Source organism: Typha angustifolia, chromosome 12 (genome assembly GCF_048772165.1).
Source record: "Typha angustifolia cultivar Huaian chromosome 12, ASM4877216v1, whole genome shotgun sequence".
Lineage (NCBI taxonomy): Eukaryota > Viridiplantae > Streptophyta > Magnoliopsida > Poales > Typhaceae > Typha > Typha angustifolia.
Genome location: NC_133250.1, coordinates 4,684,626 through 4,756,714, shown reverse-complemented (window position 1 = coordinate 4,756,714; position 72,089 = coordinate 4,684,626). Strand labels below are relative to the sequence as shown.

Genomic DNA, 72,089 nt, shown 5'->3' with positions numbered 1-72,089 from the left:
AATCCCATCGATTTGGCGCAGCAATGTCCAGATATAAACTTCTCATCACAGCGAAAGAATAGGCCGTTGGCTCTTTGCTCCTCCACTTGAGCTAGTATGAGTGCTCGACTCGGACCTCTAGGTGCATACTTCATATCTTAGGAGGGCTTTAGAGGTGCTCGAGGAGGCACCATTACAGCAATGGCTTTTCGTACGCCGGTAACATTTCCGACTGCTATGGTAGGACGAACCAGATTGCAGCTTTCTTGGCTCGTCCAGTTCTGTTTAAGGTGTAACTTCATGGCTCAATGTTTGTCTTCCATGAGTACTGCATCTTCGAAGGCCTCCTTTAAGGTTCTAGGCCTTAAAACCCTCATGTCGGCTTGTATGTCTCCCCGCAGCCTGGAGATGAAGGTGCTGCGAAGTTGTTGATCCGTCCATGGAAGTTGGCATCAGCTACTTATCCTCTCAAATTCTTCTTGGTATGCCCCGATCGTGGTCCTTTGCACCGTCTTTGAGTGGAGAGCATCAAAGTCTTCATACCCCGACGCTCCAAATCGCTTTCAATCGTCTCATGGGCATTAGCTGCTCGAAACCAATGAAGTGCCACATCTTCAAAGAGGAAGCTTGCAAGCGTCACCTTATATTCTTCCACTGTACCTTGGTATGCGAAGAATTTTTCCGCTCTATACAACCAATCGATTGGGTCACCACCTTTGAACTTGGAAAATTTGAGACGCACGATTTGCCCACGGATACCGTTGTCTCGATTCGGATCATATCCAAGTCCTTGTCTAACTAGAGAAGGATGCACCATAAATGGTTGATGATCCCTCATTCGGTTTTGGTTAACTCAACGCTGTTCCGGTTCATATTGCCCCGCCCAAGGGTCTAGATCCCCAAGATGATCTCCATTTTGGTTCGCTCGTCGGATGGGCTCTACCGCAACTTGGCCTGGTGGAACCATCCTTGCTTGTCTCTACCCATAGGGTGGTGGCAATAGAGGTTCTTGCTGGTGCAAATTTTGAACCGGTGGCAGCGGGTTCATGGGGTGGACTCGCGTCGTGGGGTCGTTGGTGCATTTCCATTTGCCATGGCTTCTCTTATTTCCCGTATTTCCCACATCATCTCCATCATCATCTGGTTATTGATGGCCATTTACTCAGAAAGAGACTCAATCATGGCTTGAACGCTAAGCTCTTCAGTATATAGATTTGGTTGGGCAGTTCCGCGGGTGGAAGTTCTCGCAGCCATCTCCCCCTCCTCTATTGGGGAGATCTCTTCCTCCTCGTTTCGCCGTGCAGCCATAGCTCTAGTGGTTGTCATCAGAAGTGTGTGTCTGAGAAATGGTGGCTCTGATACCACTCTTAATACGATCTTCCCTTAAGCCAAGGCTCGATCTATCCCGATTTTCAAATTTGGACAAGATCTGATATGAAACTTTGAAAATAGATCCTAAAAGATGCAACTGTCAGATCGATGTGAAATTTTGTTATGTTGTAGCCTCGGAAAAGAACTTTCCAACAAATTTAGTTTTAGGCGAATCGGATGGTGAAATCTCGAGATATTGTCCGATTAGTAAACGAACATCAGGGAGTCTATCTTTAGATCCATGGATGGAGGCACGAGATCCTTGATGATGGTAGAGGGTGGTGGACCGACGATAATGGGGTGACACCGGTGAGTAAGTGGAGGTGGAAGGGTTACGGATGATGGAAGGGGTCAGGGTAAGGTGATAGATAGATTGGAAGAAGAGGGAGGAGTGGGCCGCCCTAAGGGACTAGGGTGAGTGGCCGGTCGAGGGGGATTAGAAGCGGTGTCGCTGGAGAACGAGAGAACGAGAGAGAAGAAGACGAAGGAGACAAGGGTAAAACTCAATTCATTCAATAATGACTCCTTGGTTGCCATCCACACCTTTAGAGGCTAACCAAATAATTCAAAAATGACAATTATTAACCCTAGAAATAGTAGATTTTCGCCGATTGCGTTCGAACGCATATTTTGCGTTATTTGTATTTGCGAACCTGATACAAGCGTTCACAAACGCGTTCGAACGCATTCCACCCACGTTCGAACGTGACATACATAATTTATTTTTTTGGAAATAAACACTAAAATAAGAATAAAAGACACCCGTAAAATGTATTCATGCTCAAAACGACATTGGCAAAGCCCGAATCGTATTAATTCTTTAACATGATTATTCTTAATAAACTAGTACAATTATTGATTATTTATATTGTAAATTGTTGCATATAAATATTGGTGTTACTTAATATATATATATATATATATGTTTTGTTAGATTAATAAATAGTTTCCTTAATTATAATCATGCAACTTATAGATATATACTAATATTCATAATATATACATTTTAAGTAATTTTAATAATTTATTATATACTATTATGTATAGAATAAGATACAAGTCTTGTTTAGTAATTAATTAATTAATTTATTATTTTGTATAATTGAGTAATGACTATATAGTTCCTGATTAATCAAGATAGAGTAAGAATTATAAAATTAATTATAAATAGATCCTGTCTATACTTATATCTTATTTATAGTTACTTAGCCTTTTTTTATTTTATTTTATGTTATATATTTAGAATATTTTTATATAAAAAGAAACAAACCTCTTCTTCTTATATTATTATAACTAGCATTTTATGATAATAGTATAATTATATTTGAATTGTATCTATATTGTAAATCTAGTTATGTAATCAAAAATAAAAGAAGTGATTCTAAACCTAATAAACCTTTATATTTTACTTGAATTAATTCTAATTAAATAATTTCAGACACCAAACCCCTTATTTGAGACCCTGTGGAATTTACTAGCAATGAGTGGCAGTTGATTGATGGATAGTCTTATCCCATAGATGCCTTTCTCAAATTAGGATATATTATATAATTATGTATATGCATATTTTTAGCCTCCAGCATGTTTATATGATATTATTTAAAAATGATTTTAATTGAGCATATTTTATCATACATTCAATTAGACTAATCTTGGATATGAATATAATGGTGATATATAGAGATAATTGAAATTGACTATACCATTATGACTATATGTCGAGATGATATCTAGCATGAGTGTGCATATGATAGATTACCATGAGTATGTATGTGATACACGTACCATTGGTGATTTCATTACATCATATACTTCTTTTGACTTTCTTACCACCTAAATTCCTGATATGCATGACTTGTTATAATACTAGATAAAATCCATATGATTTATCATTTAGAAGGAAAACATGAAATCTGATTAATAGGATATTTGATAGAAAGCATGAGGATATCCGAGTGGGCGCAAGGGTTAGGGCGTGCCTGGAGATGATTGATTGCTTGAAATAGTCGCGATCCTACGGCCTTATGTCCAAGGTCGATCGTCTGTGTGCAAAGCAGACATTTGGACACGTCGTTCGCTAGGACATATGTAGCGAATTCCTCATGTGGTTTCTATCAACTAGTTGGGTACCCAAGTCTGGATGATGATGATACCCTTAACGATTGACAGAGTATGATTATATGATTGAGGTACCCTTAACGGTTGGCAGAGTATGCTGTAAGTCTCGAGTTAGATTAGGAGACCGAGTGCCAGATGTTGATTGTACACAGTGGTCTAGTATGATGATGGTATTAAGAGATGACATTGATGATTGAGATGTTGAGAAATGCATATGATTTTATTATCATCTGATATACCTGATTATTGAGTGGTCAATATGCATCATATGTGGTTGCATTCAATATCATAGCATGGTTATAGTTGACATGCATCATATGTGTCATATTTGGGAGAGAGTTACAAAGATGGTATGATATGAAGGTTTGTTTATACATTGTCAAGTTTGATCAGTTATGACATGATATCTATATTTTATTTATATATTATTGAGGATACATTCATATACTCATTCATGACATGATGCTCCTATGTGATTCATATTATCTAGTACATGATTTACTCTCTGTTTGGCATTACTGATTTGGGGTAAGGTCTATTCACTAAGCCTTTTGCTCATGACTCTCTTTATTTCTTTTCTAACCCTCTAGATACTATGGTACGTGATAGCGGCTTGAGGTATCCTAAGAAGATATTTTAGAGCAAAGATGAGGTGAGCTATAGACATGAGATGGTATAGAAGATAGTTTATCAAGATATTAAGTTGTACCATTATTTGATATTTGTACTCAATCATATAGACGATGATTTGTATAATACGGGCTAGATTATAGTGTACTCAAGTATTGGTTGTTTTAGTTGTATCTTGATGGTTTGTGATGGCCTGGGTGGGTCCTACCAGATTATGTAGTCAAGTGTATATTATTGTGGACTTGGATATTCATATGTTAACAGGTTTATTTGCTTATTAGTATGATTTATTTGCTGTTGGATTATGTGAGCATAAGGTGTAGGCGAGCACGTGCACCGCGTGTGTCGTTTGGGTGTGTAGGCAAGCACGTGCTCGTGCCGGGCGGGGGCATTACAATATGGGCACATGATACACCTTGTTAGATTCTTTTCTTATTGCATTAGTTATTTATTTTTATTAAAATAAAATTCCTGTAGGTCGCATTCGAAAGCGGAAAGGGTCGCGTTCGAACGCCCTTGCGAACGCCTGCATTAGGTTCGCAAAAATAGAGAGCGCAAAATGTGCGTTCAAACTCAGTCAGGCATGTTTGAACACCTGCATCGCGTTCGCACATACAGATAATGCTTTTTGTGCGTTCGAACATGATCGGGTGTGCTTGGACGCGATCGACGGGATTCTACTAGGATTAGGGTTAGTTATTATTATTAGGGCTTGTTGGCTAGCCTCTATAAAGGTGTGGATGACAGCCAAATTCATTATGCTATTGGATTATTGATTTCTTGCCTCTCTATCTTCTTTCTACCCTAATCTCCCTCCTCCCTCTTCACCAACCTACCACCTCTACCATTGGCAAGGTTTCTCCTAACTTCTAATCTCCCTCGTCTGTCTAGTTCTCCATCTTCTTTGGGATTTTGACCACTTCTTCCCCTTCGTCTTTATCCCTTGAACAACATCACCCATCCACCCTCATCTCTATTATCATTCATAACCCTAACTTCCACTCCACTCGTCACCACCACCATCATCCGCAATATATCATTTTTTTGTCCTACTTGTAGTTCTAATTTATGAAGGGCATGAATACAAAAAACATAGATAAGGGAGCAACGGATCGATTCCACTTAGTTTTGTAATTTTATGAGTATAGAATAATATTTGGTGAATATTTTCTCTCGGTTGCGCGGACTGCTTCCTGTAATAAATCTAGATCTTAAAGGAATTGTTCCATGACCTATCAGTGGTATCAGAGCCAGGCAAACCTCAGACCTCCATTAATAGTGGAAACAAGGAAGATGACATCAATAAGGAGACCAATGGAGAGTACACGGATAAAGGAAGACTTAATCCACGATAACTCTAACCGTAAAGCCGATTCCCTTAGAGCGACCACGGTAGGACCGAGTCAACCCACATCCATGGGTGTGAACATGGGCTTGGCGGATGAACTTAGGGGCATGTTCCAAACATTGCTGCATAGAGTTGACTCAATGACCCCCCCCCCCCTTGAGGTGGTTTATGGTCGCACTTCCCTTGTCTTGTGTGCCTATAATAGAATCGCGGCGACGGATAGGACCGAGCTTGACTTGGAACTTGCTGATCGAGATGAAACCTTGAGATGGCTCAAGATGCACCTAGCAACAGCCAAAAATCGCATGAAGCAGACTCATGGCAAAGGCCGGCGTGAGCGAGAGTTTGAGGTGGATCAATTGGTGTTTTTTCGAGCTCAACCGTACTAGCAATCCACATTGAACCAGAAGTTAGGTCACAAGTACTATGGTCTGTACCGAGTGCTACAACGAATTGGTCTAGTAGCTTACCGGTTGGACCTACCTGAGGTGACCAGGATCGATCCGATTTTCCATCTATCGGCATTGAAGGCCAAGATCGGGCCTAACCATGTGGTGGGTTCGGCCATACCCGAACTAATGGAGGAAGATGGCCCCACTGAACCGGTCCGAGTCTTAGGCTGTAGGAGAAGACGCCATGGATCCAGATTAGAGACTGAAGTGCTGATTGAGTGGCTGGGCAAACCTACTGATGATTCTACGTGGGAGCTAGAGTCAGATATCATGGATCGCTTCCCAAATTTTAAACCTTGAGGACACGGTTGCGGAAGCGTGGTGGATTGATACGATTTGGACTTCACCGATGTCGTCTCGAGCATAGATTCACTTTAAGAGTGTCTTTGTTTCTTGTTTTAATGTTTAATTTTCAAGAAAATAAGTTTTCTATAAGTCACGATCGAACGCGGGTGGAGTGCGTTCGAACGTGGGTGTGAACGCGGTTGAGAATGTGGTTATAAGAGTGTGCATTGTGCGTTCGAACGCCCCGTTCGAACGCACTGTGAATGCTTGCATTACGTTCGCAAATCCAAAGAAGTGGGAAACAGACGTGTTTGGTCACGCGTTCGAATGCATGCAGCACGTTCGAACGCCTGCATCGCGTTCACAAATCCAAAGAAGAGCAAACTCGGTGTATTCGAACGCGGTCGACGAAATTGTATTGTTTAGGGTTAATTTTCAGTTGTTCGATTAGCCACTAAAAGGGATGTGGATGGCAACCAGAGAAATATTATTGATTATTGAAGAATTGAGTTTTGCCTTGCCTCCTTCGCCTCTCAATCCCCGGCGACGCCGCTTCTAACCTCCCTCGACTGGCCAATCACCCTAGACCCTTAGGGGCGGCCCTCTCCTCCCCCTTCTTCCAATCTATCCAATACTTGCCCTAACCCTTCCATGAACCCCAACCCTTCCACAACCACTTTTCACCAGTACCACCCCATTAACGCCGGTCCTCCACCAACCACTATCATCTAGAATCTCGTGCCTCCATCCACGGTTCCTGATCAAACCCCTTGACATTCGTCCACTAAACGGATGATATCTCTAGATCCCCATATCCGATTCGCCTGAAACTTGATTTGTGGGAATACTATTTTTTGGGGCTACAACATATCCAAATTTCACATCGATCCGACGGCAGTATCTTTCGGGATCTATTTACAAAGTTCTGTGTCAAAATCAGTCCAGATCTGAGAATTGGAAGAGATTGAACCTTAGCCTAAGGAGAGATCATATCAAAAAGGAAAGCACATATCGATGTAGGAGTGGTCAAAACACATCATTCATCAAGCCTTGGAACGTCGCTAGAGAGTTCATCAGGTCGAAGGGCATAACCCAAAACTCATAGTGGCCATCATGAGTTCGAAAGGCGGTCTTGCGCACGTTTGCTAGGTACACTCGAATCTGATGGTAGCCTATGGGTAAGTCAAGCTTGCTGAAATATGTAGCCCCTATTAACTCATCGAGTAGCTCCTCAATAACCGGAATAGGATACCGGTCCTTGACGATAACGAAGTTTAGTGCCCTATAATTGACACAAAATCTCCAACGTGGGAAGAATATGATACCATCCTTCTTCTGCACCAATAAACGAGGGAAGAATATGTGTTGTAGCTAGGTTGTATAATCCCTTATGTAAGCATCTCCTTCACCATCCATGTAATCTTCTTCTTTTGTACATGAGGGTACCTATAAGGTCCCACGTTTGCTGGCCTTGCTCCCAGTACAATCTCAATGCAGTAATTTGCATCTCCTACCGACAATCCCTTTGGCTCTTCGAAAAGAGCCGCAAACTCCTGTAAAAAACTCCACAAATCAGCTAGAGCGCTCGATATTTGCATCTTAGATGGTTCGGTAGGGGCCAACTACATCATAAAAGCATCATCATTGCGGCTAGGCAACCCCAAAAGAGGACGCGCTCCATCCAGTCAGACCTATCTACCATTGTGCTTGCAGGTGAAGCACATCTCATGGAAATCAAAGGTCACAGGCCCGAGGCTCTACAACTACTGTGTCCCCAATACGACGTCCGCGTCGCAGAGTGCAATCAATATAAGTCCATGACAAAGGTATGGTCTTGAACTCAAACCTAAATTGCACTGCATATGTCGTTGGCTCTAAGCATCATACCATCACCAATGGTGACGTCGAACCCAACCGTCAGCTTAGAAGTGAATCCAATCTTCCTAACTAGCCACTCATCAAGGAAGTTGTGCATGCTTTCAATGAGGATATGCACTATATGCTTCCTTATCAAACCGTCTATGCCAAGGGTCTTTGGAGGTGTCATAGATTCGAAGTAGGCGTGGAGAGAAATGTTTGCTCTAATCTCCTCCACCTTAGTCTCCTCCACCTCGATATGCCCCTGCTCATCTATCATGTCCTCTGCAACACCCTCATCATCAATGGGATCATCCTCCTCAGCCTCCCCATCTATAAGCACCACTAAACCGATTTGTCATGCACAGCGATGACCAAGCATGAACTTTTCCTCGCATCAAAAACATAACCCCTTGACCCTACGCTCCACCTGGGCAGGGTGAGAGTTCATATAAGGGCCCTAGGAGCTGTCTTCACATTTGAAGAAGTGCGAAAAGAAGGTCATGGTCAGATATACCCGGGAGGTTCTTTGGTTGGTAAACCAATCCACTAGGGCCGCCCGGTTTCATCTGCTGCTTGTTAACCTATGGGCGCTTCATATGACCTCTAAGTGCTCGATGTTTGTCTTCCATGAGCAAGGCGTCCTCCACTTCTTGCCCTAGGTTCAGTGATCGTAAAGCACATACATCAGCCTAAATTTCTTCCCTCAATCTAGCAAAAAAGTGGCTTTGAGTTGCCGATCTATCCAAGGTGGTACACAACGACTAGACACTCATTCGAACTCCTCTCGGTAAGCCCTCACCGTTGTCTTCTGGACCGTCTTCATCAACAAAGCATGAAAATCCTTGTACCCTGACGATCCAAATAGTTTGTAGATCAAACAGTAAAGCTCTTCCCAAGTTGCTATTCCTCTATGCAATATCACCAAGCGATACCACCGCAATGCCGCATCCTCCAAATAAAAAGATACAAAGAGCACCTTTTGATCTTCTTCGGTGCCATGGAAGTCAAAAATTGCTCAATGCGATAAAGACAATCCAGAGGGTCACCTCCTTTGAATTTAGGGAATTCAAGCCGCACCGTTCGCTGACGGATACCAGTATCATGATTAGGGAATTCCAACTCCTCGGGCCATGCCATCTCTCTACAGCATCCTCTCGCTACAGCCATGATGTTATCTTCTTCTTCTCTCTCAATCCAGGGATCATCATCTTCTTCGTCGACAAACTATGCTCATCAACGCGACCCCTCTTTCCTCAGTTTGAGCATGGTTTCCCTCCGTGGTCCCTGGTCGACCAGTGGAACCATTATGGGGTTTTCGGGGGTGGAAGACTTGAGTACTTCTGGTCTTCGATTTGACCCTTCTTAGATTGCCCACAACAACTGACGTTTTGTTGTGCTATTGTTTGACTCAAGGTTCCGATAGTTTGGGCAAGGATGGTGGAGAAGGTTTGCCCTAATGCTTCAATGGACCTTGATAGCATCTCTATGTTCGGGTCGACAATGGTAGATGGAGGCGGAAACGTTGTGTGTGTGTGTGCACGTGGTCCTCTTGCTCTTCGTTACCCGATGATGGATTTGTAGAATTCCGCTCTCCCGTGCGCGTGGATGTCTCCCCTTCTTCCTCTCTTCTTCGGGACACCATGGATCTAGTGGTTCGCATCATTACATATGCATGCCAAGGAAAGCTAGCTCTGATACCAACTTGTTACGGTCGCTTTTGGTGAAGATGATTTTCTATCCGATTTGGTAATCTGGACAGAATCCAACCATTGGATCGATTTCAGATTGTAGTTGTTCCTTTGGGAGTTAGAAATCCAACGCAACCAAAATCTCATCGATCGGATGAGTAGATCGAACGTTATGTAGGAAACAATGACCAAAGGTTAGGAGGTAGCGGGATGGACGTGGAATATGTGATTAGGGTTATGGGATATGATTAAGGTATGGTGGATGGATTAGTACTTTGAACTAGATGAGGTGGGAGAACAGAGCTTCCAGATATGGCTAGTTGCTAGAGGGAGGAAGGAGAAGCGACGGAGAATTAACCTCGACCTAGACGAGAACTCCGATTTGATTCTGAGGGGGAGGAAGGAGGAGGGAGAAGATGGCTCAAGCCTAGTTGACAAACAAGTTCCAATTATCAATAATCCAAAAAGGCTGCTTTTCCACATATTTCGAGGCTAGCCAAACATTAAAAAACCCTAAACAAACCTTATTACAACTCAGCTTATCCGTCGTGCGTTTGAATGCACCCCAGTCACGTTCGAACGGCTAAAACACGTTCTCTATATGCGAAGGGCGTAAATACGAAAAACGTATATTAGAGAGTTATAGATCCATTCCACTTGTTTTTGTAATTTTTTGACTACAGGAGAATATTTTCCCTCGATTGTGCTGACTGCTTCCTGTAATAAATTCATATCTTGAAGGGATCGTTTTGTAGCCTATCATAACGATGAAGGGAGGCCGAGTAGGGGTGGTGGTAGCTCGGCAAAGATGGAGGTGGTGGGGACTTGCATATGCACAAGATGGTCAGTGGCATCAATGGTAAAGATGAGAGCCATACGGTGAAAAGGACCCTAGATCAAGGAGGGATGATGGTAGAGAGAAATCAGAGAAAAAGGGAGGAGAAAGAAGGAAAATCCAAATCAATAGTCAAGCACAACTCAACTAAGGCTGCCTTCCACATAATTGTAAATGCTTACCCACTAATCTGACTAAACCAAATCGACTTGACTAGATGACTTGGCTAGGACTCAACCAAAGCAAACCATAAATTGGTTTGGACTAATCCATACTAATACGATTCAGTCAGATTGGATCCATTCGCAACACATTAGGTTCATAAGGATGAGCCTATTTATATAGTTTAATAACTTGCATTTCTTTTTAGTAGTTGCCTCGTTAGTTGAGCCATGAACTCAAGTATCTACTAAATATGGACTCAACTTATTAATTGGTTAAATGAGTCTCATTAAATCAATTAATTATTTTAGTCGAGTCATGAGATGTATGGTAAACCAAAGTTTGACTCAAGCTAGTCAAGTTGTAATAGCTAATCGAATTTGGATCATAGTCAGTCTAAAGTTAACCTCTATATATATATGGAGGAAACTCTAATTTCATCACTATTTAATTATTGCATTGGCTTTGCCGCCCCTATCTCCCTCATTTCAACTCTAGCCATTGGCACCCATATCCTAATTAATTCATACTCAACATAACTTGACTCAGTTACACTCCATAATAGATATAGAGACTAATCTGACTAAATCGAATCGACTAGCTGACTCAACTAACATAAACCATAAAGTAGTTTAGACTAAACCATACATGAACTCGAACTAATACAAATAGCAAATGATTACTCTAAAATATAATTAATAAAGAACTCAAATTTAATTGACCACCGGACTCAGCTAACTAACACCCAAACTTAACCTAGACCGTAATAGATGGAAAGCAAGCGCATATAGCGCTCTAGTAAAAAAACTACCAAATATCAATTCCAATGGTTATGAGAGGATTCAAACCTACGATCTCTATCTATTGGTAGGACTTTAACCGACTGGGGTGACCTTCCCTTGTGGTTCAAGCTCACAAAGAGTAAATTTTCTCACTTAGCAGAACATGATTATTTTTCTTTCCTCAAGAATGAGATTAGCTAATAAGTTTTCCCCGACTCTCCTTCCCTCCCTACGTTGGATAGAATAGCCCACGTTACAAGACGACTGCAAGGTACCATCCGTCCTATTTCCTAGTAGCTTCCGTTTGCTAAAAAATCTACCAAATATCAATTCCAATGTTTATGAGAGGATTCAAACCTATGATCCCTATCTACAGGTAGGACTTGACCGGCTCAGGGGTGACCTTCCCTTGTGGTTCAAGCTCACAAAGTAACATTAATTTTCACATTTAACAGAACATGATTATTTTCTTCCCTTAAGAATGAGATTAGGTAAATATAATCATCAGGGATTCCCTTTCTGAGAACTAAGCGCATTTAATAAGGTTATGTGCTGTCGTTTGTTTATTTGTGATGCAGCCCGTCCTTTACTCTAACGAAAGTATACTGTATATCTAATTGTTCATATTTTATTTCATCCAATATACAATTAAATTTGATCTCAATGGATGAAATGGATCAACTTGAGAGGGAAATTTGATCTCATTATTACAGTTATAATAGACAGACGTAGTTCATAAGTTTTCCCCCACTCTTCTTTCCCCAATACTTTGGATAGAATAGCCCACGTTACAAGACGACTACAAGGTACCGTCCTATTTCCTAGTAGCTTCCGTTTGCACTTGTTTGCTTCCAAAACCCGGGACACAATATAAAGAAAGCAGTAAAAAGTTTTATCCGTTGGAGCCTTGTGTGAAGCACATGGATTTGCACATTTATTACATCTTCTCAAGGAATATATGCTGTAAATTAAATCACATAGCTGCGTCATTTTCTTGACTCTTCATTCCATCAAGTTCAGGATTTTCGGCATAAAATAACAAAAGGATCTAGGACTTTGTGTCTATAATTCATGCACTGGAAAAAAAAAAAAACCAAGAGATCGCTAAAGAGCAAATTTAAGATGGTTAAGCATAATGTGGGGATAGATGTATAAAATTTAAATAACTGCGGCATCCAAATTCTCCGAACCTTGCAGAGCCACCTTTCCTGATTTACAATTAAGATACTTGTGCTAGTTCCCATATCTTAATTGTGCCATCATCGCTTGCCGATGCTAAAACCCATGGCTCCTGTGGTTTAGAATTGATGATAACATTAGATTAGTATTTGATGATTATGCACGAGCAAAAAAGGAAACGAAAGATTGCTAGAATAAATTCCGACTTAAATTGCAGCCAAAAGAGATCACCTTGGGATTCCACTGCACTGCATTTACATCCATGTCATGGGCTTTTTCTTTCTTTACCAATAATCTATGAGATGGTTCGTCAACCTACATACCACCACGATAAGCCTTAGATTTCCAATTGTTCTCCAGCTCATCTTTATAGCAAAATGATAGCTTTGTAGTTCAAATTATACAGATGACTATAAAACCAGGGATTTAGGAAAGATGTCAAGCAGTGACTGTCCAGACTTCAGGCAGAATAAGTTAGATAAGAGAAAATTCAAGGAGCAAAGACAATAATCATTATAAATGGTACCTCAGCACAACGGCAGGTTAAAATATGGTAGAAAATGAAACATAAAAGAAAAGTGAAGAAATATCCAAACCACTAATAAGAACAGCAATGTTGATATAATGTTTAATAAGCGCATCATGCTATAAATCATGCATAAATCTTGAAGAAATCAGGAAATTTAAGAATCATTCAAGAGTTCTCATAGCCAAACTAAAAGTACAAGATAACAATATGTTCAAAAAATGACCAGAGACATAAAATCAGATATTAGTACTTGCTAGAAGAGATACAAAATTAGCATGAAAATAAATTCCATACGGTTATATTAGAATTGTCATCTCATTAAAGTTATATCAGAATATGTACAATATAAATTTCAGAGAGACCACAACATTGTTATATGACTAAGGCCCTTAGCAGTAAGTTACAGGTTATCATGTCCAATCATGAGCACAAGAGGCCAGTGACCTCAATAGTACTGTCGACACCAACAGACAAATGCTTTGACAAGTGCAGCATAGGAATGCTAGCCTGGTTCCCATCATCTTTCTGGTACCAAATCTAGGCTTTGAGTGATTCAAATGAGATGGTACAAGAAAATTGATTAAGATCAAAGCAGCACATACAAAATGATACAGATAAGGAATTAGGGCTGTCAAAAAAGTCCTTGGGCTCGGTCGTGTGCTCAGCTCATCTTTTATGTTTTTTAGGCTCGAAAATATAATCGAGCCAAGCAAAGCCAACCTTGGCTTGCTCAAGCTCGGCTTGATTTGGCTCAGTACTATATATATATATATATATAACACGTTTAGAACCATTGGATCTTAGATCCAATAGATAGTATGATTTATATTTACGTAAAACCCTAGTCTAACAAAACCATTACCCAAAGTCCCATATTTTCTCCCAACCTCATCTCCAAGCTCAATCTCATCACAATGGCCACCGTCACCAACACTATGATACGATTCAGACTTCACTAACATCGTCTCGAGCATGGGTACACTTTAGGGTTTATCTTTGTTTCCTTTTTTAATATTTAGTTTCTAAGAAAATAAGTTTTCTGTAAGTCACGTTTGAACGTGGATGGACTGCGTTCGAACGCGGTTGAGAACGCGGTTGTGAACACAGTGGTGAATGTGGTTGTGAGAGTGTACATGGGCGTTCGAACGCACTGTGAATGCCTGCATCGCGTTCAGTCGCGCGTTCGAACGCCTGCATTGCGTTCACAAATCCAGAGAAGAGCGAACTCCGTGCGTTTGAACGCGATCGAGCGCGTTCGAACGCAGTCGGCAAGATTGTATTGTTTAGGGTTAATTTTGAGTTGTTGATTAGTCTCTAAAAGGATGTGGATGGCAACCAGAGGTCATTATTGATTATTGAAGAATTGAGTTTTGCCTTGCCTCCTTCGTCTTCTTCGCTCTCGTTCTCTCAATCACCGGCAACGCCGCTTCTAACCTCCCTCAACCGGCCAATCACCCTAGACCCTTAAGGGCGACCATCTCCTTTCCCTTCTTCCAATCTATCCAACACTTGCCATAACCCTTACATCAACCATAACCCTTCCACCACCACTTTTCACCGATGCCACCCCATTAACGCCGGTCCACCTCCAACCACCATTACCTAAGATCTCGTGCCTCCATCCACAGATCCTAAACAAACTATCCTGATGTTCGACCACTAATCGGATGATATCTCGAGATCCCCACATCCGATTCACCTGAAACTTGATTTGTTGGAAAGCTCCTTTCTGGGGCTACAACATATCCAAATTTCACGTCGATCCGACGGCGATATCTTTCGGGATCTTGTTACAAAGTTCCATATCAGATCTAGTCTAGATCAGAGAATTGGAAGAGATCGAACTTTAGCCTAAAGAGAAGATCGTATCACACTACGTCAAAGTCGCCTCCAAAGTCCAAGCTCATTGAGGTTGCCTTCAAGATCCAAAGTTCCATACCCTCTTAATCTTGCTGTCATTGCCCCTATACCCCTCGGTCTTGCAGACGTCGCACAACCGTCAACCTCAACTGCAAACCCCCTCAACATCGCACAATCGCTTAGCATGGAGCCATGGGCATCACAATCTGCTCTCAAGGTTCTTCAATGATTTTGGTTTTTATTTATTTATTTATTTTTTTTTTTTTACTTCATCTACTCATTCACCTAGAGCTAATAATGCACATATTCCATCTATGATAGTTATCTTATCTATTTTCCATTTAACTGAATTTTACAATATTTTATTGAATTCAGTTATGTTGTACTGAATTTTATTGAGTTTAGTTATGTCCCATCACCTTATTAATCCTTAATAGTTCTCGTTTACAATTTACACCCGTGGTCTGATTGATCAGTAATAGCTATGATGTTTGGTGTGAGCTATCTTCAGTTGATGTTTAATATCATTCAAATTTTTATTTGAATTCAGTGTGCAATGTTTATTTGTGCTATCTGCAGCTGTAGTCGTAGACATCTGATAAGTTGATGCTTAATATAACTAAATTTTGGCAATGCTATGGGATTGTGAAGATTGATCAGCTGTGAGTCTATGTAGCAGTCTTCATAGAAGTTTAAAGTTAGAATTTTGTGATCAGTAAAACTTCTGCACAAGAACTGAAGCATATAAAAAGCTTTAGCTAATACTCATGCCTTCCTGCATAATTGATCACATTAGATTCTTTTCTTAGGTCAAAGCCTACACAAATCCAAGTCATAGCTGACTTGAATAGACTAATTTTATATGCTTCATGTTTATTTTATTTGTAAGATTAGTCTATTTTATTTCTACACTAATAAGGCAATTTTATTTGCTTTTTAGTGACTTCCAAGACATATCATCTACATACATTTAAAATTTCATTGTTTTTGTAGATGTTTGGTATACTTGATTCATCTCAACAATTTGTGGCCTCTCCAATTGAACATGATAAAGATCTAAGTACTGATAATGAGATAGAAAAAGTGCAAATAGAAAATGAAGTAGGAAAAGAGGAGAAAAGTTTCTGTGGTCTGGGAAATTTTTGACGAAGTTGAGATATTGGAAAAGAAACAAAAAGTGACTAAAAATAGGTGTAAGTACTATCAAAACCTATATTCTAAAGGGAGGCTGGACGCAATTCCACCTTAAAAAGACACTAGACTGAATGCAATTATATCAAAAACAAAGGAAAAAGCAAGGATGCTCAATTTCCCTTCACGTGAAGCTATGAATTTAAAGATTTCTATGATTTTTAGCTCAGCTTCATCGCCCTTTGATCATGCCAAAATAAAGGAAACCATAGCTAAGATAATTGTTCATGAAATCCTTTCAGCATGGTTGAACATTTTTGGTTTAATGTGCTGATAAAGACATTAAATCCTTGTTATGAAAGGATTTCTAGAAATACTATAAGAAATGAATGTCTAAGGGTTTATGAATCCGAAAAGGAGAAATTAAAAAAGAGTCTTCAAAATGTTGATTAAATCTTATTGACATATGATAATTGGACTTCTAATCAAAGTGCTTATATGCTTGACAACATATTATATTGATCCTGATTAATAGTTGCAAGAATACATTATTAGTTTTATTGATTTGGAGTCATCTCACACTGGAATGGTTATTTCTAATGGTATTTCTGAATGCCTCTTAGATTGAAAAAGTCAAGATAAAATTGCTTCTATTACACTAGATAGTGCTTCAAGTAATGATGTAGCAATTAGATGCTTGAGGGCAAATTTTGATTCAAGAGAAAAATTATATTTTAAAGGAACATTCTTTGATGTGCGGCGTTGTGCCCATGTTTTTAATTTGATGGTACAAGATGAATTGAAAGAGATTGAGGGAGTGATCAATAACATTAGATAGAGTAAAATACCCGAAGAAGTCTCCTAATCATTTATTTAAATATGGTGTTATTGGTAGGCAACTTGACTTAATTACAGCAAGAGGATTATATGCTGATGTTTCTATTATGTGGAACTCCACATATGATATACTTGATTCTGCCTTCACATACAAAATAATGTTTAGCTTTTATGCAGATAGAGATACTCATTTAAAGTAGCTTTCTATTGCGCAAGACTGGTGTAAGTTTAAAAAAATTTAGAAGATATTGATGGTCATAAATGATGAAATTAATGTTTTTTTCTAGATTTACACATCCTACATTCAATCAATCCTTCCAGAAATTTATAATATTAAAAGAATATTGATAGAGGAGTCAAATTCTTCTCATGAATAATACATAAGGGCAATGGTGTGATACAAGTTAGAGCGGATCACATCATAGGGACATTGGGTTTAATGGATCAAGTCTAGTTATCTTATCTTCTTATTTAGTTTAGTTAAGAATCTAAATAGGTTAGAGTTTACAGCTAAGTTCAATTTAGTTAACTTCTACACAGTTTTGGAAAAATATTTAGAAGACATTCGTTAAACATCCGAATATTATGAAATCAGTTAGAGAAGATCAACGATGTCTTGATATAGAACTTCCATATTTCAAGCTCCTTTAGATTTGGACTTTATCTGTGGCAAAACAAAGAACTAATCCGAACTAGATAAGAAAGACTGATTTATCTAAGTCATGTTTATCTCTACTTTATGTTTATCTCCAATGTACGCCCTTAAGGAAAATCCTAGTATGAGTCAATTTAGGACTAGCATCTATATATGTGGAGTGCAACCCTAATTAAAAAAAGAAATGCATGAATTATTCTGGTTGGAAACTTATCTCTCTAGTCTATATTTCTCCAACCCTCTAGAGCTCTATTCTCTCTCAATTCTTTCGTCTAACTTCTAGATCTCCTTTGTCTAGTTGTTCCCCTTGACCCTCACAACAACCCTTTGTATCTATATGCACATTTTTCACAATCTGCCATCTTAACCACGTAACCTTTCTCTCCAGTTTTTATATACCAAATCACCTCTTTTCACCAAACCACCACTATTATCATCTTCCCCTCGTTCTTCTCTTCTCATAGATTTTGACTATTTACACGTCCAATTCCGCGTTGGAAATCAAAAGTTACGATTTGCACTAGTTTCATGAGTTGTAATTTCAGATTTGACGTTTATTGATTCGGACCATAAAACGGTTCGTATCAACTTTGTATCAAAGCAGATTGGTTCTTGGATATGATCGATGACCAACAAGAAACAAATTTTGGAGCAGATCGAAGCAAATCAGCAGCAGATTATGCTTAGCATGGAGGAACCCCAGCGAAAAATTGAGGCTCTCATACAACTCCTCAATCGTTCGGCTACACCACAATCGAATTCTCTACCGATGGTTCCTCCACCCATCGCTGTTCCACCCATCCTGGTACAACCCCTACACAATGAAGACCAACTACTTCCCCCTCTTCGTCCAATCACCCTCACAACAACCCATTGTATCAATATGCACATCTTTCACAATTTGCCATCTTAACCACGTAACTTTTATCCCCAATTTTCATCTACCAAATCACCTATTTTCACCAAACCACCACTACCATCATCTTTCTCTCCTCATAGATTTTGAATATTATACGTCCAATTCCACCCTGGGAATCAAAACTAGTTTCATAAGTCATAATTCCATATTTGACGTTTCTTGATTCGAACCCTTAAAACGGTTCGTATCAACTTGCCTGGAGAAGAAACCACCATGGGGCCCCTTTCCACATGGTAAATTGGGTTTTAGAAAGTTCGAGAGCGAACGAAGATTTGAAAACAACTAAGGACACCTTAAGGCCAAAGTGGACGAAAGCATGGTGGATTGATGCAATCTAAGATAGGTCGGATCACATCATAGAGAAATTGGGTTTGACGGATCGAGTCTAGTTATCTTATCTACTTATTTGGTTTAGTTAGAGTTTAAGTATTAAAGTTTATTTAATTAGTTAAGTTCAGTTTAGTTAACTTCTGTGCAGTTTTAGAATCCGAATATCATGGAATTAGTTAGAGAAGATTGATAATGTCCTAATCTAGAACTTCCATATTCGAAGCTCCCTCAAATTCAGATTCTATTTGTGACAGAACGAAGAACAAATCTGAGCTAGATAAGGAAGACTAATTTAGCTAAGTTACGTTTATCTCTACTTTATGTTTATCTCTAATGTAAGCCATTAAGTCAAATCCTAGTATGAGTCAATTTAGGACTTGCCTCTATATATATGTGGAGTGTAGCCCTAATTAAAAAAAATGCATGAATTATTTTGGTTGAAAAAACCTATCTCTCAAGTGTCTATATTCCTCCAACCCTCTATTCTTCCTTAATTCTCTCGTCTAACTTTTATACCTCATCTTGTTGTTCCCCTCGACCCTGAGGTCAGCCCATTTCTCCCTCTTCGTCCATTCACCCTCACAACAACCCATTGTATCCATATGCACATCTTTCACAATCTGCCTTCTTAACCTTTATCCCCAGTTTTCATCTACCAAATCACCACTTTTCACCAAACCACCACCACCATCTTCCCTTCATTCTTCCCATAGATTTTGACTATTTACACGTCCAATTCTCCCTTGGAAATCAAAAGTTACGATCTACCCTAGTTTTGTAAGTCGTAATTCTATATTTGATGTTTCTTAATTCGGACCCTCTAAAAGGGTTCACATCATGCTGACAAGTATTGAGAAGTTTGATAAATATTAGGGTGAGTGCAATAATAATAAGGGCAATTACATCTATCTGAATCCAAGATATAAAATAAAGCTTGTTGAGTTCTCGTTCCCCAAAATTTTGATATGGTTCAGCTTGACTGAGCTGCTGCAAAAGACTAAACCATTGGACTCATCGCCTAAGGAGGAGTCAGAGGATTTACTCTTAGCCCCATGATAGTTATCTATTTGTTTATTGCTTTATATTTGCTTATTAGTCATTATATTTCGTATTAGACCCAGTGATGGCTATGCTAGTGGCACGCCCCCCTCGTGCCAGTAGAACACATTTATAATGTTTTTAATAAATTTTTTAGGATATTTAGAGATATCTTTTGGTCTTTGGTATGTCAATCTTTGATTTTTTATCTAAATATATATATTAAAATTTAAAATCTACATTACAATATTTTATCTTTAGATTATTTTTGTAAATAAGCTATTTTATTAAAGATAAAACAACAGTTGAATATAAATATTATTCAACACATAATATGATTGAATACATTCATTAAAATTAATATTAATAATTAAACACTCCATAATATGATTGAATGCTCTATAATATAATTGAACACATAATAACATTCAATACATAATTGATCATTCAATATATAATTAATAATAGTTCAATAATTAAAACTAATATCTAGTTGAACATAGAATGGTGAGAATCAAAGACTTTATTTGCTGGTACAAGAATAACACAGGAATGTTGCATTAAATACTGTCGATATTCTTCAAAACTCATTCACTAATAATATTGCTCGTTATAACATCTCACATAGTCTTCATACAAATAAGAATTTTGTAATTCTTCGATGATATGATAAGAATATTGAATATGCATAGAAACGACCGGCACCGGCACAGGTACACCATAAGCATATGCAGATTGTGGATATAAAGTATAATAAGGGTATTGTGGCTCTGGAGGGTGTGATTGGTATGATGGTAATGATGATGAACTCATATCATCCTGTGGGCGGACCTCTCCTGATGTCCTGCTACCTATAGACTCAAGTTCTTCCCTTATCTGACTGTAATCACATTGAGCTTGAAATGATCCCTTTTCTTTCTTCTGTTTCTAATAAATTCAGTTTTGTGATTGTCTAGGTCTGGCAAATGAATTGTCATTCCAATTTTAAAAAATGACAAATAAGTTGTCATTTCAAAAATGACAAATGACGAAAAAAGTTAATTGATGGAAATAAGAAAAGTTTAAAAAAATAGGTTTCAGATGTCATATCATGTTTGTTAAGAAAATAAGTAAAGTTGATTTGATAAAAATTGATGAAAATAGAAAAATTTTAAGAAAAATGTCTCTACATTGGCATATGACCAGGCTGCGTCGGATGGCACGTGGTCATGCCGAATCGACACGGCACACGTGCCGGTTGGCACTCCCCCGTGCCGGTCGGCACGACTCGGCACGGGGGTGTGCCATTAGCACACCCCGTGCCAAGTGCCATGCCTCTACTGGTACGGCAAGTGCCGACCGGCACGGCCATCCTTTATTAGACCCTATAATCTCTTTATTTGCTTATGAGTCCTTAATTGTGATGAAGTTTGATAAAATCAAAGTTAGTCAAGCTAGATCGATTAGATCACAGGTAGCCACCTACTTATACTTGTGGTGTGCACATAGCTAATCATCTTTGATCAATTGGAAATCTATCTCCTTCATCTGATTTGACCTCTTCCTCGCTCTATCCAAACTTGGGCATCCACTAAAATTCATGACCTTATTACCCACCTCCTCGACTGGTCGGCAACTCTCGACCATGAGAGCTATGGCAGCAAGGGAGCAAGTGGAAAACCTTGCGGCCCAAGAGGAAGAAGCACCCATGGAAACTCCTATGTGCGGAACCGATTGTGGTAATCCATAGCCATGCCTAATCCAAATCAACCCCTTTAATAGAGTTGATGTTAAAGGAGGCACACGGCTACCTATTCGAACTTTCACACCTGCCCAAGTGGAGGAGCGAAGAGCAAAGGGTTTGTGCTTCCAATGTGATGAGTGTTTCATGCCAGGTCATCGGTGCTCAAAACTGACTAGAAGTGTAATGCTTATTGATGAACTTGAGGACACCAAGGATGATGCTGCTGAGGAGGAGATCATGGCTGAGCCTCAAGAGGAGGCTTTGGATGAGTTTGTGGAAAGAACCATGCAAGCGTACTCGAGGACGGCCGCAACGAAGACCCTTAGGGTGGACGGTCCCATCAAAAGGCATTGTGTAGACATACTAATTGATTCGAGAAGTACACAATTTTTTAGATGAGTGGCTAGTCTAGAAGAATGAGTTGGAAGTAGAACCGATGATAGGGTTTGATGTGGTGATAGGCGACGGCACCAAGCTTAGAGTAGAAAGGTTGTGCCGCCGAGTCAAGATTCGGGTGTAAGGCCATGAAATCATTGTGGAATTGTACCCCATCGCCTTGCGAGGGGCTGACATTATTCTAGGCACACAGTAGCTGCAAAGCCTAGGAATCGTCACATTCGATTTTCAAAATATGTGGATGATGTTCTAACAGAACAACAAGGAGGTGCAGTTCGACGGGGTGAGATCCATGTCGAGCCTAATGCTGCAACCTATGGTGGGGCTACCAAATGTGAAGACTTGGCATACTTAGCTTAGGTATATCAAGTAATTTATTGCATTTACTTGATAAATTTTCTGAATTGTATGAAGAACCCAAAGGGCTACCACCAATAAAAGAAGCTGACCACCACATTGAGATCGTCTCGAGGGCTAAGCTATCTAAGGTTCAACTATATCAATACCCACAGGTGCAAAAGGTGGTGATCTCCAAGATGGTTGCAGAGATGTTAGAACAAGGAATAATTCAGCCAAGTTATAGCTCATACTCCTTACAAGTTTTGCTCGTGCCGAAGAAAGATAGGATTTGGTGATTTTGCATTGATTATCAGACGCTCAACACCATTACCACCAAGGACAGTACCATATTCCAATCATAGAGGAGCTGTTGGATGAGTTAGTATGCTTGACCATCTTCAGCAAGTTGGATTTGCAAGTCGGGAATCAGGAAATCCGAGTTCATGCGGCCGATGTCCATAAAATGGCATTTCGAAATCACGATGGCCACTATGACTTCTACCAAAGAGGGATCTATAGCTTCGATGGTTGGCAGCTCCGTATCAACAAATTCCGAGCGATGCTGTTCGGTTTTACAAATATTCCAGTGACATTCCAAATCCTCAGGACTAATGAGTTTCGGCCTCTACTGTGACTGTACGTCCTAATATTCTTCGATAACATGGTGTACAATAGGACCGAAACCGATCACTTGTGGTATTTGGAGGAGGTGCTAAAATTCTTAGAGCTGAACCACTTGAAGGTGAAGAGGTCGAAATGCCTTTGGGGAGTACCACAAGTGAAGTACCTGGACCATATCATCTTAGCGAAAGGAGTTGCAACTGACTCGAGCAAGATAGCATATATGCTCGGCTGGCCGCAACCGACAACCACAAAGGGGCTGCTCGGTTTCCTTGGGTTGACGGGATACTAGCGATTTATAGCTAGGTATGGAAAGATCGCTACCCCACTCATGGCCCTACTAAAACTAAAAGACTCATTTAAGTGAACAGACAGAACTACGCCAGCCTTTGAAGACTTGAGGACAACCATGACATCAGCACCAGTTTTGGCTATTCTAGACTTCGCTAAAGAGTTCGTGATCGATTGCGATGCATCATAAATTGGTATATGTGTAGTCCTCATGCAGGAGCGCAGACCTATAGCCTTTTTAAGCAAGGCCTTATCGAGGAGATCTCAGCTTCTATAGATATACGAGAGGGAGATGCTCGCCATCATACACACGGTGACGAAATGGCGCCCTTGATCAGGCAACACTTTGTCATCCAGGCCAATCAGCAGAGTCTTCCATACTTTATGGGACAACAAGTACACACTTGGTCCCACCTCTTCTCTGCCTTGCGCAACACCTCTATCTTCCACATGCCATCATTACTCCACCTTCACATATCCTAGCCAAGCTCCACCTTATCCACCACTCGCCACCACCTCCACGATCTCTAGTAGACCATTCCCTCCATCTCTGATCTACCAAAACCCCAAATAGCATCCAATTCCAATGGTCGAATCGCTAGATCTTAAATCCGGTATCCACGGATACTTTCGGAATCTCAAATATTCCTCGGAATCCAATTCTAAGTTCGGGCTCTCCATAATTTTGTGAGTTGAAATCTATATTTAGTTTTAGATTACAGTAACTTGTGGACATGGATCTATCATTAGTATCAAAGCCGGTCGGACCTCGGACCACCATTAATGGAGCAAATAAGGTCCATGGTAGCAAGAGGACAACCCAACAACTTCACCACCCCAGAAAAGAACTCACCCATGGCCACCTAAAAACCATGGACGATCCGGACCCGTTCAGAGATGATATTGAGTGTGTGAGAGGCTACCCAAGAGCTGAACCACGTTTTCATACATTCAGACCTGAACATAGGCCAGATCTGAATGATAACATGATTCATTCCCTCCATCCTTGATCTACCAAAACCCCAAATAGCATCTGATTCCAACGATCGGATTGCTACTTAACTCTTAACCCCAGTATCTGCGGATAATTTCAAAATCTCAAATATTCCTCAGAATCCAATTCTAAGTTCAGATTCGAGCTCTTCATAATTTTGTGAGTCAGAATCTATATTTAGATTTAGATTGCAGTACCTTACGGACCTAAGATTTATTACCGACTAGATTACTTCAGCCTTTACCTATGTTAGACTGTGTTTGGGAGGACATCTCTATGAATTTCATAGAGGGTGTCGCTAGTGCATGGGTACTCCGTCATTTTTGTCATAGTAGACTAGTTGAGCAATATGCCCGCTTCTCAACCCTAGAGCACCCTTTTTAGGCCAAAATGGTGGCTAAAGTATTTATGCGAGATGTTGCAAAGCTTCATGGCATGCCACATACCATTGTCTACAACAAAGATTGTGTTTGCACTAGTGAGTTTTGAACGAAATTTTTCAAATTGAAGGGGGCTCGATAAGACTATAATTTGGCCTGCCACCATCAGACGGACAGCCAAACCGAAGTAGTCAATCGAGATATCAAGTAGTCTCTTAGATGCTTTGTTGGAGAGAGACCGAAGCACTGGTTCGAGTTCCCTACCGTGGGCGAAGTGGTCATACAACACTGCTTATCACAACAGCATCAACATGACACCTTTCGAGACGATGTGACGACTAGCAGTACTAGTGCTACACACTTTCGACCTGATGGCTATATTAGAGCGGACGGAGGTTGATTTGGCCTTAATGGATCGTGACGAGACACTAAGACGACTGCGTGCACATATATATGAAGGTATTGGCTTAGTGGGCAAGAAGGGAGCTAGAGATGTGTTCGAGGTGCGCAACATGGTGTTCGTATGGGTGGAGCCATATTGGCAAGTCACACTGCGCCCAATGCAAAATTAGAAGCTATGACATCACTATTTTTGACCATTCAAAGTCATGGAGAGGATCGAACCAATTGCTTATCGATTGGATTTACCCAAGGGATCACGAGTTCGCCTAATGTTCCATGTCCCCTTACTTAAGGAGAGGATCGGACTAAATCAGATAATGGGGATAGATTTGCTCGAGCCCTTGGAGGAGATAAAGACTACAGAGCCGGTTTGTGTGCTGGCTAGACAACAAACATCAGCATAGGTCTAGACTCAACTCTAAGATTTTGGTCAAGTGGCTTGGTAAAGCACCCAATGAAGCTACAAGGGAGAGCTAGAGATGAACATGATAGAGGATTTCCCATATTTCACACCTTGAGAATAAGGTGAGGGAAACGTGGTGAGCTAATATGGTTCAACTTGACTGAGCCGCTGTGGAGGACCGACTCACATTGGCTTGGTGGCCAAGGAGATGTCAAGGGATTTACACTTAGTTCCCTAACAGTTATCTATTTGCTTCTTCATATTTATTTATTAGTCATTGTATTTCATATTGCACCATGTGGTCTCTTTATTTACTTGTAGTGTGGACCTAGCTAATAATTTTTTATCAATTAGAAATCTATCACCTTCCTCTGGCTTGACCCATTCGTCCTTGTTCCCTTCATCCAATCTTAGCTGACTACTACCAATACCGACCACCTCCTCGACTAGCCAATGCCCTCCTTGACTAGCCAATGCCTCTTGACTTTGAGAGACGGTCCACCTTCTCCGTTCTCCCTATAATTCTGTATTGACATACACCATCTCCACCCTTCATCTCCATACCGCCCTACATAGCCGAACCACCATCATTGGCTACTTTCTTCCAAAATTCATCATCGTAGAACTGATCCTCCACCATAGATCTATATTTTTTACTGTCTCAAATCCCCACAACCTAACTTAAGAGCTACATCCCATAGGTCCATCCCTTCTAACTTGCAACCACTACTCGGTCCATATCTCAAGATCTAACCGATCAAATCTTGTGATCTTGGATTCATTGGAAACCTCTGTTCAAAACGACAACATATCCAAATTTCAAGAGATTCCAACAGGTAGAACTCTCAAAATCGCCTTCGCAAGGTCCACCCTAGAATCTGTCTAGAGACCATTGTAGATTGGATCAAGCTATTTCCCATCTGATAGATCGGAACGTATATCAAATTTATTCCACAAGTGAGGTTACTGATGTGATCGCTTCAATTCAAGTTACATTAGATGATCTTTACTATATCTAAGCAAATGATTACTCAGCTACTTAAGAACACTGATCTAGTGTATCAAATATAACATCAAACATATCAAGGCTGCAATCTTCAAATAATAAGGGACCTATTACAAGTATCACTTTTGAATTTGAGGACTTCCTAAGGTCTACTGGTACCATAACCAAGACCTCATAAATTAGAGTTGGAGATATATTTGCATATGTCAAATGAAACATGTGATCCTAACACTTCTAATATATTAAATTGATAGAAAATAAATGCACTAAAGTTCCCTATTATGTCTCAAATGACTTGTAATATTCTTTCAATACTAATCACTATAGTAGCATCAGAATTTGCTTTTAGTGCTAGATGGAGGGCATTAGATAGGGGTGAAAATAGGTCGAATTAAGTCCAATATATTGATAATTTGTTAATTTGTAAGACCGAACAGCATAACCCTACCTCTAATCCAAGTCCTATCCGATCCAAATCTATATATTGATAATTTGTTACGAAAAATTCGAATCCGAATACAGATTCATGTATAGCTGATGTTATCGGATATGAATTCGGATAACAAATATCTGTTTAACCACTTATATAAATACCCAACCCTCTAAACCACCATAACCCTACCTCTCCATCTCTCCCAATCGATAGCTACCTTCACCCCAACTCTCTAAAATCTCTCCTCGCCATCAGCGATCATCATCTTCATTGCTATCACCTCTCCTAAGATAGTCTAAGACTAAAACATAATTTTTAATTCTTCTTTAAATGCTTGGATTATTAAAGAAAAAAACTCAGCCCGTCTATATATAGAGGTCGGGTACAATGAGTCCTAGTCTACTAAACGCTTATACTACTCAAAGTATGACTTATTGTAAAAGCTTACATGACTTAATTGGACTTGCCTTAGTAGTTTAAATGACTTAATTAACTTGCCTTAAACGCTTATATAATATAATTAGACTTGCTTTAAGGGTTTACATCATAAAATAATTAAAAGATAAATAAACTTAATCTATCGAGCTCAATGCCTTTATCATGCGATCTGATCTGACCCGGTTCGTATCAATCCACCACGCTTCCGACCACTTATCCCAAGGTGCCCATAGTGGTGTGCATACCTTTCGTTGTTCTTGGACTGTATATTCTCGATCTTCCTGTGGGTCTCATCTGCCATATGAAAGAAAGCCCTACGATGGGTTTCACTCTAGGGCCCACTTCTTCAAGTCATAGTCTGCCCTAGCAGCAAGTAGCTTGGGCCATGTCCTAACCATGGGCGATTCGAACTAGGGACTTAGTGCATGCAATTTAGGCTATGGTTCAAGTGCAGGTGGTCCTAAGGTGCCAAATGTGGCGATTTGGGTAGGTCGGGGCCGAACTGCCGTCAATGGAAAGCTAGAATTTTCAACCATAGCTTCCTCCGCAGGTGGGGAAGATGACCCCACAGCCACTACTACGGGCAACTCCTATGTGGCAACGGTATCTAAGAAGCTTTGCGATGGTGAGGGTGACTCCCACACCGTTGGAGTCGTGGTTGCCGCAGTTTGGGGCTTCCCTCCACCTCCCTCACTAGTGGAGTTTTCTAGTCATGGCTGGGTTGATTCTGTCGTGGCCGGCGGCGCTGGCAGTGTTGGATGGTGTTGGGCAGCCAATAGGACCTCTGCTAAAGCCTGGATTGAGTCCTTGATCGCCTCTTTCAAATCAACAGAAAGTTCTTTGAAAAACGTCTTCGCCCACGTCGGTGGCTCGTCATCAGCGATTGCACGTGGTAGCGAGGAAACCTCTACAGGGGATGGCAACGAATTGTTGGTCCTCCATGGCTGCAATCTCCCCCTAAGTTAGCTTTGGATTACATGTTCACCGTCATCCGAGGAACGTTGGCTCTAATACCATAATTACGCACCAAATTTGGACCGATCTAGACATAAGAAAATTGTGATATTTTTATAGGTGGTAGCCTTGAAAGTTAGAGTTCTAATGGATTTAGTTTCACGCAAATCGAAGGTCAGGGTAAAATTATTTGACGTTGCGACGGTCGTCAGAGGGTAACGGACGACCAAAGGTGGTGGTGGACAATCGTACAATATGGTGGCTTATGAAGGTGATGGTGGCTCTGAGTTAGAATTAGGGTTCTAAGTTAGATATATTCCTACGAAAATAAATGTCTATGATTAATTTACTTCTACTTCTACATTATCTTACTCTTACTCCTACAATAGTCTAAGACTAACACATAATTCTTAAATCTTCATGAATACTTGGATTATTAACCAAAAAGCTCAGTCTCTCTATATATAGAGGTCCTAGTCGGACTAGGTTTAAAAGGCTTATACGACTCAAACTAGAACTTGTCTTAGAGGCTTACATGATTTAATTGGACTTGTCTTAATAGTTTACATGACTTAACTAACTTAACTTAAGAGCTTACATGATATAACTAAACTTGTCTTAAAGGCTTATGTCATAAATTAATTAAAATATAAATAAACTCGATCCATCGAACCAATGCCTTCATGATGCAATCTAATATGACTCGATTCGTATCAATATTAGATGATTATCGAAGATCTTCGACTCCGAACGCAGAGGAAGTTTTGGTACTTAAATTTTGTAAGTTTTCTAAATTATTAATTTTCTTTATTTTTAACATTATAACTAAAAGTTAAACCTTTTTTTTATTTCGGGAGGAATATATTGAAAAGAGGATCTCCATATTGACTTGCCAAATTGTTCATCACATATCTAGGAATATATTATTGTGAATATATCTTCTTATATTTTAGCTTTTCAGATGATTTATAGAACATATTCATATTACTAGTGTGAGATAATTTTGTATTTATATGAATTGTTTTCTTTGACTAACTTTTTTTTTCTAATTACTTATAGAGGAAGATGACACTAGTAATACAGGTTTATTGGTGACAAGCATGGAGTATATCAATTGCTTAAACATTTTTAGTGAGCAATTGCTTGTTTTGTAACCTTTGTGGGAAAGTTTCAAGCGATGAGTTGCTTGAACATATATTGTGATCCTTGTGGGGATATTTGTTACTTGTTGATTTTGTAATTGCTGGTTTCGTAACTCTTGCGGGGATATTTCTTACTTGTTAGCACTTAGCATTATAAGTTGGATGATCATATATTTGTTTCTTATTAGCTTTGACAGAATCATCCAAGTTGGATGCATTATCATATATTCACATGAGTAATTAGAATTTTTATGTTAATTATTTGTTGTAATTCTATATCTCTATATGCTAATTTTATCTTTTAGGATTCATATTTTTCAATTGTTTGGCTTTCAAAATTTGTTTTATTATGTATATCAGGCTTCAGCCCGATAAGCCCATTAAGCACATCAAGCTGTTGAGCTGAGCTCGAGCCTCATCAAGCTAGAGACGAGCCGAGCTTTTTCAGCTCGAATCGAGCCAAGCCGAGCTAGGCCTAGCTCGCTCAAGCTAGGCTCATTTACACCCTACAAGGAATAGGTTTGAAATTTCGTAAAATCTCCTAAAGAAAGATACAACATGGACATGGCAAACTATATTAGTGTTTAAACAGAAGTACTATAAATAAAAAAAAGAGGACAAGTACCAAATTGTCATTCTTCCCAAGAAAGAAACATATTGCATCATCTGCTGCTCCACTAGCTATTACACCCTCCCTGGCATGCACATATTTAACAACAGTAATTAGTACATTGTACTGGAAGCTTCATATAATGACAATTGAGTACAAAGAATGAAATTGACATGTCATGAACAAGAAGAAGCTCAAACTGAAAATGATAATTGTCATTGGTTGTGATCATGGTCTTAAGATTATCCAGAAAACTGAAGAATGTAGATACTATAGAGAAGTTTTCACTTGCAAAAGTGACCCTCACCCTGCAGATGACAAATCATCAAAGCTAGAAATGAACCCCTATATTATTGTTAAACAGTTAGAATAGGCTCTTTGAGATGAAAACCATAAATTTATCGCACACACTATCATAACAATGTAAGCAATTTTTTATAGGAATGGAGGTCTAATCGCTCCATTCCAGTTTACTTATCAACGGCAGCGATGCCAGGCAGCTAGTAGAGGAATGGAGGATTCAACAGCAAAACAGGTCTTTTTTGGGTTAGGCATTCAAATGCCTGCCATTCAAATGGCCTTCCAATTTTCCCATTCTGGCATCCAAACAGCTTAACGCAAATTCCCGAGTAAGATCACAGGCATTCAAACGGCCTTCTTGGCATTCGAACATTTGTCTGGTTTGCCTGGGAAATTCCTGATGCGTTCGAACGCCCTTCAGACCGTCAAAAGCGCAACAACTAATTTATTCGTTAAGTTAATTTATTTTTAGAGTTTGCTTAGGTTTTGACTTGTTTTCCTTTATTTAAGTGACTAGTCCAATTGAGAGACTATTTATAGGCTATTTTACTTGAGTTTGGAAGCAATATAGTATTTTCTTCTCTTCTCTTTTCTCTCAAGTCTAGCCAGCGGGCTAGGTTTGTGATTTTTTTTCTTTCTATGCTGCGGTATTATTGTTTGATAGGGTTCCGTCAGGTCAAGACCTATCAATTAGTATCAGAGCATTTATGGCTAGTTGACGAAACTTTGTTCTTCAATTCGCCACAAGGTTGGGGAGGATGGCAAAGACTAAAAAAAAACTAAACCTTTTCGCTGCTCTCTCTCTCTCAATTGCTCCTCTCTGATGTGTCTAGCGGAGGCAGCAAGCATCGGTGCCAAGTGAAGGCATCGAGTGCTGGCAGCAATCGGATGACGGTGGTAACCGGACGATGATTTTGTTGAAACTGTGGATTGCCTCATCTCCTCTTCTTCTTTTCTCTCTCTGACATTGGAAACCACCAATCTTTTTTTTTCGTCTTCTTTCTCCGTGCTTTAACCAGTGGGAAAGAGGCCATGTGCTCTCATGTTAATATTGGAAACCACCAACTATTAATGCATTTCAAACCACGAACTATTAATATTATTTCAAATCATGATAATTTACTCTTAAGATGTTAATGAAATATGTATACATAATTGTGAATTATAAATTTGTAATCAATTATTTTATGGTTGTGAATTGCACTATTAAAATTTATAAATGCTATATTAGTATATATATTTTATATAGAACTATTTTTTATTTTTTATATATTAAAATTACTAGACCTCCTTGGTGGGCCTTTCACCTAAGCACTAGGCGGTGGGGTAACCGCTTGCAACCTACGGCCACTTTTCAATACAATGACTGTTGAGTTATTTCATCAGAGGAATCAGGAGGATATACAATTGAAGGTGAAACCTTTTAAGCCTCAGATTATAGCTCATGCCATGAACTTGGTGTGTATGCACAAGGATCAGCTGGCAAGAGGAAGGCGAACGCAAGGCCAAGCGATGATCTTACCTACGCCGACTACTATGGTAAACCCAGCACCGATCACACCTAGCTGGAACCTAGGGCATAACCAATAGGAGGCCGACTAGTTGACATGGTACATGCCGCAGTTCTACTGGGTAACATCTTTCAACATTTGACTTATGAGCAAATGCGAGAGTGATAAGAAAATGGTTTATGCTTTAACTAAGACGAGAAGTTCGTTCGCGGATACCAATGCCAGGTAAAACAACTGTTCATGCTAGTAGCTAAATCGAACTTTAATGGCACAACAAATAAGGATGGTCAAAGTAACCACCCTAGATGATGCAATGGAATCATTGGAGATCACCTTGCATGCTTTATCCAGATGTGTGACACCACGTACTCAACGAATTGCAAGATCCTAGGAAAAAAAGCTAGCGTCAGTGCTAGTTGATAACAGGAGCATTCATAATTTTGTGAAGTCAATCATTCGAAGGCTTCAGGGTAAGATAGAGTCTGCTACACCATTTTCGTATCAATGGCTAATGAGAATTGACCAGACTGCAAGGAGATTTGTCGTGATGCGAAGATCAAACTACAAGACTATTGCTTCCTCGTCCCTTGGGAGTACAAAGCTCTGATATCGTCTTGGGAGTGGTAGTGGTTGCACGTGATATGCTAAAGACTATGTTCTAGACGCACGAGCATTACGAGTAGATGATGCCATTTGGTTTGACGAATGCACTGACCACTTTCCAAGCTTTCATGAATGATATATTTAGGTTGGTCCTCTGAAAATTTGCTCTTGTATTTTCTGATAACATTCTTATCTACTGTAGGACATACAAGGAGCATGTACAACACTTGCATTTCATCTTTGTCATTCTGCAAGAGCAAACATTGTTTGTAAACAAGAATTATTTGTTTGGTCATATCGAAGTGGAGCATCCAAGTCACATCATTTCAATTGAGACAGTCAAAACCAATCCAAACAAGATTGCATGCATATTGAAGTGGACGACGTCGAAGAATGTCCGCAAGCTTCGGGGATTTCTAGGATTGACGGGTTACTATCGCAAGTTTGTACAATATTATGGAAGGATAGTAGCGCCCTTAACTAAATTACTTGACTAAATTAATACAAAAGAATCGGTTCCAATGATTAACAGAGACGACAAAAGTATTTGAGGCACTTAAGAAAGCAATGATTACAATGCCCATCTTGGCTCTTCCGGATTTTGAGCAACTATTTATAGTAAAGGTAGATGCTTCAGGTGACGGGATCAAAATAGTAAAAATACAGAGGGTTCGATCAATTGCCTACTATAGTCAGGCATTGTCTGAGCAAGGGAAGGCATGTTCCACATATGAAGAGCTAATGGATGTTGTCCAGGGAATGGAAAAATAGCGTTGTTATTTGATGGGGCCGATGGTTTATCGTGCAAATAGACAACCGTAACCATGAGCATGTCTTTGGATAGAGGATGTTGACAAAAGATCAAGAATGATGGATGGCCATGTTGTTGGGATATGATTTTGAGATCAAATATAAGCCGGGAAGTGAAAACAACGTGGCTGATGCTTTTATCGCGCCAACGGCTGAAGATGGTTCCTAAGCCGACGAATGATTTAGTGGAGAACCAGACCTGACTTCAAAAGGTTTGGTAGTGCTGGTGGCTAAACTGACGAACATATCTGGGCCATGTCCTACTTGGTTGGAGAGAATGCAAGCAATAGCAAGTACTAGGGTATGTGCAAGCGGAAGACGATTTGATGGGTTTCCATAGTGGGCTCGGATCTATGGCTCGAAGGAAGTTTAGTATTCTACACGAGTTCCATGATACAGCCATAGTGGGACATTTAGGAGTGTTTGCAGGCATATAAACAACTAGTGGAGAATTTCTTTTGAAGAGGGATGCAAGTGGATGTGCACTGGTATGTTCAGGCCTGCGATATTTGCCAAAGAAACAAGTATGAGGCGCAACGATCTACTGGGTTGTTACAACCATTGCCAATTCTATATCATGTTTGGAAGAATATTTCAATAGATTTTATCGATGGGTTACTTAATTCAATGAGGTATTCCACCATCTTTGTGGTGGTTGATCGACTATTTAAGTATGGATACTTTGTGGCCTTAAAACACTCATACTCTGTTAAGTCGGTCATGGAGGCATTTGCTAAGGAGGTCTTATAACATTGAGTGTCGCAGACAACTGTCTCAAACAAAGACTCGATGTTTGTCAGCAACTTTTGGCAAGAATATTTTTTCTTGCAAGGGACTAAGTTGAAAATGAGTATTGCCTCCCGCAAATCGATGGCCAGACCGAAATCCTAAGTCGCTCTATAGAGACGTATTTGCGATGTTTTGCAGGATGCGTCAGAAGCAATGGGCGAAGTGGCTATCTTGGGCCGAGTTTTGATAAATCCTATCGATCATCAATTGTGCATTGCTATGAATATGGCTCTACAGGGTAGTGTTGGTTGATCAGGAATTGAGAAGCCGTGATAGTAATAGAATGAAAGTTCAACAAGACTTGGTGATTACTAGTAATAGATTGAAAGTTCAACAAGAGAAGCATCATTGGGAATTAGAATTTCAGATGGGGAACTAGGTATACCTCAAGTTGTAATAGTATTGCAAGAAGTGGCAGGCAAACAACAAATTATTTGCTCATTTTTATGAATCATTTGAAATTATTATACGAATTAGACTAGTAGCAAATGATCTGCATATTCCAGAGGGATCACGCATTTATCTATTGTTTAATATGTCTCAGCTGAAAAAGCAGAACTGTGTGGACAAGCCCAATATGCCCTATCTACCCAAATTGCTAACAATGGGGAGATTGTTTTGGAGCCCAAAGTGATCCAGAATTTTCATTAGATCAAACGTCACGATGCCGTGTAGGATAGTCTTGTAAGAAGTATTGTCAGTAGAGGATGCTACCTAGGAGAATTTTGAAGACTTGAAGCAGCAATTTCTATATATCAACCTTGAGGATAATGTTCGTCTTCAAGAGAAGGGGATGATAGTAGGGGTTGTTGGCGGTTCTTGATTTAAATACAGATTGAATACAATCAAACTGCTTCAAATTATATTATTTTCTATCTTTATTTTAAGAAAATAAGATGATTTCTGGCAGGTGCGTTCGAACGCAAGGGGAGGACGTTTGAACGCCTCGCATATACAGAGCACAGGTTTTGGCCGTTCGAATGCGATCGAAGTGCATTCGAATACCTGATTTGTGTTCGCATATCCAGAGCCCTGTTTTTAGCTGTTTGAACGCAATCGAGAGGCATTTGAACGCATGTCAAATAAGTTGTTACGTATTAGGATTTGTTTAGGATTTTTGGATGATTGGCTAGCCTCCAAATATGTGAAAAAGTAGTCAACTTGAAATTATTAATTATTGAAACTTGTCTTGTATCTAAGCTTGAGCCAACTTCTTTCTCCTCCTTCCTCTCCCTCGGTGTCCAACCCAAGCTTTTGTCTACGGCCGAGGTTAATCCTCCGTCGCTTCTCCCTCATTCCAACGACCAGTCATACCAGGAAGCTCCCTTCTCCCACCTCATCTTATTCAAGGTACTAATCCATCCACCATAGTCTTCATCATCTCTCAAACCCTAACATTAACATCCATGTCTATCCTATTACTTCCTGACCTTTGGTTATTACTTCCTGACCTTTGGTCATTATTTCCTTCATAACTTTTGATCTACTAGCCCGATCGATGATATTCTGGTTGCGTTGGGTTTCTAACCTCGAAAGGAACAATATATCCGAATCTCAGATCGTTCCAACTGTTGGATTAAACCCTATTGCCTTCGCAAATTCCGTGTTGAGTTCAGTCTAAATTAACAAATCAGAGAGACAATCATCTTTCTCGAGGGCAACCATAACATGGGTGTATTCGAGTGAGCTTGATCGAGCTTAAGCTCTGACCAAGCACAAATTGAAATTAATTTCGAGCCTATATTTGTGATCAAACTTGAATTGAAATCATTTCAATTCAAGCAAATTTCAAGCTAATTTCAAGCTCGATCCTAAACAAGTAGATCAATTGATACAATCTCCCCTTGGGCTAAGGTTAGATCTATCCCCTTTTTCAAATCTGGACAGGATCTGGGAAGCAATAAAATGTTTTGTTCTCTTTTCTCTAAAGTGTAGTCAAGGGGGTAAGGTTTGTAAGTTCTTTTCTTTTCACTATTATTCTACTATGGTATTGCTAATAGGGTTTCAGATCAAAACCTATCAATTTCACATAAGAGAATTGGGAATATGAGTAGGGATGAAAACGGGTCAGATTAATTCTGACCTAATTTGCTATCCATCCCGATCCGTATCAAATTCGGGTAAAAGATTCCTACCCGAACCGGATACGAATTTAGTTATCCATATCCGTTTAGTTAGGATATGGTTCTAAATTTTGTTATCCATCTAATATCCGTATTTGAATCCTTATCCAAACCAAAATTATGAATCCGGATATGGGTTAAGCACTATCTGATCCGTATCAGATCTGTTTTCACACGTACATATGACCCATAAGATAGCAAGTACCTCATAAATTAGTATGGGTCACCAAATTGCCCCTATTAATTACATTTTATTCAAACAGGAGTCAAATACAAATAATCATTTAAAATTATTCTTTGCATTATGATGATAATCAAACCTTTCAGCTGAATGTACAGTAACAACAAATTATAAGAACAAAGTTTGAGAACACATAATTGTAGATGTTACAAAATGCATTTTTCCACATATCGAGCATAAAGTTCATACCTTGACCAATGAACTGAAAAGATGGTTCGGTCATGATATCCAGAGAGAGTACAGAGGTGTCTCCTGAAATAACCAAGCAGGCATTGTCAGAGAACATATAGCAACAGAGAGCAAAGAACTGTAAGGTAAAAGTATTCAAGAGAACATTACATAGTCAAGTCTATTTGCATATATAGTGCAATTGGTCCCAGTACCACTTCCCTCTTTTTGACTTCTATTTCAACTCATTTCATGCCTTGGTTTACTCAAACTGTTATTTTAGACATGAAATTGTAACCTACTTATAGAAGTCAAAATTATGATACCATCCATCACCAGCATGATTACTTTCTTTCAACTGCATTACCTACCCCAGATAAGGTGGACCTTTATCTTGATTGAAAAATAAATCAACTATTTACTAGAGTCATAGGTAGTTGTTAAAAGTAGGATATATATTATTAGTTTGTTACCTAATAGCTTAAGTTTTGAGAATAGCTGATGAGTTAATATGGTTAAAAGTATGATATGTATTGTTAGTACATTATTTAATAGTTTATGCTTTCAAAATAGTGGTGAATTTAACATGTTAAAAGTACGATAATATTTTTTCTATGTTACGTATAGCTTAAGAATTTAGGTCAACTGATTATTTAACACGGTATCAAAGCAGAGGTTCTAAGTTTGAATCCCACTAGCCATATCTGCTATCTAAAATATAAAACCTCTGCCTATTTAAATCAAGTCTAATTTTTAGACCCATCAAAATATCTCAAGCTTAAAACGAAGAGAAGTGTTAGATATAATTTATGCATAATTACACAGACTCCCTGAGCTATTGTTCATTTTCACAAACTCTAATTTATTTGTTGCGGCACATAGACCACCTTACCTATGTAAAACCTCTGAAACACCCCTTCAATTAGTTGTACATTTGGTTTTTTTCATTAAAACATGTCACTTGACTATCACATGACTATCGTGATCAATTTTAGGCATCTCTAGGCATTATTTGGTCATACTTTAGAGGAAAGAAAGAGAAAATTTGAGGTAAAACGGTCATTTGATATTTTTCATTAACACCCTTTGAAGGGTGAGATATTAGATAGTAAAGCAGATCAAAGTGTCACAAAAATAAATAAGAGGATCTATGAGATAATATAAAATATTTCATGTAATTAACCTTATAAAAAATAAAAAACACAATTCTCTAAGACCTTGTTTGGTTTGAGATTAAGCTTCAAACTTGATAAGCTAGCCCTATTTTTCAGTCTTGATTAAGGTACCTTATACTAGGCTAAGAAAATATGGTGTTTGCTTATAAATTAGGTTGAAGTGTAATTATTGCTTTTGATTTGATATAAAAAATTGAAAAATATATTATTTGTGAAGGGAAATAAATGATATATAAAATAAATAGACCAAAATTACCTTTGACTTAATAAAATTTAAAAATATTATTTTTTTAATTAATTAAAAGCTTTTTAATACTGATTTGCTAGCTTACATGTAGCATATAAACCTATTTGCAGGCTTACATGTAACTCGCAGATGAGCTTACATGTAGCATGTAAGTTTATTTGTAGGCTTACATGCCCGCAAACGGTCTTACATATTATTATTATTTTATTTTTTCTAAAGTGATGTAAGGTTAATATTTTATTTTAAATAATAATACAATATTGCTATTTTTATTTTCTTTTGTTTTTTGTTTTAAGACGTGTAGCTGGTGAAAGGCGACCAGCCACCTTTGCGGGCTGCCTAGGTGCTAAAAAGCGCTCGGCAGGCTTATGCTGTGGCCCACCATATGATGATGTGAATCAAAGTGGGTCAAATTTTCTAAGCAGATCAGGTTTAAATAACTAACTTGCTTAGTTGTTCTCTCTCGCTCGTTGCTCTCTCAATCGATAGCAAAACCCTAAAAAAGAAATCCCCTCCACAGCCGGCGACAACAAAGGCAGCGACTAGCAACCTCTCTCGAACCCTCTCTCTTGAGCTCTTCCCTCTCCTAACAGTGGGTGGCGAGCAATGATCTCAAGCTTGTGTGGCACCGTTGAGGGCGAGCTCGTGAGACCGTCGTGGAGCTTGGGCTGGTGCGCCATTGTGGGGGTTGGGCTTGTGCAGCAGCAATGGCATAAAGGTCAGTTCCTGGAGCAACAATGGCGTGGAGGTTAAGACCGTGCGTGGAGCGGACATCCCTCTCTCATTGCCCGAGTCTAAAAATGTATGCTAGCTGCTATAATAGCAGTGGAGTCTAAACACAAGTTGGACCATCACTTATCTCTAAAAATGTGTCTAGCTAGACACCGCACACCGCTTATCTCCAAATATTTTAGATATTGGACATGTGGAGTCTAATAGAAGGGAATGAGATGCATTTAATTTTCATCACACCAACAAAGACTAATCTCTCTGATACACCTTATTAGAGTCTTCTCTTATTGCATTAGCTATTTATTTTCATTAAAATAAATTTTCTGTATATCACGTTCGAACGCGGAAAGGGGCATATTCGAACGCCTTTGCAAACGCCTGCATCAGGTTCACAAAAACAGAGAACGTGAAATATACGTTCGAACGCTACATTCGAGCATCTACATCAGGTTCGCATCGACAGTGAACGTCTTTTGTACGTTTGAACGTAATCGGGCGCTTTCGAACACGATCGGCGGGAGTCCAATAGAATTAGGGTTAATAATTGTTATTTTGGCTTATTGGCTAGCCTCTATAAATGTGTGAATGGCAGCCAAAATCATTATGCTATTGGTATATTGGTTTCTTGCCTCTCTATCTTCTCTCTAGTTTCTCTATCCTAATCTCCCTTCTCCATCTTCACCAACCTATCACCTCTACCGTTGGCAAGGTCTCTCCTAACTTTTAATCTCCCTTGTCTGTTGAGTCATCCCTCTTTCTTAGGATCTTGACCACTTCTTCCCCTTCGTCTTTATCCCTTAACTACATTAACTATCCACCCTCATCTCTATTATCATCCATAGCCCTAACATCCACTTCATCTGTCACCACCACCATCATCCGCACTATATTGTATTTTCGTCCTAGTTGCATTTTGAATCTGCGAAGGGCGTAAATACGAAAATCGTAGATCAGAAAGTTACGGAACGATTCAACTTGGCTTCATAATTTTTTGACAACGGGAGAATATTTGGTGAATATTTTCCCTCGGTTGCGTGGACTGCTTCCTACAATCAATCCAGATCTTGAAGGGATCGTTCTGTAGCCTAACAATTGGTATTAGAGCATGTCTTCCTCGGACTAGATGCTGACCACAAGAAAAACCACACCAAAACATCATGAAGGCAATTTCGAGGTTACTAAAGAGACGTCTTTTCATAGACGGGGGACTACATCTCACCTTGAGGACAAAGTGAACGGAAACGTGGTGGAATGATGTGATTCGGACTAGATCGGATCACCTCGAAAGACATTTGTTACGGACCAGATCTGGAACGATCCGTCCGTTAGTTTGGGGGTGATAGGGAGTGCCAACCTTATATATGTTAGAATATTGGGATTTTTACAAATCACACCCTACATTTTACCTATTTTATGATTCGCACCCCGTCTTTGGGGATTTTATAACGCGACCCCTCATTTTTCCTATAATATTCATTTAACACCCTAACGTTACTTTAGCTAACTGACATTAACCATGTTATATGGTTTATGTGACTCTAGTTCAAAAATTACTAAAATACCCTTAAGGAATCATCTTTAAACCCTAAAATCCCAAAATGGGGTTGAGTTGTCTTTAAACCCTAAAACCCCAAAATGGCATTCAACCAAAAATGATTACAGAAATTAACCCCAAAATCCCAATTTAGAAGGAGTGATGTAGGCTTGGAGAAGCTCTTATCGTTTGGGCAACTTCGGAAGACAACCTCCTTCAACCTTCGACTGCTTGATGTTTTGGTGATGTAGGCTTTGGGAAGCTCTAATTCCAAGCTGCAACCTTCCGACTACAAGCTCCTTCAACTCCAATGGCTTGGTGTTTGGGGAGCTACTGCTTGGGGTTTGGAAGCTTTGAGGTCAGCTTGACATTTAGGGATGTTCTTCATAGTTTGGGGAGCTATGAGATAATAAATTATAAAGGTTTAAGTTATGAATAAAATTAGAGATGAGTACAAGGGTAATTTAGGAATATTATAAATTATATAATAGATTATAACAGAATATTCTCTTTCTGGTATAGCTCTGTTTGATAATAATTAGGTTAAGTTAACTCAGGGTATTAAATGAACATTACTATAAAAAGGAAGGGTCGCGTTATAAAATCCCCAAAGACGGGGTGCGAATCACAAAATAGGTAAAATGTAGGGTGTGATTTATAAAAATCCCAAGAATATTTAAGCATAAGTCTTTTAAAAACTTGATTACAAAAATGTTTCCCCCCATCGCTTATAATGGCACGCGACGTACCAAAACGAGTAAAACCATTGTCTTTCAAAAACTTGATTACAACTTTGTGACCATTTGTTCTACAAGCTATGGCTTCAATCTATTTTGAAACATAATCTACAATAACAAGAATGTACTCATAACCAAAAGAATTTGGAAATGGTCCCATGAAATCTATATCCGAGACATCAAAAATTTCAACAATTAAAATCGGATTGAGCAGCATCATATTCCTCTTTGAAATACTTTCTAGTCTTTGACATCTCTCACAAACTTTGCAATACTCATGAACATCATGAAAGATGGAAGGCCAATAGAACCCACATTGCAAAAATTTTGCAGTAGTCTTTTTAGAGCTAAAATGACCCCCACAGGCTTGATCATGACAAAAGGAAATGATTTTATAAAAATCATCATCAGACACGCATCTTCTAATGATTTGATATGAGTAATACTTAAATAAGTATGGGTTATCCCAAAAAAAGAACTTGACCTCAGCTAAAAATTTGGACTTATCTTGCTTGGTCCAATGCGGAGGCATTTGACCAGTAGCAAGATAGTTGACAATATCAGCATACCACGGGAGCTGAGAAGCACTCATTAGCTGCTCATCAGGAAAAGATTCAGATATTGGTTTGGATTCATAAAATGATTCTAGGATAAGCCTAGATAAGTGATCTACGACAATATTTTCAGAACCTTTCTTGTCCCTAATTTCAAGATCAAATTCTTGTAGCAACAGAATATAACGAATTAAACGGGCTTTAGCATCCTTTTTAGAGAGAGGCGTGCAGTACCGGTGTACTTCGTCGATGAAGAGATTGGCACTTTGATGATGAAGTTGATCCCTTCGGAGATGATGATGGACGTGCTCGAGGATTCAGAGAAGGAGATCAACAAGCACATAGGTTCAGACCTAAACCAAGGATCTTTCGCGAACCCGACAATGCTATCCGTGGGAGAACCGCACGCTTGGACTTTCCAAAATTCTAAGGCGGTAATCCGACAGATTGGGTGTTTCAAGTAGAGCAATACTTTCATTGCCAAGGGACAGCAAAGAACGCAAAGGTCCAGATGGCAAGCTTTCACCTCCAAGGAACGGCATTGCATTGATATCGATCGGCTATTCATGATGGAGGATTTACCGATTAGACCGACTTTTATAGGAGGATTATACGCAAATTTAGGACAGGAGTGTATAAAAATTTTGCTGCCACATTAAACAAGATGGTTCAGAGGATGATCGTATTAGAGTACCAAGCAGAAGTTGAAAGAGTTAGTAGCCGTTGCGAGCCACCTTGGCCTGAACCGACATTGATGAGTACATTCATTTCAGGGCTGTGGGAGGAGATCCAGGCAGATGTTTGTGCTCTTTGTCCTACCACTCTTGAGGAGGCTTTTGAGAAGGCCGTGAGGATGGAGCAAAAGCATAAGGCTCTTAAGATAGCAGCAAAAGCAAATTAGGGCAACCGAGATGGGCGGTTTGCGCCTAGAACGCAAGCTGGAAATTCTGCTGGGTCAAAGACAGCGGCTGCTAGTACTAGAGCACGACCATCTTTAAGACCTTCTTCTGATGTTAGAGGAAGCACAAGACCCCCAGTTCGAACTTTCACACCTGCCCAGGTGGAGGAGTGAAGAGCGAAGGGCCTTTGTCTTTGATGCGATGAACGTTTCATCCCCGGTCATCGGTGCTCCAAACCGATAGGGAGTGTGATGCCCATCGACGGTCTCAAGGAGGACGATGAGATGGTTGGTGATGGAGAGTGTTCAGAAAAGGCTGTGGAGGAGAGCGCAAAGAAAGATATCCAAGCTGAAATATCGATGCATGCATATTCAGATACTTCCACGCCAAGGACATTGCGGGTGGACGAACTCGTTAGAAAGCATTGTGTGCACGTCCTCATCGATTCAGGAAGTACACACGTCTTTCTAGATGAGAGGTTAGTGAGGAGATTAGACTTGGACGCTGAACCAACCGTGGGGTTTAACGTTGCTATCGGACACGATATCATTGTGGACTTGTATCCGTAAGCGCTGCGAGGAGCAGACATTGTCCTTAGCACTCAGTGGTTACAGAGCTTGGGACCCGTCACATTTGATTTCCGGAGCATATGGATGAAATTTAAGGAAACAAAAATGTACGGCTTGATGGCGTTCGATCTCTGCCGATTCCCGCAATGCAGCCGACGATGGGGCTGCCTTGTGCGAGTGATTTAGCCTACCTCCTTTAGTTAGGACTAGTAGGAGATGAGCCTTTAATTAGTCCAAGTACTACAAATGAATTATCTAATTGATACACCTTGTTAGAGTCTTTCCTTATTGCATTAGTTGTTTATTTTCATTAAAATAAAATTCCTACAGATCGCGTTCGAACGAGGAAGGGGTCATGTTCGAACGCCCTTGTGAATGCCTGCATTAAGTTTGCAAAAACAGAGAACGCGAAATGCATGTTTGAACGCGGTCGGGCGCATTCAAACGCCTGCATCGTGTTCGTATCGACAGAGAACATTTTTTGTGCGTTCGAACGCGCCTGATTGACAGGATTCTAGTAGGATTAGGGTTAATTATTGTTATTAGGGCTTGTTGGCTAGCCTCTATAAATGTGTGGATGGTAACCAAAATCATTATGCTATTGGATTATTGATTTCTTACCTCATATCTTATCTTTATTCTCTCTACCCTAATCTCTCTCCTCCCTCTTCACCAACCTACCACCTCTACCGTTGGCAATGTTTTCCCTCGGATGCACGAACTGCTTCCTACAATAAATTCAAATCTTAAAGGAATTGTTCTGTGACTTATTACTAATTTATTAGATAAATTTGCTAAACTGTTTGAGAAGCCAAAAGAGCTACCACCAAGGCGAACGGTGGACTATTGCATAGAGATTGTGTCCGGGGCTGCCCTGGCGAACGTGAGACCATATCGGTATTCACATGTGCAGAAGAAAGTTATCTCCAAGATAAGAGCCGAGATATTGAAACAAGGCTCCATACAACCAAGTTATAGCTCTTACTCATCGCCCGTGCTATTGGTGCAGAAGGACGGGACATGGCGTTTCTGTGTCGACTATTGGGTACTAAACGCTATCACCGTCAAGGATCGGTATCCCATTCTAGTCATAGAGGAGCTGTTGGACGAGCTTGCAGGGCCAACCATATTCAGCAAGCTTGACTTGAGGGCCGGATATCATCAAATTAGAGTTCACCCAGTGGATGTGCATAAAACTACATTTCGAACTCCGGATGGGCACTATGAGTTCCGAGTGATGCCCTTTGGTCTCACTAATACTCCAGCTACTTTTCAAGGCCTAATGAATGATATTTTTCAGCCTCTACTGCGAAGGTATGTCTTGGTATTCTTTGACGATATTTTGGTATACAGCAAGACTGAATTGGAGCATTGGCGGCATTTGGAGGATGTGCTGAATTTTTTGAAGCAAAACCAACTGAAAATTAAAAAGTCCAAGTGCCTATGGGGAGTACCACAAGTGGAGTATTTAGGCCACATCATCACAGCGGAAGGAGTGGCGGCGGACCCTCAAAAGATAGCATGCATGACCGCTTGGCCGATCCCTACTTCCACCACAAGATTGCGAGGATTCTTAGGGCTAACCGGGTATTATCGCCGCTTCATCGTCGAGTATGACAAAATCGCTGCTCCTCTCACTTCTTTGCTGAGGAAAGACTCTTTTAGATAAACGAATGAAGCCACTACAGCCTTTGAAAAACTGAAAACAGCAATAACAACGGCGCCCGTTCTAGCTCTACTAGACTTCACCAAAGAGTTCGTTATGGAATGTGATGCGTCGGGAGTTGGCATAGGAGCTGTACTAATCCAAGGAGGACGTCCCATAGCCTTTCTTAGTAAGGTTTTATCATAAAAATTCCAGCAATTATCGACCTATGAGAGAGCGATGTTGGCAATTCTACATGCGGTGACAAAGTGGAGGCCTTATTTGATTGGTAGACGATTCATTATCCGAACCGATCAAAGAATCCTTCCATACTTTATAGGACAACGTATTCATACTCCGACACAGCAGAGATGGGTCACAAAATTGCTGGAGTATGATTATAAAATTCAATACAAGAAGGAAACGAAAGATAGAGCGGCGAATGCACTATCGCGCCAACCCGATACCGCCGAGCTCGCAGCATATTCTTCTACTTTTCCCTTCCTTGACGAGCTGAGGTATGCATGTACGCCTGACCCAAATATTTTGAGATTGTTACAGGAGGTACTGAATGATTGGGAGCGCCATCCAGAGTTGAAGAATCGATGCGGTTTGCTGCTGGACCGCGGGTGCATTTGGGTGCCCGTAAATGACCTTGCATCCAATGCGTAACCAAAAATTAGCACATCGCTACTTTGGTCCGTTTTGGGTGTTAGAGCGCATCGGTCCGGTTGCATATCATTTGGAGCTGCCTGAGAGGTCGAGAGTACATCCTATCTTCCATATTTCATTGTTGAGGGAGGGGATTGGAGATTATCAGGTTATTGGATCAGTTCTACCAGAGCCATTGGAGGAGACAAAGATCGTAGAACTAGTTCGTGTACTTGCTAGACGCTGGCGTCGTCATGGTACCAGATTAGAGATGGAGGTTCTAGTTGAGTGGCTTGACAATCCATCCGATGAGGCGACATAGGCGTTGGAGACGGACATTTTGGAGCGTTTCTCCGACTTTACACCTTGAAGGCAAGGTAGGAGAAGCGTAGTGCATACACCTTATTAGTTTTTCCTTATTGCATTAGTTATTTATTTTCATTAAAATAAATTTTCTGTAGATCGTGTTCGAACGCGGAAAGGTGTGCGTTCGAACGCCTATGCGAACGCCTACATCAAGTTCGCAAAAACAGAGAACGTGAAATATGCGTCCGAATGCGGTCAGGCGCATTCGAACGCTACCCCCTCCTATGTTCGAACGTCTGCATTAGGTTCGCATCGATAGTGAACGCCTTTTGTGCATTCGAACGCGATCGACGGGAGTCCAATAGAATTAGGGTTAATAATTATTATTTTGGTTTGTTGACTAGCCTCTATAAATGTGTGGATGGCAGCCAAAATCATTATGCTATTGGAATATTAGTTTCTTGCCTCTCTATTTTCTCTCTAGTCTCTCTACCCTAATCTTTCTCTCCTAACTTCTAATCTCCCTCGTCTGTCAAGTCCTCCCTCTTTCTTGGGATCTCGACCACTTATTCTCCTTCGTCTTTATCCCTTAACTATATCAACTATCCACCCTCATCTCCATTATCATCCATAACCCTAACATCCACTCCACCTGTCACCATCACCATCATCCGCACTATATCATATGTTCATCCCAGTTGCAGTTCGAATCTGCGAATGGCATAAATATGAAAATCGTAGATCAGGAAATTACTGATCGATCCAACTTAGTTTCGTAATTTTCTGACTATAAAAAAATATTTGGTAAATATTTTCCCTCGATTGCGCGGACTGCTTCTTGCAATCAATTCAGATCTTGAAAAGATCGTTCCGTAACCTATCATCTCCTTATGTAATTTTTTTTCTAAAATATATCAGTATTTATGTCTTAATAATTCCAATGTCCTGGACTATAAAAAAATTTATATATAATTCTATACTATAATAGTATATTACTATATATTATATATTATATATCATATATAATTATTTTGAATTTTTAAATATTAAAAAATGCTAGACCGCCTTGGCCCCTGCCTTGGTGCTCGCTTTCTACCTAGGTGCTAAGCGATGGGGCGATAGCTCGCAACCTTTGGCTGCCTTTCAATACACTGCTCAAAATTCCTCATTAATTTCAAATGAGAAAACAATGGGCCTCTATATAGACCTTATAATGATAATAAGCAGAAAACACTCTAAACAACTGTAAGACGCAAACACAAACCCTAAACACACATAATAAAAAAAAAGACATAATAGTATGTAACTCAAAACCACATCCCTACTAGAGGGATCATCAGCTATTGGCACCCTCTACTAGTACACACACCAATGTGTCTATCAGTGATGTCCATATCAAACTAGTAATCTCATTAGAGGTTGTTAACATCTTAAAATATTCTATTTCAACTTGTATGTGGAAAGAAGGTATTTAAAACATGAGAATGAGCTAGTAGCTTTTAGTTGTCTTAACAAATTATTAATGTGCAGTTGTAGATTTTGTTATTACCTAAGCTTAAGTTTTTCTGATCCATCAATTATCTAATATAGCAACGTTGTAGATTTAAGCATACACAACATGAAATGCAATTTAATACATACTAGCAATAAGTAGCAAACCAGGACAAGGCAATATTGTTATCCCTTGAGTACTAAGAAATCTCTCCTATCTTTCAAGGGACACTAATGCAAAGACCACAATAATCATATCGTTTGAATTGTATGACTAGTGCTACCAACTCTTTTTCATAAAGAATAAGAGAAATTGAACAATAACTTCAGATCGAGCATATAATTATTGTGGGCATCTAGTAAAACCAACTACTAGAGAGATAGTAAATAGTAAATCAGCAAGGAACATACTGACAGATATCAGATATCATCCATACATGATTCCCTTTGCAATCCCATGATGGATGGGAATCTTGGTAGGCTAAAATTCCAAAATGGATGAGCTAATATTCCAGAGTTAAAAATACACTTGTACTCTGGAAATATACTAATACTCTGATATTCAGAATTAAAATACACTAGCACTATAGTATTCCGGAGTTAAAATAGGACGGTTTTATCAATAGGCTAAAGCTAATCATGGTTATCTGAATTGTCCTAAGCTTGAGACTTTCACTATATCCTAAGAGGCTAAGAGTATAATATTCTATCCTTTTTTTTATTAAATCTATATTAGGCTTTGAATTTTGTTATTCATTTACTTTGCTTGGGTTTTTAATATGTATTTTGTTATCAAAACAGATTTACTTGTTGAACTAGGATATGAGCTCATTATTTTGTTGAGCTAGGACCTTTAGCAGCATCATTTTGGTAGCACACTAGTAGTTGTCTCATTTTGTATCCTGCCCAACCAAGGGTAGCTAGTAAATTCTTGCATCTTTATCTCCAAAGTACTGGTTAGTATTGTAGCAAAACTTGGTGGTGTCTTGTAATGATATTTTCCAAGTTATGTTTTCTACAGAGGTTTACCTAGATGAAACGCTGCATTAGTTTGATATTTCGGTTGCCGTGCTCAGCCTATTAGATCAAAAAAGCAAAGCTTTTGTTTGTTATAGTCTATAGATAGACTATTGTAACAAGTCCTTTGTAGGCCTTGCACTTCATTGAGCATTGTCTCAGTGGGGCAGCGGCAAGTTATACATATATGCTATAGTGATAGTAGGGGCGGGGGGGGGGGGGGGATGACTTCTCAACTACAGGACTAATAAATAACATAGACAACAAATATTTATACAAAAGTTGCATCTTACCATGATCCATAACCTTCACCACTTGATTGAGATTGGTTAATGCCAGTGTCCCATATCTTTGATGTAAGATCATCACTACAAGGAAACTAGATTATTGTATTGATCTTTTCATAGGATTAAACTATCATAAAAGGACTGCCATTTTTATTTATGATATGTACCTGCAGGTGACCATTCTATCCCCATTAGGGTTGAAAGATAATGCCCAAACAGTTGATGAATGACCACTGAGAAGGAAAAAAGATATTAAATTGAAATCACAAACAAATTGTTCCCGGTTGAACAAGAATGATTTCCACTGAATATTTCAAAGGAAAGATGACAAAGTATGTATTATACAACATATAATTGTAAGGACCAGAAGTCAGACATTAAATGTACAGATCATAGATGTCAAGATGCAGCATGATGAAGTATGAATAGAATATAACAAGAGAGATAGTCTGCAACACTAAGCAAAGGGAGGAAAAGGTGGAAAATATCAAAACCAAAGGCACCAGCCACATAAGAATAGATAACATTTTCCAGAGAAGAAACTGGTGTCAATCAGTAAAAACACAGGAAACTAATTCTGTAAGTTCTGATGCTAAATTTAAATACCATATCCCTTTCTTGCAATTGCCAGAAATATACAAATCTTATGAAACAATGGGTATGAAGGTCAAAATAACATTAAAACAAATTGCATCAGATGTATCATTTTTATAGGGAAATTTTCAAATAGCATCCTACATTTTCATCATTTTCCAATTAAAACCCCGTCTTTGAAGAACTTGTAAATAGACCCCTCCTTTTTCCCTATAATTTTCATATTACACCCTAAAATTACTTTGACTACCTTTCACTTAAGTCTATGGTTTATATAACTCTATTGATTAAATTACTAAAATATCCACAAAACTTTCTGACATTGACTAACCATTTTTAAGCCATATACCAACCTAGTTGTAATAACCCAAGTTATAAAAAAAAAAAAAATTAATTTACTGCACTGCATGGCACGACAGCTCTTGCCATGCAATGGCAGCTGTGACGGGCACCACGCGCCCCAAGCGCTGGCCCGGCCAACCTGGCCGAGCCAGCTAGCGCGGTGGGCCCCCGTCGCCGCCGCCGCAGCCGCAGCCTCCCTCCCCACCGTCTCTCTCTCCGTTTTCTTTCTCTCTCTCTCTCTCTCTCTCTCTCTCTTTCTCTTCCAAGCTCTCTCTGACCTTTCTATTTTTCTCTCTCTCTCAAACACTCTCTCTCTACCCACTGCCGCCGCCACCTCCTCTAGCTCCGGTGAGCCTCCCTCCCTCCCTCTCTCTCTCTCTCCCTTTCTCTCTCTACCTCTTTCTCTCTATTTCTCTTTTTCTCCTTGTCGGTTTCCTCTCGGAACCGCCGGAGGATTGAGCCGTCGGCGAGAGGCCGGCCGCTGAGTGGCCACCAGCGGCCGCACCCCTCCCCCATGGCCCAACCCTCTTCTTCCTTTTTCCTTCTTCTTCTTCTTCTTCTTCTTCTCTTTCTTCTTCCTCTCTTCCTCCTTCTTTCTTTCTCTCCTCTGGCTGCACCCTACAAGTGGTGCTGGGCAAGTGGTGCTGGGCTGAGCCCAGCACTATATATATATATATATATATATATATATATATGCACAATTAATTTTGCTTAGTTAATTTAATGTATTTAGGTTATACAAATTAAATATAATTATATCATAGTTAGTATATAATTCTAATCATAGGGTTATGTATGTATATTCTTACGTAATTATTTGCAGTAACTTAATTCTTAATTCTTATTTTCTTAATTATCAAAGAGAATAATAGACAGATAAAATATATTTTTAATACACTATTAAATAATATAATTATGATTAATAAATAACAAAAAAAAATATAGAAATAAAGAGTACATAATTACAATAAGAAACTATTCTTTTGTCGGGTTAATTTTAATTAATAGAAAGACTGACATATCTATTATAAATAATTTCAGATCCTAACCCCCCTGTTCAAGATCCCATGGACATAGCTATCGAGACGTGATCGTTACCATAGCAGTGTGAACGAGTGATGGTTTGGTAATTGCAGTGGGGTGAGTAGTCTTATCCCCTAGATCCCTTCCTCAAATTAGGTTATATGATATATTATGTACATGCATGTTTTGGCCTCCAGCATGATTATGACTTTATCTAGAGATGATTACAGTCGAGCATATTTTATCGTACATATTTTATCTAGAGATGATTACAGTCCAACCCACTAAATTCCTAACGAAACTTACTCAAACACCCAAACCTACATCATGTGTTCACCTCAGCACCCTCACATGCTCACCTAAACCCATCTCACGTGTTCATCCAAACCCTCATCATCTTCTTCCTCCAGTCCCGATACCAAAACTCTCAAACTTTAGCCGTCACCCCTCTAACTCCTCAACGCCATGGTGAGCTTACCCGACAAGCTCTTCACGCCTTCTTCGACACATCTGTAGCCGCCATTTCTGACCACAACTCTGACCGCATCTCATCCTTCTCATTGTCTACGGCAAATCTTGAAAAATAAGATACGATACACCTACGACAAAATAAGATATAATAACACCTACGACACAAATAAGATACGATACACCTACGACACATAGCTCTCCCTCTCTCTCTCTCTCTCTCTCTCTCTCTCTCTCTCTCTCTCTCTATATATATATATATATATATATGTTAGTAAAGTTCTGTACTTGAATTTTCTTAATCAATGAATTATAATTGTGGCATATGATATTTATAGAAGAAGACCTCCAATTTATCCACTAAAAGAGTTGCCATTTATAACAAGGTCCAATATGTTACGTAGTATTTTACTAACTAAGATGTAAGATAAACAAGCATTAATTAAAAGAAAACCATTGTAACAGGATTTCCTAATATAGATCATAAAATAAACGAGCAAACTCAATCTTTTCACAAAGAGAAACCTTCTAGATCTTATAAGAAATGAAATTGATACACCTTGCGAGAGTTTTTTTTAATTGTACTAGTTATTTATTTCAGAAAAAAATAAGGTTTCTATATGTCGCGTTCAAACACGGGAGAGGACGTATTCAAACGCCCTTGCGAACGCTTGCAGGTGTTCACATCGACAGAGAACGCAAATTGTGCGTTCGAACGCACTCGGCCGCATTCGAATGCCCACGTGCGAACGCCTGCATACGTTCACATCGACAGAGAATGCAATTTGTGCGTTCGAACGCGGTCAACCCCATTCGAACACGATCGGCGAGAATCCACTGTTTCTAGGGTTAACAATTATCATTTTTTACTTGTTTGGTTAGCCTCTTAAGGTGTGGATGGCAACCAAAAACATTATGATGCATGAATATTGATTTCTATCTCCTTTCTATTATCTCTACTCTAATCTCCCTTCCCCTTCCTTCAAGCCCTAGCCGTGCGCTATCTCAACGACGGTGTTTTTCTAACCTCCCTCGTCTGTCAAGTCCTCTCTTTTCCTTGGGATCTCGACCATATTTCCCTCTTCATCCTTATCCCCTAAACTCCACAAACCAACCACCTTCATCTCCATTATCATCCCTAACTTTATCATCACCTCCACCCATCACCACCACCATCACCCTGAGTCTTACGTATTTTCATCCCAGTTGCATTCCGAATCTACGAAGGGCATAAATACCAAAAACGTAGATCAGGAAATTACGGATTGACCACCCCTGATTTCGTAAGCAAGGGTTTGGCCACTATTTTTCCTCACTCTCTCAATCTCTCCCACTCTCCTTCACTCTTTCTTAGTCTCTCCCACAGTCTCAATTTCATCCCACCAACGGCCCCACTTGTTAGTCTCTTCGACTCATGTTTGGCATTATAAATTTTTTTCCCACTGTTTTGCATTATAATCTTGAATTAAGATTATTGAATTAGACTATGAATTGCTTAATGCTAATTAAGTAAATAGTTGCTGATTAGAAATGTGAATTATTGTTTAGTGATTTAATTATTTCTTTTATTTACTAATTACGAGCGAATTGCTATTTTTAATTTTCAATTACTAATAGCTAATTTGATATTGTGGCATAATGCATCATTACAAATTATATATATATATATATATATATTATATTAGTATTAAAATTATATACATACTATATATAATTTTTATATAATTTTTTTATATTAAAAATGTTAGACTGCCTTGTCACCCGCTTTCTGCCTTGGCGCTAAGCGGTGGGGTAACCGCCCGCCATCTGTAGCCACCTTTCAAAACATTGAAATTGATTGACTTAAGATGGAATAAACAACTATACGCGTCACTGATAGGAATGCTTTTAGTTTATTAATTTATTTTTATTTAAATATTTTGAAGTTTGAATACTTATAAATTTTAAATTACAAATTTTTGTATGATTTTTTCTTAATCCAAGATTCCAATACTCTGCAAATGTCACTAATGATGTTGAAATCTTACTAGGTAGGAAAGTATTCGGCAAACTAGAGTATGATATTCATAAATAAATCATTTGCAACAGAGAAGTTATGATTCAAATTAAATAATTTTTTTATTATTTGTTTTAAATTTTAATATAATTAATTTCTTATAAAATGTATTCAGTAATATATTTTAGATGGAGAAATATAGATTAAGAGCTAGCTAATTCACCACTGCTAAAGTTAGTGTAGCTATATCTCACAACAGTCTAATTGAATGGTAGTCTATTATGGATAGGAGACACTAAATTTGACACAAATAGCAAAAAAGATCTTTAAGTCTAACTGTCTTCACCACATAGTGTGAAAAAAATTGAACTATATTCTTCTTGATCTACACCAAAACACATAATCGATTAACAATAGAAAGATTAGAGAAATTAATTTTATGCTCTAATATGAGATTGAGGGAGAGAAATTTAAAAAGGAAGATAGAAAATTACCAGCTAATTAATTTAAATCATGTTTTTAATGAAGAATAACCCCTGACTCTATGGATCAGAGAAGTGGAGAATAAATTATTAGATGATAGAAATAACCAATGGTTTAATAGGACATTAAAGGAAGCCACAACTAGGGTAGAGACTGATACGAGTTGTTCGACAGCGAGAGATATAGTATAGCTACCAGTACTAGTGATAATCCTGATAATCCTAATGATACACCTGATGGTGAGATCGTATTTTCTACATTTGCTGAGAAAAATCAAGAATGCATAAGGATTGAAGACAGAGAAATTAAGAATGTACATACATATCAGCAACATTGTTATAAGAATATTGCTCCCTATGACTATGGTTTATCAAATATTTATTGTTTGGAGCTATCACAAGATTCATATGCTGATTATTATCCTTCTCAGTATTCTTGGACACAAGATTCATATACTAATTATTATTTTCCTCAAAAACAACAAGATCCATTTAATATGACTAATATGATGCAATCATTTTTTGGAGCACTAGATCTTAGGCATTATTATTCACTAAGGTTCCAAAAATAGGTATCGAGATCGGAATCGGCCGTTCGGAAAAAATGATACGTATTAGCCATATCGGCCACCTGTATCGGACTATTTTAATTAAATAAAATTCTAAATATTATTGAAAAATGTTGAGAAATTTCTAAAAATTTAGAAAAAATTATAAGAAAATAAAAAATAATAATTACTCACATATAAAGCATAAAAAGTAAAAATCTCTCTTCCTCCCTCTCTTCTTTCCTATCCCTCTAACTGTTAGTCTGAACTATCCCACTCTCCCTCACTCTCTTTCTTTTTATCTTTCCCTCTCTCTCCCTCACTCACACACACTCTCTCTCTCCCTGACTCTCTCTTCCTCTTTCCCTCGGCTGCTGTTAGCAACAGCTGCAACAGGTAATAATTGACAGCTATCAACTGCTGCAACAGACAGTAGTTGACAGCTATCAGCTGCTGCAGCAGGCCTGTTGCAGTTGCTGCAGCAAGGCCGAAACCAACCAAACCGGCTAGTTTCAGCCTCGATCGGGATCGACCAGATCCCAATTCGTTTCAGCTGATCCCACTCGGGATCGACTGAAACGGGGAACTATGTTATTTACAACTTTATAGTGATTATAATGACAACGACCATAGATATTTATGAGTCAGCTCGGTATTAATAGTTTTGACTTTTGAGTAAATTAGTACTTTTTCTTTAATTTTAGGGTTCATATGTGGGCAGTTATTATTTTCTTATTTTTGTCATTTTAAAAATTTTCCTATTTTTTAAATAATATTTTAGAATTTTACGTAATTAAAAAAAGTCTAATCCAATCCAAACGACCGATACAGCCAATCCGACTGATATATATCATTTTTTTTAAAGACTGATTCTGATTCCGATTCCGATTCCGATCCCGATCCCAATTTTTCATTTTTCAAACCTTGCTTTCTTCCCTTTTCTATTCATTTGCACTAAGTGGTAGATGAAATGCTAATGCTATCTTTAGATGAACATCAAACTCCCCAATGGGTACATAAGTTAGAAGCACAGAACAAGAACATATTTTTTCAATCACTAAACCAAAGCAAGAAGTAAATTCAAATTTGAGGAGATTTAACATATTGTAGATAAATATTTCAGTGTTGATGTATTGCACAATAACATCCTGGCTATGTTTTGCCAAACAGAATAAAATAGAACGGAGACTGCAAATAGAGGCAAGAAAGGCATGCAAAACCAGCCTACCTGCTAGCTTCATTTAAGGTCTGCACACAATGCCAATCATCACTATCACCATCCTCTGCCCAGACCTGGCATAACACTATAAACCCTAAGTTGCTAAATTCATAACGAAACAGCTAGCAGTTCACTAATGCTCCATTATTGACACAATGACATTAACAAAGTAATGTTTTACCTTGATGGAGTTGTCATAGCTAACAGAAACCAAAACATCAAGAAATGGATGCCACTGCACCATCTTGACATCTTGTGAGTGACCTTGCAATACTGCAACACATTCGTATTCATTACCAGGCTGCACTTCCCAGATCCAAACAGTCTTATCTCGACCACACGTGGCAAGTAATGACCCAGAAGCACTCCATGAGACACTCTTGACTTCATTTTCATGACCCTATGCATATGACAGATAAAGAAATTAGAAACTTAAACAACAAAGTCACAATGGAATGCATAAAAAGGGTGAAGAAAAAAGAAAAGCTCATTCTAAGCGTACCTCCAGTGTAGCAACACATTCAAATTCACTGCCAACATATTCCCATATCGCAGACGTGGAATCAAAGCTTGCTGTTGCCAATAACTTTCCGCTAGGAGACCAAGCACAAGACCTAACTGTTCGAGTATGAGTATCTTCCAGAACAGCCTACATTAAAAGTATTTATACTACTAGTCAATGCATTCTTGGACACCATTTTCAAATTGCACATAAATAAAGAAGCCATTGGATGACATCTCAAGTGATGTAAAAGTTAATTGCTAGATATGTGAGCTAAACTTTTGCAATTAAAATCATGGCTTGACCAATCATTTGCCACCTGGGAGAAAAATAGGCACTCTGTACTTATAGCCTGAATAACATTAATGTCCACAAGGAGTACTAAAAGATCATAGCACAAAAGAAATCCAAATAAATCAGATAGTGCCTATTATGTTTAAAAGCACAAGTGCAATAGGTTTAAGATCAACATAGAGAGAGAAACAACTGACTAAACTGTATTAATGTGCAGTGGTTTGACAGAGATTGCATATCTTAGGAACAGCTACAATATAGAATATACAAATGAGCAAAATAAGTTGTGGGATGACACCATGTAGAGGCTTAGCTAGCCAAAAGTTCTAGGGGTAGGTGAGAATTACAAGAGTTTTTGCTTACAGCTTAATAATGGTGCCAATGAAAAGTGCACTTTTCATATAACTCGAACATATCATGTACACTTTTCATATAACTCAAACATATCCTGTGCACTTTTCATGTGGTATTTGAGAGAGTTTACTGACACTTGACTGTCAAACAATCAAAGCTATTCATTTTCATTAACACCATTCAAAGGTAGCCATAGATTTTTCAAAACAATATGAGATTCATAAAGCACAACTCAGAGCTGAGAATCTTCCATAAGAATTAATTGATTTTTCTTGATCGAACTTTCAAGCTGACACTAACCATTAGAGATTGGTGCCAATCTTGGCCAAAGCAAAGTTAGATAATCGAGAAACTTGCATGCTAGTTGGAGATGGTAGTATACTTTCTTGATAGGTTTAGCTCATGCAATCAAGGACAAATCGTTCTTAAAGTCCTTAGTCACAAGAGTAGCTTCAAAGAGGGAGAAAGATGGCACTTCTAATTTGGCACTTGGAAGTGATATCTCATGGGCTTCATAAACCAAAGCTGATTTTAGTATTGCAATCTATATATATATACATATATATATATATATATATGCATTTTTTGCAAACAGATGAAACCAAATGGCCCCTTAATGTTGCATTGCTAAGTTTATATGCCGCTGCATAATGCATGTGTCATGAAAGACTTGACTGCTTGCATACCGGAGAATCTACACAAGAAGAACACCTTAAAACTTTCTTTTCAAAGCATTGATACCTGTTAACAATTAGACATGCTTAGATTAGTACCCACTTTAAACAACTTCCAGGTATGCTCTGACAATGATTGGATGTTTTTGATCTTACAACTGTTAAGATATCTAGGATCCACATAATCTAATAGTATAATGATCTGTCCACTTTTGCAGTATATTTAGAAAAAAAAATGAATGGCATTTAATTATGTTAACCAATTCACCTTGCAAGTTAAATGGTCAAAATTTCAGATGAATTAGAAAGAAAGTCAGTTTTGTCTACTTAAGTTGAAAGACTACAGCTTAGTCACTATTGATCTCTAACTGTCATTTTCTGCACCTATCTAGTATACTCTTCTTTAATATATTTTCCAAATTTAAGTACCTTGATTTTGAGCTACTTACACCAACTACAACCCAAGTTGAGATGGAAGTAATCAAATGTGAGATAGTTAATGTCATTATTCCTGAAATTAAAGCTCTGGCTAGCAAAACCGTGACATTGAACGGACCATTTGAATCACAACTGCTAAGGAAGCGTTGGACGTGACAAATGAGATTTTTTGTACTAATTAAATTTGGAAGAGTTAATATGGAAATTGAATTAACCAAGTTCCAAATGCCTCAGTCTCTATAAAGAAATAGTACTACAATTTCAGCCAAAATCCAATAAAATGACTTTTCTCTCAAAATATACTACTATATCACAAAATTCCAGAAATCGGTTTTTGTCCAGATAATAAGGAAATTAACAAGAAGGAAAGCAGGGTCAAAGAACCAAACCGAGCAATCCCAAGCACCAGAGGTGGTCTGCCGCCAGATCCTAACACTCTTGTCTCCGCTGCAGGAGGCGAGCATCGCCGGAGCCCCGCAAACCTCGGGAGCTGGATTCCACGAGAGATTCCAGACCCGGTCCGTGTGGCCTTCCAGCCTCTGCAACTCCCTCAGCTCCACGCTCCCCTCCACGAGCTCCATCTACGAACTCAATCCCAATTCGATCTACGAAAAGAAGACAGTAGCTTCGGATTCTCCTGGGCTTAGGGTTTTCCTATGGGAGTCGGTGTTCTTCCAGGGGAAGGCAGAGAAGTCTCTGACCCGACTGGCACGGTGAGGTCGGAAGGGGAGGAGAAAGGTAAGTTGACCGGGGTAATTGATTGACTCGATTTTGTTCCCAATTGAGCAGGAGGATTACAGATTACTGCAAGCATTGGTAAAAGGAGCGTGGGTCGCACGTGAATCCTAACTGCCCGGTTTTTCAATCTTGATTTTCGTAAGAGTAAACTTAATTAAATAAAATAAATAAATAAAATATTTTGTTACTAAATCTATTTAGGGCATCTCCAACGCTGAGCCAAAAACTGTAGCAAGAGCCCGATGCACTCCAACACACCGGGCTTCATATATATTAAAATAATAATATAATATATATTATTATATTAGCTATATTAAATTACGTAATAGATTATCTTAGCGTTATTATTTTTAATAAAAAATATATGGTTAGAAAACTCACATCGAGATCTTTAAAATAAGATTAATATTCAATAGTTTCAGAAATAATTTTAAATTACTAATTTTTCATTAAACATATCGAAATTACATTACACGAAATAAACATCGAAATAAGTATTTTAATTTTTAATATTTACATCGGGAATAATTTTGAGTAATTATATTTTAGAATACATAATTTATTAGACTCATTTTTATAAAAAAATAAAAAAATTTAAAATTTAAATTAACTCAAAAATAATTTAATATTAGACTCATTTTTATAAATAATAAAAAAAATTAAATTTAAATTAACTCAAAAATAATTCAATATTAGACTCATTTTAAATGTCTTGATGAGACCTTTCCAATGGTATTATTTTTGTTAAAATAATAATTAGTAAAACTAATTATATACTAAGTTTAACTAACTAAATTATTTAATAAAAGATACAAAAAGAATTAAAATTATTGAATATAATAATTATTGGATAATTTTGGTATTTTTAAAAAATTGAAATGACAAATAGAGCTGCACTATTCGTAGCTCCAAATTTGGAGTTAGATTTAGAGCCCCATTGAAGCTTAATCGGCCCGGTTGGAGTCGCTCTTAGGTGTACCTAACCAGTTCAATAAGGATCCCAAAATTCAAAGCAAACATAGCCAATGTTCCTTGCTTGCATCAAATATATTATATAGTATATATAATATTGGGCAATTTGTATCATAAACTAATATAATTTACTTATTGTATCCTTAGTGTTTTACCCATTCTAATTTTACTTTATAATTTCACCCATATTTTGTAAAATTACTATGAAGAGAGAAAATATATATTATTTATATATTTTTCTTGCACAATAGTATAACTATATTTTATTTTATTCTTTTCAATAGGAATAAAAAGTTATTCATCAAACTCTCTTCTCTTTCGCATCTCTAGTGACAATCTTAGCTAAAAATACTTTACCTCTAACTTTCCTACTATAATCTTTTTCGAGATGGAGAATCTTATATAAGCCGATAAGTATAAAATATTCTTTTATTATAATACGGAAGCACTCGTCTTTTTCACATTCTAAACAATTTCACCATGCTAGAAATTAAACCAAAATATTAAATTAATAAAAGGGCATCTATGTATTTTTTTCTATTGAATTATGCCATTTGTATTAAGAAAACTATATAATTTAGTTTGTAATAAAATATACAAACATAAAGATAGACTAAGGTAATATTTACAAATTCCAAAGATATAATTATAAATTTCGTAAACATTCATCTTTAGACTATGTAAAAACTTATCTTTGGGATCCATGAATATTTTATAGATTATGTTTATAGATTATTGATATGACTCGGTCAGATTGGATCCACTCATGGCATTGGATTCATTGGGATGAGCTTATTTATCTAGTTTGTGTTTGCTTGAGAAAATAAGGCCTTTTCTAACGCTAGGGACCCACGTTCGAACGCCTGCAAGCATTCACAAAGATAGAGAATAGGACTTGCCCGATCGCGTTCGAACACGCCGCAGCGAGAACTTAGCACCTATCTAGCCATTAAAGGGCTAACAAGCTAGGGTTCATATCTCAAGATCTAGCCATACAAACCCTAAGACCTTAAATTCTTTGGAAAGCTCTCTTCAAGAGAGACAATATATCCAAATTTTAGTAAGATCCAACGGCTAGATAGTTAGGAATACCCTTCGAAAGCTACATCCTCAAATTTGTCTAGAACCGCTATGAATCGGATCAAGCCGGTTTGTAACAATTATGTAGACATATTTGTGGTTTCCATATATAATTTTGAGATTCCTAACATATGTTGTCTACAACCATCCTTACATGTACTAATTATTTAGACATATTTGTGTTTTCCATATATAATTTTCAGATTCCTAATATATGTTGGCTGTTGGAAATCTAGGACCGAGAGCTCCATTCCAGCCCTCCAATGATGTGAAGGGGAACTATATCCTTGATACACCTTGCTAGAGTCATTTCTTATTGCATTAGTTATTTAATTTTAGAAAAATAAACTTTCTGTAGGTCTTGTTCGAATGCGGAAGGGGGAGCATTCGAACGCCTTTGCGAACGCCTACATCAGTTCGCAAAAACAAAGAACGTGAAATGTGCATTCGAAGGCCTGCCCAGTTCTGTTTGATATGTATATCTTGGCTTGCCCAATTTTGTTTGATGTGTATCTTCATTGCTCGATGCTTGTCTTCCATTAGTACTGCATCCTCGAAGGTCTCCTTTAAGGTTCTTGGCTTTAAAGCCCTTACGTCAGCCTGTATGTCTCCCCGCAGCCCCGAGATGAAAGTGCTGCGAAGTTGTTGATCAGTCTAAGGAGGTTGGCAACGGCTACTTATCCTCTCAAATTCTTCTCGGTATGCTCCGACCGTGGTCCTTTGTATAGTCTTTGAAAGGAGAGCATCGAAGTCTTCATACCCCGACGCTCCAAATCGCTGCGTGATATCGGTGCAGAAATCAGCCCAACTTTCAATCGTATCACGTGCATTGGCTGCCCAAAACCAATGAAGTTCCGCATTTTCAAGGTGGAAGCTCGCAAGCGTCACTTTATATTCTTCCGCTGTACCTTGGTACGCGAAGAATTGTTCCGCCCTATACAACCAATCGACTGGGTCACCACCTTTGAACTTTGGAAATTCAAGACGCACGGTTCGCCCACGGATACCATTATCTCGGTCTAGATCATATCCAAGCCCTTGTCTAACCTAAGGAGGATGCATCATGAATAGTTGATGATCCCTCCTTCGGTTTATGTTAACTCGACGTGGTTCCGGTTCGTCTTGCCGCGCCTAAGGGTCTAGTCCTCCAAGATGATCTCCATTTAGGTTTGCTCGACGAACGTGCTCACCCGCAACTTGGCTTGGGAGAACCATCCTTGCTGGTCTCTGTCCATAGGGTTGTGGTAGCAGAGGTTCTTGCTGGTGATGATTCTGAACTAGTGGCGACGGGTTTATGGTGGTAGACTCGCGTCGGGGAGTCGTTGGTGCATTTCCGATCGCCATAGCTTCTCTTGTCGCCCGTATTTCTCGCATCATCTCCATCATCATCTGATTATTAATGGCCATCTATTCGGAAAGAAATCCAATCAAGGCTTGAACACTAGGCTCTTCTGTATTCAGATTTGGTCTGACGGTTCCGCGGGTGGAAGTTCCCGCAACCATTTGCCCCTCCTCTATTGGGGAAATCTCGTCTTCCTCATTTTGTCATGCAACCATAGCTCTAGTTGTCATCATAGGGCGTGTGTCCGAGAAACGATGGCTCTGATACCACTCTTGATACAATCTCCCATTGAGTTAAGGTTTGATCTATCTCGTTTTTAGATCTGGATAAAATCTTGCATAGAACTTTAGAAGACGATTCAGGAAGTTATAGCTGTTGGATATGTTGTAGCCCTAGAAAAGAGCTTTTCAACGAATCTAATTTCAGGAGAATCCAATGGTGGGATCTGGAGATATCGTCGAATAAGTAGACGAATGTCAGGGAGTCCGTTCTATGGATCCGTGGATGGAGGCACGAGATCTTAGGTGGATGGTGGTCGAAGGATTATGGATGATGGAAAGGGTTAGGGCAAAGGTAGATAGATTTGAAAAAGGGGGAGGCATGGGCCACCCCTAAGGGACTAGGGTGAGTGGCCGGTCGAGGGAGGTTAGAAGCGGCAGAGCCGAGGAATGAGGGAACGAGAGAGAAGGAGAAGAAGAAGATTAGGGCAAAACTCAATTCATTCAATAGTGCCTCTTTGGTTGCCATCCTCACTTTAAGAGGCTAACGAAACAATTCAAAAATTATAATTATTAACCCTAGAAACAGTGGATTTCTGCCAACCGCGTTCGAATAGGGTCAAATGCGTTCGAACACACAAAAGACGTTCTCTGTCGATGTAAACCTGATGCAGGCGTTCAAACGCGCCCGATCGTGTTTGAACTTACATTTTGTATTCTTTGTTTTTGCGAACCTGATGTAGGCGTTTGCAAGTGCGTTTGAACGCACCCACCCGCATTCGAACGTAACATACAAAAATCTTATTTTTCTTTAAAATAAACATTAAAATAATAAGAAAAGACACCCATAAGGTGTATCCACGCTCGAGACGACATTGGTGAAGTCCAAATCATATCAAAGGAAGTATGGTGGGCTATTACGATTCAGCTAGTTATGACTTTTGTCTATTTCTTTGTTTTAGAAATAGCTTTTGTTTTGGGAAGAATAGGATTTCTGGAGGATTTCTAGCAGTCGCATTCGAACGTACTTGCGTTCGAACACGACTATCGAATGCGACCTTTTGCATTCGAATGCGAATATCGAACGCCTGCATACATTCGCAACGATAGAGAACGCGAAATCTGCGTTCGAACGCATTCGGCTATGTTCGAACGCAATTGGCTAACTGCATTATCTTAGGAATATCTTTTAATTATCTTAGGGTTGTCTTTTAATTATTTTGTTGATAGGTTAGCCTCTAAATATGTGGAAGGCAATCTAATTGAGGTTTATTGATGAAATATTAAAGTTTCCTTCTCAACTCTCTCTTTCTCTTTTCTCCAACGGTATCCAATCTTGGATGTCATCTTCTTCCTCCCTCAAATTGACTGTGCCCCCTTGCATCTCAAGGATCGGTCCACTCTCTCCCCCTTCGTCTAGCTTTATGCTCTACCCCACCACCATAGCCACCAAGTTCCACAAACCTAACCATTATTTCCTTATTCCATTACTCACGTTACCCCACGCCACCATCTGACCCATGGTCAGTATTTTCCCCATAACTTTTGATCTAGAAGTCCGATCGGCGTGATCTCAGTTGCGTTGGATCCCTTATTTCGAGAGGAACAATTTATATAGATCTATTGAACAGTTAGATCTCCCACAAATCTCCTGGAAATTTTTGCCTTAGGAAGAATTTGGGCTAATCTTCAGATTTTGCACTTTGATTAACCCTGAACCTATCAGGCTGACCCTTCAAAGTAGAAGCTTGCTAGCATCACCTTAGAGTCTTCCGGTGTCATTTGGAACTTAAAAAATTACTCAGCCCTGTATATCCAATCAAGAGGATCATCACTTTGAAATTTTGGAAAATTAAGACGTATCGATCGACCCCGTACACTGAAGTCATTGTTAGGGTCATAGCCTTGATTCGGCCTAGCCGCGGGAGGGTGTTGTCACTGTTGATATGCATCCCTTCATAGCTGCAAGAAATCATGTTAGTGTTCTGCCTCGTCATACTCCACCCACTCCTCATCATCTTCATGTAAAATTTGCACTTGTGCCCTAGGGTTCTCCTCAGTTTGCACCGATCTATGGGTCGACACGGCCTCTCACTCATACGTTGACAATTGGTGCGATCGTTGCGAGAGGGCCTTGCTCATGTAGGCTATGAGTTGCCCTTCTTGCATCAAAATTGCACCAAATCCGGACCTAGATGTGTCACACTCGACAACAAAAGTCTTGGTGAAATATGGTGGGGCTAACACAGGTGCCTCGGTCATGGCTTGCTTGAGTTCTTCAAATGCCCATTCTGCTTTGTCATTCCACCTAAACTCGTATGTGTGGAGTAGGGCGGTCAGTGCGGCTGCAATCTTCCCGTAGCCCTGGATGAATCAACGGTAGTAGCCACTAAGGCCGAGGAAGCCTCGGAGCTCCTTGGGCATCTTCGATCATGGCTAGCGCACCATGCTAGCGACTTTTGTAGGATCGACCTCCACACCTGCGGAAGAGATGAAGTTCCCCCAGGTACTCAACTCGTGGCTGCCCCCAAAGGCACTTGCTTTTCTTCATCTTCAGTCCATGCACCTGTAGTATCTCCATGACTGTCAATAGGTGGTGTAGGTGCTCCTCTTTCGATTGGCTATAAACGAGGATGTCATCAAAAACACCAAAACATACCGTCAAAGGAGTGGGCAAAATACATAGCTTCATCAGCCTTTGAAAAGTTGCCAAGGCATTGGTCAGGCCAAAGGGTATTACAAGGAACTTGTAATGCCCGTCATGGGTTTGAAAGGCTGTCTTGTGAACGTCTACTGCTTGAACCTTAATCTAGTGATAGCTGGCCCGCAAATCTAGCTTGGTGAAGATGGTGGCACTGGCTAACTCGTCCAATAAATCCTCGATAATTGGTATTAGATACCGGTCCTTGATGGTGATGGCATTTAGTGCTCGGTAATCCACGTAGAATCACCATGAGTTGTCCTTCTTTTGCACCAGTAGGACCAGCGTAGAGTAGGCACTAGGGCTTGGCTGGATGATGCCTTGGTCCAACAAATCTCATACCAGTTGTGTGATCTCATCTTTTTGGGCATGTGGATACCGGTAGGGCCTCATGTTCACTGGTCCGGCTCCCAGTGTGATCTCGGTCCAATAATTGTGGTCTCAAATCGGTGGTAATCTGTAACAACCCAACCAAAAATAATAATAATAATAATAATAATAATAATAATAATAATAATAATAATTTTGCATGGGCACGACGTGGCCGGCCACAGTGTGACCGGCCTCGTGCCCATGCAGTGGGGCTGCGTGGGGGAGGTGCCACGCACCCCCCCCCTCGCGTCGTCGCAGCCAACCGGCTGCGGCCATCTGGCAGCGGCGGGCCCCAGCGCCGCCGCAGCCACCGCCAACCTCCCATCGCCTTCCCTCTCTCTCTTTAAATCTCTCTCTCTCTCTCTGGATGCTCTCTCTCTATCTCTCTCTCTCTCTCGCCGAGGCCGGTCGTCACCGTCGCCACCTCCTCGAGCGCCGGTGAGCTCCTCTCTCTCTCTCTCCCTCTCTCTCTCTCTCTCTCTCTCTCTCTCTCTCTCTCTCTCTCTCTTTCTTGCCCGAGGGTGGGCTCGTCGGAGCCGAGCCACCGGCGAGAGGCCGGCCGCTGGCTGGCCAGCAGCGGCCGGTGCCCTCCCCGCCGGCCCGGGTCCGCAACCTCCTCCCTCACCTCCTCTCTTTCTTCTCTTCCTCTTCTCTTCTTCTTCTTCTTCTTCTTCTTCTTCTTTCTTCTTTCTTTCTTTCTTTCTTTCTTTCTTTTTCTCCTTCCTCAGCTCCTCTTTTCTCTTTCTGCACAGTGTTGGGCTCGGCCCAGCACTGTAGCAGACAGTGCTGGGCCGAGCCCAGCACTGATGGCAGTTGTAATTAAATTATTAATTAATTAGTTTATTTATGTTATTTATTTAAGTATTTTGCTTCTTAATTAATGCAAATAGATTATTTAGACATTAACTATTTTAATAATATTATATATCCTTCAATGTAATTTTATTAATGATAATTTTTATAATTAATGATTAATTAGGCATAAATATAGGTAATACTTATATTTATTTATTTACTTACTTATATGTATATTAGATTAATAGATAAATTTGTAAATTATAATTATTAGATTTATATTCTAATATTCTTATGATATACATTTTTTAAGTAATTCTATTAATTTATTATACATTATTATTTTGTAACAGAGAAGATAATGGCTACATAGTCCCTAATTAATCAAGATATAATTTAATTATAATTAGGTTTTTATCTATATTTATATTTTATTTATAATAAAAATCTAGCCAATTATAAAAATAAGTAGAAATTCTAAAATCTAATAAATCATCATATTTTACTCGAACGGATTATAATGGGATAAACAACTAACTTTATGTTACTTAAACATTTTCAGACGATCCCGAACCCCTTATTTGAGACCCCGTGGACCTTGCTAGCGATGAGTGTCACTCGGTTACCTGACGGACGTGAGAGATGCGTGGTTTGTATCTTCTGATCAGACTGTGAGTAGTCTTATCCCCTAGATCCCTTTCTCAAATTAGGTTATATTATATATTATGTACATGCATGTTTTGGCCTCCAGCATGATTATATGACTTTATCTAGAGATGATTATCATCGAGCATATTTTTATCATGCATGTAATTAGGCTGATATTTGATATAAGTATGATAATGATAAATAAGGATGGTTGGAGATGATTATACTGTTATGATTTTATGTCGAGATGATTTCTAGTATGAGTGTGCATGTGATAGACTAGCGAGAGTATGCATGTGTTAGATACATGGTTGGAGACTACATTGCAGCATTTTTCTCTTGATTCCTATTCCACCTAAATTCCTATTATGCATTGACTCGTTATTGTACTGGATATATGCATATGATCTGTCATTTAAAAAGAAAGCATGAAATATGATTGATAGGATAGTTGATAAAAAGCGTGGGGATACCCGAGTAGGCGCCAGGGTTAGGGGTGCCTGGATTGATGATTATGGTCGCTGATATGCGATATCTCGTGGCCCATGTCCGAGGTCAGTTGAGTCTGTGCGCACAAACAATCGGACACATGCCGTTCGCCAGGGCATATGTGGCGAGTTATCCTCACGAGGTTTCTATCAACTATGTGGGGTGCCCGTTCTGGATGGATGTTGATACCCTTAGCGGATGGCAGGGTATGGTTATATTTGAGATACTCCTTGCGGATGGCAGAGTATGCTCGGAGCCTTCGGGCATGATGTTAAGACCGGGTACCGGGTGTTGACTGTGCACAGTGGTCTAGTATGATGATATTATACCGAGATGTCGGTGATGATCGTGATGTTGAGAAATGCATATGATTTCATTATCATTCGGTTACCTGATTATCGAGTGGTCAATATGCATCATATATGGTTGCATTTAACATCATAGCATAGTCATGATCGGCATGCATCATGTGTCATATTTGAGAGAGAGTTATGATGATAGATGACATGGAGATTTGTTTACTCATGGTCGAGGATTATATACTTTTATCAGTTATGACGTGTTATCTACTTTTCATTTATATATTATTGAGGATACATTCATATACTCATTCATGACATGATACTCTTTCTGATTCATATTATCCAGTACATGATTTACTCTCTGTTTGGCATCACTGATTCGGGGTAAGGTCTATTCACTGAGCCTTTTGCTCATGACTCTCTTTATTTCTTTTCTAACCCCCTCAGATATGTGGTACGTGATAGCGACTTGAGAAGATATTTTAGAGCGATGATGAGGTGAGCTATAGATACGAGATGGTATAGATGATAGTTTATATAGAAATCGAGTTGTACCAATATTTGATATTTGTACTCTTTTGTATTAGACAATGATTTGTATAATACAGGTCGAATCATAATGTACCCTTGTATTAGTTATTTTAGTTGTATCTTGATGGTTTGTTGTGGCCTGTGTGGGTCCTGCCAGATTATGTAGCGGTCTAGTGTATATTATTGTGGACTTTGATATTCATATGTTAACAGGTTTATTTGGTTAAGAGTATGATTTATTTGGTGATGGATTATGTGATCATGGATATGTTAGCAGGTGTTATTTGATGATGTCATGAACGTATGTGCACAGGAGTGTATCTGTGCGTGACGGGCCCCGCCCGACCTGTCGTGTGCGCCGCGCGTGCCGTGTGGGCGCGTGTGCGTGCACGTGCCCATGCCGGGCGGGGGCGTTACATAATCCATGCGACATTTCAAAGACTTGATCAAACCCATGGAGAAGTGAGTCCAAATTAGTGGCTATTGTGTCACTTAGGTTCGGTTCCTTCATGGTTGAGACCAACCGTATCAACAAGCCATGGCAGTTAGCTTGTGGTAACCTGGTTATGGCTCGAAGGCTATCCCTAGGGTTTGATCGCAACCCTTCAAGTTTAATTGGTCTCCCCTCATACTTGAAGTCCATTCGCATCATGCCGAAATCAACTAGGATTGTGCCTAAGCCTTGAAGCCATTGAACTCCTAGGACTAAGTCAGCCCCCTTAAGTGCCAATAGGTGTAGGTCCAATCGGAACATCTCACCTTGTATCTGCACCTCAACTCCATCGCACCTACTATCGGTCCACAAGACTGTGCCATCTCCGATGGCTACATCAAATCCGATAGTTGGAGTCACCCCCAATCCAATTTGTTGCACCAACTTCTCATCCATAAAATTATGTGTGCTACCCAAGTCGATTAGTATCTTGACTCGGTGCTTCTTGATCGAACCCTCTACCCATAGGGTTTGGGGTGTTCACAAGCCTGAATAGGCATGTAAGCTCAACTCGACATGCACCTCATCCTTGAGGTTTGTGGCCTCCATATCCGCTACCTCCTCTTCATCACCCCATAGTTCCATTTCCCCCTCGACTCCTCCAAAGAACATTATCGTCGCAGGTTGTTTTCCACACTTATGGGCCAGAGCAAACTTCTCGATTTGGGGTTAGCCGTCGAGAGAAGCTCTTCGGTTGCTCTCCGAAGTTAGTGAGAGGAGCACTAGGTGGTAGGGACTTTCCCCTTGCAGCCGAGTGGGAGGACCAAATCTAGCATTGCTCGATGGACTTCTCCAGGATTTGAAATGGACAAAAGAAGCGATGTGCCAGCTTTTGGTTCTGAATAGTTCGTACCGAGATTTGTTGGTATGGTTGGAGTCGTACATAAACCCAATCGCCAACTTCATAGCTTCTTTCCTAGTGTTTGCGGTCATACACTTGCTTCATTCGGTTCTATTGCTAGATGAAGCTTGAGCCGCTTGAGTACCTCATCCTATTCCACTAGTACCTTATCTATGTCGGTACGGTCAAGTGTGCTCGGCCGGTCATAAAATCTCAATGTTGGTGGTGTGCGCCCATAAACTGCCTCAAAAAGGGTCATCCCAATAGCGGTGTGATGAGCCGTGTTGTATGAGTACTAAACCCAAAGTAGGTAAGCTAGCCATCTTTTCGGTTGTTCCTCGATGAAGCACTGCAAATATTGCTCGAGGCAGCGATTAACGACTTCGGATTGCCCGTCAGTTTGAGGATGATATGCCGAGCTCATTTTTAGTTCAGTACCTTGCTGCTTGAAGTACTCTTGCCAAAAGTGACTCATGAAGATTGGGTCACAGTCTAAAACTATTGACCTTGGCATTCCATGCAACTAGGCTACTTCTTTCACAAAAATTTCTGCTACTTTCCTCATAGTGTACGGGTGCGCTAGAGCTGAAAAGTGCGCACTCTTCGTCAACCGGTGGACCACCACAATTACCACTGTATATCCTTTGACCTGGGGCAGCCCTTCAATGAAGTCCATCGTCACATCTTCCCAGATTTACTCCGGAATGGGTAGGGGTTGTAGTAGTCCCATTGGTTTGGTCGAGTCTGCCTTGGCGCAATGACAAACTTCCCATGCTCAAACATAGGACATCACCTCCTTTTTCACCCCTGCCCATACACAATTTTGTGTCAACCTCTTCTAGGTTCTAAAGGTTCTTTCATGCCCCGCCATAGGAGTATCTTGGAAATGGCGAATCAAAGTCACCCGTAGTTCGGGTTTGACCACTACTTGTACTCGCCCTCGGTCTAATAGTAGACCGTCCTTCACTTCTAGCCCGGGATAGCTAGATGGTTCTTCCTCGACTTTCTTCATGAGCTCCCTCATCTCTGGATCTTCCACACATGCAGCTCTAATCTCTGAAAGGAAGAGAAATACCAGAATAGAAATCATGGCTAAGTCGACCGTTTCGGGTTGTTGCGATAGTGCATCGACGACTCAATTTTCAGTTCCCTTCTTGTACACCAGTTCATAGTTGTACCCCAATAGCTTTGTTGCCCACCGCTGCTGTGTTGGAGTGTGGATCCGTTGCCTAAGGAAGACTTTGTTGGTCGGTACGCACCACGAATCGCCGACCGATGAGTCTCCATTTGGTGACAGCATGGATAATGGCGAGTATCTCCCGCTCATAGGTAGACATCATCTGGTTCTTCATTAACAATGCCTTGCTCATGTACGCACCGGCCTTCCTTTTTGCATGAGTACAGCTCCAATTCCAGTTCTTGACGTATCGCATTCCACCACAAAGGGTTTGGTGAAATTAGGTAACGCCAAAACTAGAGCAGTGGTCATTGCCTTCTTCAATGCTTCAAAGGCGTTCGTTGCCGCCTCAGTCCAATGAAACTCTCCCTTCTTCAGTAGTGATGTCAAGGGAGCAGCAATCTTACTGTAGTTGGCAACGAATCGACGATAATAGCCCGTCAAACCAAGGAAGCCCCACAACTCTTTCGGTGTCTTTGGAATTTGCCACTGCACCATGTTTTGCACCTTAGCAAGATCGGTTTCCACTCCGCCAATGAAATAATGTGGCCAAGATACTCCACTCTCGGCTAGCCCCATAAACTTTTGGACTCCTTCACCTTCAACTCATTGGCCTTCAAAATCTGCAACACTTTGCGAAGGTGAGTGAGATGCTCCTTCCATGAGCGGCTGTACACAAGGATGTTGTCGAAGAAGACTAGCACAAACCGCCTCAATAATGCTCGAAAGACGTCATTCATCAAACCTTGGAAGGTGGAGGGGGTATTAGTGAGTCCAGAAGGCATGACCTTGAACTCATAATGCCAATCATGGGTGCGGAATGCAGTTTTGTGCACATCCTCGGGCTTCACATGGATTTGATGGTAGACGGCTCGCAAGTCTAACTTGCTGAAGTAAAAGGCCCCCGAAAGCTCATCCAAGAGTTCTTCAATGACCGATATAGTATACTAATAAGCTTTGATACCAATTTGATAAGGTCTGATTCCAATTTGTTAGGTTCTTGTACCAAAGATAGACTACGCAACGATTCCTTCAAGATCTGGATGTATTATTGGAATCAGTCCGTACATCCATAGAAAAATATTTGTCAACTTTAGGGGTGGAAGGATCCGTAACTTCCTAATCTACAACTTTTGTATTTATGTCCTTCACAGATTCAAACTGTAACAGAGAAAAAAATATAAAATAATGTGGGTGATGGTGGTGGTGACGGGTGGAGTGGATGTTAGGGTTATGGATGGGTATGGAGATGAAGGTGGAGGGTGGATGTGATTAAGGGATATAGACGAAGGGAACGAAGTGGTCGAGATCCCAAAGAAAAGGGGTGGCTCGACAGACGAGGGAGATTAGAAGTTAAAAGAAACCTTGCCAACGGTAGGGGTGGAAGGATTGTGAAGAGGAAGGAGGGAGATTAGGTTAGAAAGATGATAAAGAGGCAAGAAATTAATATTCCAATAGCATAATGAATTTGGCTACCATCCACATATATATAGAGGCTAGACAACAAGTCCTAAAATAATAAGTAGCCCTAATTCTAGAGGATTCCCGCCGATCGTGTTCAAACATACCAAAAGCTCCATCTTTGTATGTGCGAACGCGATGCAAGCGTTCAAACACGGGCGTTCGAACTCGTCCGACTGCATTCAAACTCGTCCGACTGCATTCGAACGCACAATATGCGTTCTTTGTACTTGCGAACCTGATGTAGGTATTCGCAAGGGCGTTCGAATGCGACCCCTCTTGCATTCGAATGCGACCAACATGAATTTAATTTAATGAAAATAAACAACTAATGCAATAAGAAAATATCCTAAGTAAGTGTATCAGCCCACCACGCTTCCCCCACCTTGCCCTCAAGGTGAAAAGTCGGGAAAACACTCCAAAATGTCAATCTTCAACTCCCATGTCGCCTCATCAGATGGCTTGCCAAGCCACTCGACTAAAATC

At 39.5% G+C, this 72,089-nt stretch overlaps 1 protein-coding gene across 1 annotated transcript; it reads right to left on the bottom strand.

Moving 5' to 3' along the window:
- Positions 1–12,381: 12,381 nt before the first annotated feature.
- Positions 12,382–58,228, bottom strand: LOC140772736 (protein CIA1). Its single transcript, XM_073114947.1, has 10 exons — positions 57,833–58,228; positions 55,684–55,830; positions 55,363–55,581; positions 55,191–55,255; positions 48,677–48,742; positions 48,516–48,590; positions 36,687–36,749; positions 30,136–30,205; positions 12,921–13,004; positions 12,382–12,801 (listed from the first exon to the last, which is right to left on the bottom strand). The coding sequence occupies exons 1-10, from the start codon at positions 58,022–58,024 to the stop codon at positions 12,730–12,732; spliced, it is 1,053 nt and encodes a 350-aa protein (XP_072971048.1). The 5' UTR covers positions 58,025–58,228; the 3' UTR covers positions 12,382–12,729.
- Between the last annotated feature and the right edge of the window lie 13,861 nt (positions 58,229–72,089).

Bases quoted from the DNA above. Each gene is read 5' to 3' on its own strand.
- LOC140772736 (XM_073114947.1), bottom strand. From the start codon at position 58,024: ATGGAGCTCGTGGAGGGGAGCGTGGAGCTGAGGGAGTTGCAGAGGCTG. The intron at 48,591-48,676 runs GTACATATCATA...GTTTCCTTGTAG, and splicing joins GATAGAATGGTCACCTGCAG to TGATGATCTTACATCAAAGA. The intron at 13,005-30,135 runs GTACTTGTCCTC...GGTGGTATGTAG, and splicing joins TTGGGAAGAATGACAATTTG to GTTGACGAACCATCTCATAG.